The sequence below is a fragment of the Nuphar pumila genome, chromosome 3, assembly GCF_984573655.1.
Source record: "Nuphar pumila chromosome 3, dmNupPumi1.hap1.1, whole genome shotgun sequence".
In the NCBI taxonomy this organism is placed as follows: domain Eukaryota; kingdom Viridiplantae; phylum Streptophyta; class Magnoliopsida; order Nymphaeales; family Nymphaeaceae; genus Nuphar; species Nuphar pumila.
The window spans coordinates 32811380-32883468 of record NC_143251.1 but is presented as its reverse complement, the minus strand read 5'-3'; the positions used below and the strand labels follow the sequence as shown (position 1 = coordinate 32883468).

Genomic DNA, 72089 nt, shown 5'->3' with positions numbered 1-72089 from the left:
AGTTTACATGTAGGTTATAAAGCCCACAACAAACTCAAATCTCTTCAATATGACTATTCCACATCATCAAGTCCAACCTTTTTCAAAAGGAAAAACAACCCACGTTTTCTTCATTTGAATTCTCTCTCACCTCCTCTTCTTACACCCAACAGTTAGGACCCTCCAACTTATCCACAGGAACAACCAAAGAAAAAACAAACAAACAATCAGAACAAAGACCGCCAACAAGTGAAGAAAATGGTTTTCTTTTCTTGGGGAGGAAGAAGAGACTGCAAGTGAGGGCTGGAGGGTGACAGAGAAAGTGGGGGGCTCTGTGGTAGTTGTGGGGTCGTGGGGAGGGTCAGAGGGTGAGGGAGAGAGTGGGGGGCCCTGTAGGCTTGCGTTGTGTGGTCGTGAGAAGAGCTAGAGAGAGATTAGGGTATTGGGGGGGGGGGAGCGGAAAGGGTCGTGGGCCTCATGGCCAATGTAGGGATGGCAGTGGATTGGGGCGGGGGCAAGGTCTCCATCCCGTTCCGTTTCAAAAATCCGAACTTCCATCCCCGCACGGGGATGGATTTTAACCTCCACCCCTGCCTCCATCCTTGTTTTATGTCATCCATCCCCAGTCCAAATGGGGGTGAGGCAGGGCGGGGCCTCATTTTCCCTTGGTCTATAGTCATCCATTAAAGGATTGGGGATGGGACAGGACGGGATGGGGCGGGGCAAGGCAGGGATGGGGACGGGGCGAGGCGGGGGAAAGCGTAAGTCCATCCCCACACACGTATAGATTTTAACCTTCATCCCCGTTTCATGCCCTTCATCCTCGGTGGCCTCCTACTGGTAGGGGACGTCGGGCACAAGTGCCCATCGGATCAGGGTGGGCACTGCCCACATATCTTGAAGGTTACTGGATTTTTGTGAGTCAGGGTGAGCACGTGGCTCTGCCCCTGCTGATAATGCGCTTCAATGGGTGCCGATAGGAATGACTCATAAAAGTCTATGTTTCAAAGATACACTTTGGTCGTAAAATCATTTACTTGACATTTATTAAGTCAAACAAAGTAATTAAAATACCCTTATTATTGCTTTATTCGACAAAAATACAATAAGATGATATATAAAATGTGCCTGCATGCATTTCGTTGTTGGTGGGGGTGACTTCTGATCTGAAGCTCATGAAGCTGAACGGATATTCCCTTTGGTTTAAAGGGAAATCAGTGGAAACTGAAATCCATCTGCACAGAAAATGCTTTCTCAGGAGAAAGGCCTGATAGGTTCTTGTTAAAACCCTTTGTTTGGGTGGAAAATGTGTGGGCCCCACTTGCTTTTTCCCTCTTGGTGTTTGTTTCAATCCAGGCAAGAAAGAGCACCACTTTCATGCGAAAAGCACTTTTCACATGAAAGTGGGGTGTGAAACAAACAAACGACCCCTTAGGTGTAAGCCTATGGATATATCATATGGGTCCCTTGCCGTGAGGCCGAAGCCAGGTGCACTACTTGGTGGTAAAGCGGACACTTAGATTTTTACATTAATGAGTTTTCGAGTGAGTAAGATGTTTTTTGCTGATTATCTGAAAAATAATGTAGAAACATTTCTAGATAAAAGAAGCGGTTGAATGCAAAAACTCAAATGGTGGACGCCTTTTTGTAAGTAGCTGATAAGATTAAGCAGCATCCTGTAAATTACTCAAAGAAAAGACTTAAATTTACAAAAGCCGCAACTTGCAAGCAGGCAAAGTGGAGTGGTGGCAAGGCACCCTTTCTGAGTTGTTCCCGCCATTAAAATAATCCCTTCCGATCGGACTTCCCCATTTAAAATTTACAGAAAAGGTGTTTTCCATGCTTCGGCAGTCATGGGAAAATCATTCCCCCATGTCCCTTTCCATCAGCGGCCATTTTATTATACAGATCGAGTATCCCCTTGTTTTTTGTTTCAGTCAACCACCAACCCCCCCACACCCCACCCACATGCATCCCAAGCCCTTCCCCTTCATCCTCACTGCTTCTGTCCCATGGTTTTTGGCTCCCCAGATGCCCCGCTTCTTCGTTCTCGGCGGCCGTCGGCCGGTCCATTGAAAAAATTGACGCGATTCGGTGAGAATTCTGACGTTTCTTTGATATGGCTTGTCGTGTTTTGTTTCCGAATTGTTTTGAGTTGTTTGGATTTTGTCGTGCCTTTTTGTGGTTTTGCTTTTGGTGTTTTGGTTGAAATCTGGCGTTTAATGTTGAAATTTTGTGGTAATTGGATTGAATTCGGGTCCTGATGAGTGGTGGGGTGGTTCTGTTTTTGTGGTTGGTGTGTTTGGTTATGTGATTTTGTATATGACGTGTGAATTTTGTGTTGATTGTATCCAATTGGGGTTTTGGTGCGGGTGCTAGATATGGTTGTTGGGGAATTTCTTGGTGAAATGGTAAAAGTAGCTTGGGTTTGTTTCATATTGTTCGATGTCAAATTTTCGAAATTTTAGCCATCTGAAATGCCAGTTTTGATGATCATGGTGTGAAATAGTTTGAATGCAGGTGGGCTCTTGTAGCTTCGTTTGGGTGATGCTCGTACACGTACGGGAACCTTTTTGAGTTTTTTTTTTTTGGAATAGGTGTATGATCAGCTGGTTAATGAGGAACAGTTTGCTAGTTTTCTTGTTACATCAAATTTGACTGCAAAACACCAAAAATTTTAAGGAAAAACTGTGGTAAATTATATTTGTTTCTGATAGACATTTATTCAACACTTGCGGAACTGCTTTTAAATCATACTTTCTGGATATTTGAAAAATAAAAAAGTTGGAATCCCTCATTTCTTGGAATGCTAGTAAACAACCACTAGTTTGGGAGAACAATTAGATCATGATAATGGATTTTCTGAGAAGAAAAGATCCCCAGAAAAGCCCCTTTGTGCATGCATACATACATGTGTTTGCATAGAAAAGAGAGAGATGTATATGCTCAGACACATAAACACAAAGGTATGTATATATGCATGAATTTATGGATGTAAACATGTGTATACGTTTGTTTGTGTGTGTGCGTTTCTCTCTCTCTCTCTCTCTCTCTCTCTCTCTCTCTCTCTCTCTCTCTCTCTCTCTCTCTCTCTCTCTCTATATATATATATATATATATATATATATATATATATATATATATATATATATATATATATATAATCTATGTCACACGGACTCTTCTAACAGGGCACCCCACCCGCACCCAGGCAGGTGCGACACTTGGACACAACTTTCTTTGTGTTAGGTGAAGTCAACCACACTAAGGTCCATTTTTATCTATATTATATATATAAATACATAAATGCACACAAATACACAGTGTTAACTTAAAACTGTTAATATATATATATATATTCTCCCCGCACCCCTGCACCCAAGTTTTTTTAAAGTGCCGCATCGTCGCATCCGCACCCGTACCTGCACTCGCATCCGCACCCGCACCTATGTGACATTATATATATATATATATTTATTTATTTATTTATTAGTCGTTTGTACATGCAAGCTAGTAGAAAGCACCACTTTTTTCACATTTTTCCACTTTTTGTAGATTTAACCTCATAGATGTGATCTATGTACTTTTTTTAGTAGAAACAGGTTCTGAATCATGTTTTTACAACAAGTAAGTTGGTTTTCCAAGGTCTTAAAAAAATCAACAGCACACCGTATACCAAATTTTCATGACAAAAAGAAATCATATTTTACATAAAAAAAAAGATAATCCAACTAGCAAACAAACCATGTTAAACACATCTATGAAATTAGATGGAGTGGATAGAACTTGCGGCTGTGATTTTCCAACTAGATTGTACATACAGTAGACAGTAGCAAATATATGTGTTTAAGCATGTATATGTGTGATGTATGTATGTTCCAAAAATGTTGACGATATTCTGTAAATATTTCAAATTTATCACAATAAATTGATAAAAATATAAAATCCTGATATTCTCAAAATACCACCCGTTTTTTGGAAACACCACAATTTAATTGCAGTATCATCATGATGACATGATATTAATGTGTTTATTTATTTTTCTTATTGTTTTTTTTATTTTTCATGCTTTTTTATGTTTTTTATCTTTTAATTTTTTTTTTAATTGCAGAGCCATCATGGCTAGGTCTCTGATCTTGGGAGCGGTTTCTCCATGTAAATATAAAAAAAAAGGGTACGGAAGTTGTCCTAAAGTTTCCCCAGAACAGGGATGTTTTGATTATCAAGAGCTTTCAGTGAAGAAAAACCTTGATACTGAGATCTGTGACATTGGTATGTATGTTTCCCTGTTTTACAGAGCTAAACCCATAAATATGCATCTTTTTTTTTAATTTCTGTATTTTTGTTATTTTAACCTTTTTACCTATGTCACATAGGTGCGGGTGCGGCGATGCGGCACTTTAAAAAAACTTGGGTGCGGGGGTGCGGGAGGGTATACATATATAATTTTTAACAGTAACACTAATGAAATAAAAAGCCGACCCTGGGTGTGGCACTTTCGTTTTTTTTTTGGTCCAAAATAGACAGTTATAACTCTGAGTGCGTTGACCGCACCCAGGGTCAGCTTGACCACACCGGGTGCCTCACCCGCACCCGAGTCGAGTCGCGTCGACGCGGGTGCGGCACCCTGTTGGCGGAATCCCTGTGAACTAGTTTTTTCAACTTAAAAATGTTTTTATGGTCACACTTTTTTGATGAATTTTCCATTGTTTACAATGACTATGACTCTAGTATTGCTTACTCGTATTGAATATAAGAAAGTGTTCCTGTTGTTTTCAGATGAGCTGGTGGGATTTTGTAAATAATTCTTTGGTAACAAATTTTCAGTTAATCAATTTTATTTTGGAGAACATAACTGATAAATTTTATTGAGTTATCATTAGGCATACCATGTTCTTATTCCATTTCATATCAATATATCATATATATTATGGTAATATGTGTAAAGGCATGATGAACAAATTATGACTTGGGATACTCAATTGATGTACCTTAATCTAAATCTAGAGTTTCAGTCCTTTCATGACAGCATGGGTTTGACCCGAATGGGAAAGCATGCACTAACTTCAAATTAAAAAGGGATTTTCTTTTTTGATACTTTGTCATTCATTTATCTATTTATTCTCAATAATTTTTATCTCGCTTGAAAATGAGTTACAACATTTGATGGGTAGTGTTGAACTTCACTAGATTGATGAAATTTGTTGGCGCTTTAGTCCAACCAGCTTCTGAGTACATACCAATATACCATGCTAAATGCATCTCTGGGGTCAGATTGAACCGAGACAGCTTACACACATGATTTCCAGTTAGATGGTAGTAGGTGCACAATACAGTATGCTTCATTGACTTTCTAATCTTTGCATTGTTTATTTTGTCGATCTTACTATACAGATTCATTCTTCAGAGAATGTGGAGGCAGGTTTTCAGTGGAATCTAAAATTCAATAAAACACATAGGAACAAAATATATGCAAAACATATTTCTCACTGAACAAACCATGGCAAGTACATCTATGGCTTCTAATTAACTAATAAATTCATTTAAACATGACTTTTTGCTATAGAACATGGCACCCTCAAGGGTACTGAAGATAAGCCCCACGTGAACACACACACACACATGAGAGGGCCCAAAACAAAGAAGAAAGATGATTGCACGAAAAAAATAGGTTATTAGTTTATCTAATGACAGATTTATGTAACTCAAATATTAGGGAAGAACTCAACTTATTTTTCCTTAAAATTAAGTTGAAGTTATTAGACTATCTGCCTATGTTCACAAATAACCCTAAAAAAGGGTTAAAATGACACTATAACCAAAAAGGTTTTCAAGTATATTTCATTAGCGTAGGCAGGGTTACTTTTGTCAATCACTAATCAACTGTTGGCTGCCTTCTCCAGTGAAAATTCATGGCTCCATAACTTCTTGTTGAGTCATGCCTAATCTGCTCTGCATATTTTAAGCCTGTACCTAGCTAAAACAGACAGCCCATTCAATTTTCAGGCTTAGCCACATCAGGGTTTCCCTTCCGATGATTTTAATATATTTTTTTTCTTTTTCTAATTTTGGATATCACCTTTTCTTCTTTTTCGTTATCATATTTTCTAATTCAAACTCTATAATTTTGTTTGACAGGAAACCTAATGAACTGCCAATCCAACTAACAGCTAGGCTATGAATTGTCTGGTGAAATTTATTTCAAGCCACAGAAGTTACACTGAATGGGAGGCATACTGCATCTTTTTGGCTTTAATCAAGCTGGCAACTCTAGGAAACTATTGATGCATACGAGACATCTAGATGGTGAGGATTTTGCTGAAATTAAAGGGCATAGTTAGCATATAGCAAGGCATTAGCTGATTCAAATGCATCTAAATTTATTGTTGTGCTTGTGTGTGGGTGTGTCTCAATTGGTTGATTTTTCAGTGACATTCACTATTTTCTGAACATCAATTCAGGGTTGGAAGCTCCAAGAAATAGCTTGGAGCTGCCACTGGAGTCATCCCGCAGCTTATCCACCAAGGATGAAAGCATACCGGTAATTCTGTTATTTATTCTTTATTAGGTGTGATGTTGAAAACTGTGGTGGTTTGCCTGTGTCTTGCAAAAGTTGTCCCGTTTCCACAATTAATGTGTGTGCATGCTAGCCAAATCATCCCTCCTCAAGGAGGGATCCAGGTTAAATGTTTCAAACTTTAAAAGAATCTAGAATTGACTTTTTTACCAAGTAGTATATGTAGGTAAGTCAAATTTGATCTATAAAGTTACTTTTTTATGATTTTCATAAAAAGAAAGTTTTGAACTATCATAAAAAAGGAAAAAAAACATATGACAAAGAGAAGGAAGAATCCAGCTTTCTTCCTTTAAATTGGGATAAGAATATGATCGTACATTAGATTGGATTTAGGCTATGCTACTTTCTTGAACTACTTGAAATTTTTTTACCAGTGCCTAACCTTTTCATGTACTTTTCAGTATTCATATCAAGTGAGGCAACACTCTTCAAGACATGGGTTATATCAAAATGGAACCCCCATGAAGCAATTGATAGACCGGGAGATAACAAAGGAACCTGAGACAAAACAAAGTGTACCTAGTGTTGTAGCTCGTTTAATGGGTGTGGATAAGTTTCCATCAGACTTAAAACCACCTACATATGAAGGAAATAATGGTTTCAGTTCAAGAAGAGCTGCAGCAGATAAGGAGCTAATAGTCTCAAGGGAACTTGATCACCGAAAGCAAGATGCACTTGTCAATAGAAACAAAAAAGATCCACATAATCCTAGGACTAGCTCAAAGTTGTCAAAGTCCCTAGTTCGTGATCACCCCCAAGAACAGGAACTTCAAAAATTCAAGAAAGAATTTGAAGCATGGCAAGCATCCAAGGTCAGTTCAAGAGTTTGTGGATTTGACTCCAGAAATGGGTTTTGGAGTGATCAACGAATTCTTGCACAAGAAAGATTGAACAAGGAAAAGATGGCTCGATATACATATGCTAAAGGAAGTAAAACTAATCAGAAGCCTCTGGAAATGGCCTACTGCATTCCAAGTAGATCAGAAAGCAGCGTACAACCAGGGATAGACTTTCTTCAAGGAAATAAGAATAAAGCATTCCAAGCAAAGCAAATGGAGGGGTTATCCATGTGGAATGGTAATAGAAGCAGCAATTATGGTCAAGCTTATTCTACAAAAAGTGATGAGCAACAATCTAGGCCATTACCTACAAGAATAGTGATATTGAAGCCTGGACCTGAAAGATTTGATGACTCTGATGAGTCCCAAGCTATTTCAGAAAGTGTCACAGAAGAAGATGAAGGAAGTATTGAGGATTTTCTTGAAGAAGTCAAGGAAAGGCTTATACTCGGAATGAAAGGTAATGCTACAAAAGATGTCAAAAGGCGACAGAATGAGATTAATAGTTCCTACTTTGATAGACCAAATCCAAAAGAAATTGGTCAACAAATAGCAAAGCAGGTAAGATACAGTGTTACAAGAGATATGAGTTTGCTTCGGTCAGAATCAACAAGATCACAGAGAAGCGATGTTCAGATTGGTAGACCAGGTTCTCCCAAATTTATTAACAGGGACACACGAAAGTTCCTATCAGAAAGGCTGAAGAATGTGCTCAGAAATGACTCGAATTTAGACCTGCCTAAGATAGTCAAAGGGGGGTCGAGGGATTCCATTTTCGATGAGGGGGGATTACCAATTTTTCCAGACTTTTCAAAGACTGGAAGGAAGGTGGATCAGCTGAATAACATGCAAGATGTGGCTGAACTAAAAGCTAGATCTTTCAGGCATGACATGAAGAATGAAACAAATTTCAATCATGATGATGTATCACCTAGGAACCTTATCCGGTCTATGTCAGCTCCAGTATCAGGAACAGCATTTGGCAAGCTTCTCTTAGAGGATCAACCAATTTTAACAGGGGCCCACATCAGAAGGAAGCATGAAATGGCTGATAATGTTTCTGTAGAACTAAGAAAGAACAAGAAAAACAGGTTCAACTTCAAAGGAACTGTGTCAAATCTGAGATACAGTTTGACTCTGAGAGGAAATTTTTTTGGCAAGAAGATCCAAACAGTGGAGCGAGGAGTGGATGAGTTTGGTTTAACTAAAGCTGCTTTGACCATCCCATCAGTTACCAGAAAATTGAATGTGCAGGCAATAATTTTGTCCATGCATTTAGAATCTATTGCATGCTTGAGCTAATTTTTCATCATAAGAAAACCTGATTTTTCTTTTTCTTTTTTTTGGTGAAGGAAAACTCAACTGAGGTACCGCCAAGCCCTGCTTCCACATGCAGTGATACCCAAGAGGAATTGTTTTGCGGGCCAACAAACCATTCAAGTCCTGTTTCAACTCTTGATGTTCCTTTTAGTGAAGATGTTCCTGTGACCGAAGTATTTCAAGAAATTAGTTCTGATCTGCAAGGTCAGTTTTAAGAAAAGCTTTAAATTCCTCACCAACCCCCTGCCCCCACCCCCGCCTTGTGTGTGCAAGACTCCTTCACAAGGATAGGTGCCAGCACTTCGATTCCATCACATCCTACCTAAAAATGGGCATTTTTAATGCAAATAATTTTTTTCAAGTGCTGGCATAAGCTGCAAGTGGAGTCAATTTTGCAGGTGGTTGTGAGCAGTGAGCACATAACCACCTACCATAGAATTCAGGTCCAGATTGAACCGGTAATCCAACTTTGCATTTTCAGCCAACTTATATCATAGGGTAGTAGCATATATGTTGTATTAAAATGCTCATTAAGCATTTTTGAAATGTGATAATTAAATCTACTGAAATATATTGTGCCAACGTTAAATATACTCAAACATATGATGCCAAGAAATTAATCTGATTTTTTCATGTTGATCATCTCACCTCCAATCTGAAATCAAGTTATGTAGCGGCATTTTGAATGCTTACCCTTTTTACATAATAGGATGCTGCATAGACAATCATTGTTATCATAATTAGAAACTGAGGGTTGATGTGAACACTAACCTAATTGTTTGCTGAACAGAATTGAAGCAGCAGATAAACCAGCTTGGGCTTAAAGTGACTGATGTGGTGTCACAGTGCAGTGGCAAGGAGGATGTTGTTGAGGTAGAAGGAGAACCAGAAGTTTATTTGCGAGATGTTCTTGTTGCTGCTGGTACTTTTGAGTATTTGGATGGGATTTTACCAATGTGGGATTCCCCTACTGGCCCTATTAGGAATTGGGTTTTCGAAGAAGTCAAGGATGCTTATAGAAAACAAAGCTGGCAAAATCAGGGATTTATCCAGGACTGTACTGGTAGCAAGTTAGAGCGTAAGCTTCTTTTCGATTTATTGAATGAGGTACTAGAAACTAAATTGGGCTCTTTAGCAGCAGACACTATGCAAAGTAAATGCATGATGGGGTCAACAATGATGGTCCCTAGCAGCAACCAATTGCTAGACGATGTATGTGAGATGGTACGCATGTGTACTCATCCGCCATCTACTGGAAATGAAACAATAGAAGGCCTTGTTTACAAGGATGTTGAGAGTCTTGAGACAACTCGATGGATTGGAATAATGCAGTGTGACGTTCACTTGATTGGAAGAGGAATGGAAAAAATGATTTTGAACGAGTTGGTTGAAGAGGTTGTGATCGATTTGTGCTGTTAATCATGCATGAATGGAAGGGAATGCACTCTGGATGCTAGTTTGCATGAGTTTGTGAACTGAGAGAGAGAGAGAGAGAGAGAGAGAGAGAGAGAGAGGGATTCTTGTCAATGTTGATTTTATAATCCATTTGTTTCAGATAAATGTGTTTTAGATAATACTTCTGTCTAATCTTGTTGTATTTCATGGCTTGTGAAAGGACGTGTGTGTGTGTGTATATATAGCAGCAGACATGGCAGTGCAGCCTAGATATTGGCAAGTTCATAATGCTCATGTGCCTAAAAGGATTGTACCTTCCTGGCTAGGGTTGAGCATGATTTGTCATCTGATATGGAACAGCCACGGTATGACATGTGAGGCATCCCTTGCTGTAAGGTCGAAGCTGGAGGTACTGCTTGGTGAACTTGGGGACCTCAAGGGTTGACTAATCAGAGGTCCGCCATTGTTTGGTCAGTGATTGGGGGGATGGGGGTTGGTTTTCCGTTGGCCTAGCCAAAAAAGAAAAGAAAAGATCATGCTCATGCAGTCTTACAAGAGTGGGCGTACAATGCATGAATGACAAAGCGGTGGATGCAACTGTATATTAATAACAGTTTTATCTATTAATCTGAGTCCAATCTTTATGCTATGAAGATTCTAGCATTTTGCTTGAACTTTCTTGTGCAAAATCTAATCAGAATTTCAAATGCTATAGTGTAGATAACTAATGTACTTCTGATGAGCGTTTCAAGTGATTGGCAGTAACATGAAATTGGTCTCAGAATCCAGTTTTTGTTTTTTGCTGCAATTCCTTGGATTTGGTGTTGCTCACATTTTACAAAATAAAGGGTAAACAAACTTTTGCAAGTTTTCTTATTTCTAGATAGCTTTTCTTTTTCTTAACCAACAAAATGTTAAAAAGATAAACTTTAGCAAATTATAAAATTTGGATTTCAGACCCCAATTAGATTATGATTTTTACCTGTTCAGACCCGGATATGGGCCCTCGCGGAGTTCAGCCAAAGGTAATTTTTGCTGTCGATTTTGATAGCTAAGATTACAAGTCTCTCATTCAATGCAAGGAAAAGGCTATTAAAAGATCTGTTCCAGGTGGAGCTCAAGCCTGTCCATATGATCACAGAACCACACTCAAACAGGCTCTAGCTTGGATAGGTGAAGCAGCAGAGACCCTTCATTTTTCTTTCTCAATGGAAGAAAATTGGCACACAGTTTTGCATCAATTTACGATTAAAACAATCTTTACTTTTTATATACAGCTGATAATCATGGCCCAATAACATTTTCTAAGCCTGGTAACCACTGCAGTGGTCACCATGTGGTCAGTGGGGTCCTGTGTCAAGATGAAGGCCCAGGATCGAATACTGCTGGTGCATGAGGGCTGTCGTTGCTTTATCATGGTTTGATGGAGCACGTAAGGCTGCATGGTGGTCATGTCCTCAATCTAGAGTTTTACTATGCAGCGAAGCGGGCCATTAAGTAATCCGGTTCTTGGTGAGGGTGCATCATAAAAAAAATACATTTTCTAAGCCGGGCTGCATGAACATGTGCTATCGTGATGCACAATGTATAAGAAAAACAAGAACTTATTTGAGTCAAACCACAGTCACAAACATCAAGTCTTTTAAAACGGAAAATGATCGTATTTTTTGCTATTCTCCCAATGTCCAAATTTGCAAATACCCAACATCGTTAGGACCTTTTTACCCTTCGCAACTGTTAATTGATGGGTTATTGCAATGAAATTGTACCGTTTGTCGGTTAATGCAAACTCTCACTTAAATCCAGAATCCCACGTTTTCTTATGCGGACCTCACAAACTTACATAAATTTATTTACAAAAATTTGGTGAAATTGAAACCACTAAAATCACAAATACCGTACTTTGTCACATATACTTCATGATTTCTCATCAATATATTTGTGCTGGTTAGGTTTAAACCACTAAAATCGTAAATATCCTACTTATTCACATATACTTCACGATTTCACATATAAATATATGTGTGAACCTCCACTTAAAGGAAAACCATTAAAATTGTAAATATCCTACTTAAATATTTATGAATTTATTATATATATATATATATATGAGTTTTCTTATTATTTACGAAGTTTGCAAATCACATATAAGCTCATTTTTGTACCTAGGGTTTCTTCTTTTCGTTTGTGTCTGCAAAGAACTTTCCTGTAAAACTCTTGTAACGATTCTCGTGTAATTTAGTGTTGCATTCTGAGGAAGTTGTGGTTTCATCCTTATCATCGACTTCCCTATCTACAAGTTCAGAAGGTGAGTTCTATACAAACAATATATATATATATATATATATATATATATATATATATATATATATATATATATATATATATATATATATATATATTGTTTGTTTGTTTGTTTTTCACACTAAACTTTTTTTTTAGAGATAATCATTTAATAAACCCATGCGTATTTTTGTTTTGTTGTTGCTATAGATGTTCTTTTTATATTTTTCTATCTTGACATCGACTTCTCAAGCCACCGGATTTACTGTTTAGGGTCTACTATGTTTAGGGCTTTTTTTCATAGATATATATTTGTTTTTGTTATAGATGATTTATGTTTGTGTTTTTGTTCTTTAGTTAATATTCAATGTTTGTGTGTCGGTATAATGGGGCTAGGGTATACAGTGCACAACCATTGAATAGAGGTTAAGAGTTTATTGTTGGTAGTTGGTTTTCAGAGTGGTTGTTGTAGGTATTTATGTTAATTGAATGTATAGAGTCTATATGGATGATCGTTTCTCATATGTTATTTTCATTAAATGAATGATATATTGTATGAGTGCTATAGGCAGCTAATGATGGACTCTAAAGTGGTTAGAATATATTAATGTAGCAATGATTATCCTACTTGACAATTTATAATCCTTTCAAAAAATAATAGCTATAAAAAATTTATAGATTTGATGTCTCATAAAATTGGATGTGGAAGAGTCAATGATCATCCGATACAGTTTTTCTCCGAACCTAGATATCCAACATATATGGATGAGTGTGTTGGACAATGATGATGTGAAATTGATTGCAGGCCAGTGTAAGAATCTCATGGGGCTATTTGTGTAAACAGGTCGTATTTGGTTTGAATGTAAGGATTACTTGGCTCAACCTAATCGATTTTTGCACAATCAAGTACAAAGTCGGATTCACATTTGGATGGAAAAAGTTTTTTCAATCCGGATCTGACTTAGCTTAAATGACTAACTAGATCCAGCATTTACATGCATTTGGATACAATCAAAGATCGGATTACGATTCAGTTGGGCTTCAGATGTACTACTCTATACCAAATCCAGATCTCATTATTAGTTGGATCCCACTTCAGCTACCACAATTAACTAAAGATTCAGTCAGATATCCAACCATCTATACCCAGCCTAAGAAAAACGAATGATCTACAAAGCCCCTTACGGTCATTTCCTCAATTCCCCATGTAGTCCAAGGAATTGCAAGTAGCCCTCAATGCTTTTCAATAATGCTGCACAGACCCCTTTATAGCTCCTTTTCTGCTCAGGCTTGACCTTGTTAACTGCCTTGTTAATTTGTAATAGGACTCTAACCAAATGAAGAGTACCGGACGGCATCACAAAGACATGGATACAACCCCCGACACGACAGGTACAAAGACAAACAAAAATTAGAGAAAAGGGAATGCGGACACATTTTATTAATTTTATAATTAATACAAAACTATTTTTGATCTTTTAATACTTAAAAGTACATTATTTAGTAAAATATTATTTAAAATGGGTACAAAACTATTAAAAATACCCGTACATGTGAGTGTCCATGTCATCATGTCTGAGTGTGTCCGGTGGTGCCACCAAAATGGTCTGTCTCTATGACATAGCTGGAAGGTAAAATAGAAGGTACGGTGAAACCATAAGAAATGCACCTTGGGCTTATTCAAATTGATGGTCAAAACGAAATCATAAATGGACCCTTAGTGGGGTTTCCACAAGATCATTTAATTATATCGAGCCAAGCTTCAAAAAACAGTTTGGTTCTTATTTCCTTTTTCATTATCAAAATCACTATTATATTGCCTTTTTTTTTACATTACACCCTTTGGCAATTTTGTCCTTACAAACCATTTTGCTTAGTGCAAGGCTTCATAAGATTATATGCCTCATTCACTTTTTGTCTCATCTTTGATATGCAATAGTTTTGCATCACTGTTAACCCTTGACGAAGAAAGTGTATTTATTGTAATTTGATCATCCTACAAAATGAAGAATGAACACAGACAAAATTGAACATACATAGATAACATGAAAACCCACAGGCTATTTATACTTGACACAGTCTATAAGCAAACTGGGGATAACAATTCATCAGAAAAAAGAAAAAAAATCCATGGTGATGAGCAACAGACAAAAACTACTACTTTTTGTCCAACAAATTAATCAGTTTGGCTGAAATTTCATCTTTAATCACATCCCTATTTCCAACATTGAGCATGTACACTGAAGCATTTGGATGATTCCTCAACCTTGCAACTGCAATGACAATTTCCAATTATGTTATGATGAGTCGCACATAAAAAATAAAATAAAATAAAAAGGCAAGGTATTAGAATACTAAAATGTTGAAATCTTTATGCTATTGCAGTTCCTACGTAACATTTACAAATCAAAAAACAATACTCCAACACTTTACTTCACAATAAATGCTTACAATTGTAATAAATTACTGAAAATGAATAACTTGAAACCTAATAAAACAGAGTGAGATGAAAATTGAGAAAAAACTAACAAATTTGCTAAGTTTGATAATTCTTAAACAGTACAATTGGGATCTACAATCATGCATCATTCATTTCCTTAATCCATTCTTGATTTTTAGCATCATGGTAAGATGTTGGTTCTCCGAATGAATGTATAGCCATTAGACAAGATCAATGTTGTGAAAAGCATTGAGGCGTAACGAGTCGCTCCACCAAAAGTTGAGGCAAGACGTAAAGCGTAAGCCTCAAAAAAAAATTTAAAACTTTAAAAAACTATAAAAAATATTTAAAAATACAAATAAAAAAATGCTTTATTGATGAAGCAACAAGCAATAAGAAATAAAAAAATCTAAAATAAATACTAAAAAATGCTTTATTGATGAAGCATGCCTTAGGCCAATGCCTTGAGGAGTAGAGGGCCTCGCCTCAAGGCGAAGCGTGCCTTTTGCGCCTCAAGGCGCACTTTTAACAACACTGTACAAGATCTATATTTAGGTTTAAAAGAATCATAGGATACGAATCTACTAGGAGTCTTTGAAATTCTCATAGATTTTCTAACACTAGGAGAATCTATATCTTGATTTTGAGAATATCTTTTTAAAGCACATGGTGGATGGTCTTTTGTACGTCGAGTATAGGTTTGAATTTCATCATGAGATAGGTCTATATTATCAAGACCCTCATTCACATTTTCATGTGCATCATGAGTGTCTCCGTTGTCACTCTCATGCACATCATGAATGTTGTTACATCTTTCATGCTCATTGACAAGGTCAAAAAGAAATGAATAGTCACAATGCTCTTGGATTTTTTCTTTACCAAACCCATTTTCGTTTTCAAGAAAAGTAACATTTCTTTAAACATATAATTTATTCCTTTTAATGTCATAACATTTATATCCCTTTTAATTTTCGGCGTAGCCTAAAAAAACACAAGGAATTGCTTTTAGAAAAAGTTCTATCATTTTTGTTGGTAAGGACAAAGCATTTACAACCAAAGACTCATCATTTTATAATCAGGAGATGTTTTAAATAGTTTTTCAATAGAAAAAATGTTTTCAATATTTTTTTAAGGCATTCTATTTATCAAATAAACCGCCGTAAGAGCGGTTTCAGCTCAAAACATTTTTGAAACATTTCTTGACATAAGAAGTGTTCTAGTGGTCTTCACTGTTAAAAATACAAAATGTGTAATATAATATTATTATTATAATAATATATTATATTTTTATTTTTTCCTTTCTTTTCTTTATTCTTTTTCTTTTTTATTTAGTTCATTTTAAACTAGTTGGTCAAGATTTAATTAGATCTTGACTAATAATGTAGTCATTGGACCTAGTCCAATGGCTATAAATAGAGTTGTTGGACTAGGTCCAATGACTCTTAGGAAGAGCTTTCTATGAGCGCTTCCCTCTCCCCCCTACTTTGTAATACAATGCTTCTTAAGCATTTCTCATGAGAAATAAAAGTTTATTATTTTTATATTATGTTCTTCTATTTATACTCTTTTGTGGATTGTACTTGTAGTGTCTCCAATATACACCCTTTGTAAGCTTTTGTACTGTTTTGAAAGATTACCATTTCATTACATCAGTCTATATTTCCTTTCGGCTAGTCCATTTTGTTGAGGGGTATAAGGACATAATTTTTTATGAATAATCACATGTAAGTCAAGATAATTTTTAAACTCTTTTGACACAAATTCTCTTTCGGAGTCAATTCTAAAGATTTTAATATTGGTTCTAAATTGAGTCTTTGTATAGCAATAATTTTTTTAAAAACAATCAAATACTTTATATTTGTGTTTAAGAAAAAATATGCAAAAGTGTCTACTACAATCATCCACAAACACAATATAACAAGATATTCCTCCTTTGGATACAACCAGAGCCGGTCCCCATACATCCGAATGTACCAAATCAAATGAATTTTTAGATATAAAATGTCTAGATCCAAAGGGTAAAGATTTTATTTTACCAAGGATGTAATTTTCAAAAACAAAATCTCTTTTTGTATAACTTATAAGAAATGGAAACAAATATAATTTGAACATACTAGGATGTCCTAGTCTTTTGTTTCAATTTTTTATATCTTTCTTTTCCACAAAATTACAAAAGGTATCTTTTGATAACTCAAGATTGTCCATAACATAGAGATCTCATCTTCTATGGACTCGCCCAATCGGCTTCCCGAATTGGAGATCCTGTATTAAACAATCATTAGATGAAAACAAAATTTTGCATCCATGATCCGTAATTTGAGAAACAGATAAGAGGTTTAAATTCAATTTTGGTACTACTCTAATATTTGGTATAAAGAAAGTTTGTTATTTTTTAAAAGCCCCAAAACTTTTAATTTTTAAGAAAGTTTCGTCGGCAGTTGAAACATAAGCATCATTTGAGTTAGTATGACATTCGGATAATATGGGCTCATTTGGAGTCATATGGAAATAAGCACTGGAATCAATGATCAAAGAAGTCTTACCAAGGTCACCACCCGTGGATACAGTCGCCCCCGAGAAGAAAATAGCTTGATTTTTTAACATTGATTGTAGTGCCTCCATGAGTTGTGTCAAAGATAATGAGCCGATGCATTTGGAGTCGTCTACCCCATTTTATTTAAAGGATAGTCACACTGAAACCATCTTTTATCATCTCTTTGATCATCTTTCCTTCTTTTGGGACAAAAAAGCTTGATGTGTTTCAGTTCATAACAATGGTAACATATTATTTTGTCACTCTTCTTGTATTCATGATCACTTCTTTTATCATTTTGACTTCTTCCATAGTCATTAAAATTTCTTTCATTTTTATTATTTTTTACAAAGTGAAGAGGTTTATAACTCCTAGTGTGATTTTCGGGCTTTGACATAGCACGCATGAATTCTTCATCAATTGAAGTGGATGAATTTATTAACTTATTTTCTTTCATAGTTAACTCTTCAAAAGTTTCAACTATGGTAGGTACATCTTCTTTATAAAGAAGGGCCGACTTGGTCCCTTCAAATTCGGGTCTAAGCCTATTAATAAATTGATATAAATGCTTTGTTCTAATTTGTTTTTCACAGAGTTCTATATCTTGGAGGCAATGTCATTTTTGCTCTAAAAGAGCCAATTCATCCTAAAGAAAAGAGAAGGCATTGTAATATTCCCTAATGTTCATTTCTCCTTTGATCATAATTCTCACTTTATTTTGCACATTACATATGTGAGCACTATCCTTGAAATTATACATATCTTTAAGATACTTCTATGCATCATTAGCAAAATCAAATTTTGCTAAGCTAGAGCATTTGTTGATGTCAACACTATTGATGAGCCATCTAATTATCTTGAAACGACCCATCCTTTACTCTTTCCATTTTTTCTCGTATTTGGTGACGGCCTTAAACATCTCTTTTCTATGAAAAACCACTTTTTTTCCATTTTCAATCTTTGCAAGTATAAGTTTAAGCTCTCTTTTGGTACCATCAACGAAACCCCATAGACCATTTTCTCATATTTTGTGTTTCACTATGGATGCCCACATCACATAGTTAGTATCATTGAGTTGCACGGGAATAGAGACGATCACTTCTCTTGCATTCTCTATGTTTTACAATAATGAGAGAGAGAGAAAAAAGATAACAAAAGATTTGTTAAGGAGCTCTTTGATAGTGCGCTTCTCGATGCAACAATCCCACGAACCGTTGCTCCACCAATCTCACGATCCTTCTCTTGGCCTTTCCGAATGAATAACAACTCAAGAGCACCGAAGCTCTGATACCATGTAATGAAATAAAACAAAAGCATATAAATGTCACTTATGGACTTACAAGAACACAACCAACCAAGAAAAACACTTGATTAATTAAGCCACACTACCCACGCAAGGGTCAAAATAACGTTTCTTGTATTGCATGAAATGCCCTAAAGGCATTAGAAAATACAAGGGCTTGAAGCCCTATTTATAATACACAAGAGTCATGGGGAGCAGCCCAACTAGCTGTTGAGCTGCTAATGTGACTGTTGGGAGCAGCTCCACCAGCTAGTTGGAGCTGCCCAATCACAGGACACCTTTTACATTAACAAAAAGGAATAAAAAGAAACATAAAAATAAACAGTCAGCCCCTGATGGGTTGAAGCCTATTACAATGTAAAATGACCGAAATACCCTTGATGGGTATTCCGGTTTATATATATATATATATATATATATATATATATATATATATATATATATATATATATATATATATATATATATATATATATATATATATATATATATATATATATATCTTAGAGGAGGCTTATCTTAACACTTAATACAGGCTATCAATGGACAAAACAAATCAACAGTTTGAGGTGGCCCTCCAAAAGTCAGCATATGACAATGGTAGTAGCGAATTGATCAAAACCATGTCATTGTAAAAGGGTAGTCAAGCAATCTGAGTCAACCCTAAAGCGATACCAATAAACATAATGAGAAAGGTCAACCAAGTGATAGTATGATTATTTAATTGCCAATATTTATCCCCTTCTTTGAATTAATAGCAAACATAAAAGATAAATAATTATGATGAAAATGTCATGTGTTCTCAATGTATTCTAAGCAAATAGCATGAGAATAGCCTGGTTAGATATCCAAGGTAATAACAGAGAGGGCATGAGAAATATATGCTCAGGTAAGAACAAAACTAATAGCCTAGAGAACTCCGAAAAACAAACATCTCAAATTTCAAAAAGAATAACCCAAAATTCTGGTGTAGTATAAGTAGCAAAAGCTTATGTATATTATAAAGAGTCTATATAAGCGCATAAACTTCTGTTCAATATCGAAAGTCATAAAACTATGTATTGTGTAAAAGGAAAATCAAGATAACCTTCAGGTATATCACGACCAAACTTTGGTACAGGAATGGATGCCAAGATTGGGACATTGGATTCAAGAACTTGTAGAACTGCAGGGAAAAAGGAAGAACTGAATAACTCCATTTTGCCAACCTCATCTATGACAAAGATATCTGTGCCTTCTTTGACCTGAAATTAGGATATCTAATGAACACAAAAATCAAGCAGGATAGCATACACAGTAAACATATGGTCCCCAACGTAATGCACAGAAGCACTATACCTGTAACTCCGGCAAGGCCAATGATTCAAATGATGCTATATCTACTTTGTACTTGCCAACTGTTGGCACCTTCGATACCTGTCTGCTGACAGTGGAAGATACTTTAGCTGGAAACAGTAAAAATTACTAATACATGTAAACCAGAACTCAAAAGAAACAAAGAAACGCTTACAGAAGAAAAAATAGAATAAACAACTGTTTCACAGAGCAGGATTTCCTGAAAATGTGACAAAAAAGATGATGTAAACATGACTATAAATTGCACCAAATGAATGCCCTGATCCCAAATTCTAAAATGATATCACACGGATGATGATTGGCTACAGTGAATTTTCCCAACCAACCGTTTATAAAGAATGGACCATTTTCAAGAATCATAATCTGGATTTGAGAAGCAAAACTACGGTTGATGTTTCATGATATTCAGGAACCCATTATTTGCACAAGGGCAGAACATGTGGCAATAACACTAAGATATTAGTAGATAACTATACAAAAGAAACATAAAATACATGACCACATTGTTAGATTTGTGAAACCCGAGTTCTACCACGCGTGAAGAGTGAGGAACAGAAAGAGAGAAGGGGCTGCAAAGAAATCACGATTCCACTCACTGGAGTCTGCTGCTATTCTTATTCATTTATATACAATCATTAATACCAAGTTTAGGGTACTAAAATGTTAGAATCTTCACAGGAACTGCGTTGAGAAAGAGAAAAGGAATAGAAGAAGAAAGGGGTTGCGGCTGTCATGATTTCAATATGTGAAATCGTGACCTAAAGAGGGTATATTAATATGTTTTGAGTGTACAATATGGGTCCGGGTCTGGTATAATATCCAGACCCAGAATGAAATAAAACAATATAAAGTTGTACATAAAGGCTATAAAGGTGGATTCGGTTCTGGTATGATATCCAGACCCAAAACACCACTTTATCACCCCCCCTCAAGTTGATCATGGTTCTGAACCATGAACAACTTGCCTTTAAGCGTCCAAAAACGATCTTTTGTCAAGCCCTTGGTAAAAATGTCTGCAACATGTCTTTCAGTGTTAACAAATTCATGCTCAATCTCTTTTTCTTCAACCTTTTGTCTCACAAAATGTTGGTCAATCTCAATATGCTTAGCGCGACTGTGGTGTACTGGATTGAATGACATATTAAGAGCACTTTGATTGTCACACAACAAGGTAGACAGAGAGATTGTTTCTCCCACTTCAGTCAGTAAGTTCCTGATTCATGTGACTTCGGCAGTAGCGGCAGACATGGATCTATACTCAGTTTCAGTGTTTGATCTAGCAACAACCTTTTGTTTTCTACTACTCCAAGAGACTTTCTCCCAATAAAAACACAATATCCTGATGTAGACCTTCACTCATCAGGATCTCCTGCCCAGCCTGCATCACAATATACAATAAGTTCACGCATATTCTTGCCAGACGACTGTGAAGAATATATCAACCCATCTTCAATGGTCCCTTTCAGATATCTGAGTATCCTCTTAACCGCCTTCATATGCCCAGTACGTAGTGCATGCAACTGTGATACCTGATGGGGTTTTCATACAGGTCTCCATCATGAGCACTTAATTTTTGGTGGAGCACACTTGGAGTGGCTAAAGGTTTGCAGTCTTTCATACCTGCCTTGCCGAGAACATTTATCGTATACTTGTGTTGAGTGAGAGTCAAGCCATGAGCCTGGCTATCGACTTTTACGCCAAGAAAATAGTGCAAGGCTCCGAGATCTTTCATTTTGAATCTCTGACCTAATAGATCTTTTATTTCTTTGATGTGATCTTCAGAGTTTCCTGTGATAACTATATCATCAACATAAATTAACAATAGAGTGATCACATTCTGACTTCTAAAAATGAATAATGAGTGATCCAATAAGGAGCGTGAGAATCCATGTTTCCGAATCTCAAGGGAAAAGCTGTCAAACCAAGAGCGAGATGCTTGTTTTAGGCCATAGATAGCTCTTTTTAGCCTGCACACGTGTTTTACAGTTTCGTTCTTGATATCCAGGGGGTTGTTCCATATAGACTTCCTCCTTCAAATCCCCATACAAAAATGCAGTTTTTACATCAAGTTGACTCAACTTTCATCCATGCTCAACGGCCAAGGAAAGAATAAATTGAATCGTTCCCATTCTCACCACTGAACTGAATGTCTCATCATAGTCTTCTCCTGCTTCTTGAGTGAATCCTTTTGCAACCAGTCTCGCCTTGTATCGTTCAATGGTTCTATCTGGTTTATACTTTATTTTGTAGACCCATTTGCATCCAACAACATTTTTGTCAGGTGGTCTGAGAACGATTTCCCAGGTTCTACATTCATGGCTTCTACCCATTTAGTGGAAGTAGTTGCCTGATAGTACATGATACGTTCATCTTCCTTATTCAGAGCAGTTAAGAAGAGTTGAAAGTCCAAAGAGAAATTGTTATAGTCGACCCACCTATCAATAGGATGTCGCATGCGATTGGATCTTCTGACCTCAAGAGTATGAGAAGGAGTAGGTGCAGTTGCTGAGGTGTGATTTGAAAGATTTGGCGTTGTCGTTCTCTGTCTAGCATAGTAAATGCCCTTGTATCTGCCCGGTACAAATGATATTTCTTCCCAATCCTGTGATCCCAATGTGCCAATAGTCTCAGACATTTTTTTTCCTACTACACACAATCTGGGGGGCAGACTTCATTGGAACTAATAAAAAGTTCTGAATTCAGCCAAGGATAATAAACTTCGGTCATGGTAGAGGACATATCCATTGTGCCAGCTTTGTGATCAAAATTGTGTTCATCAAAGATGACATTTCTTGAGATTCTGACACGTCTATTGACGGGATCGTAACACCTGTATCCTTTGTAGTCGTCGGCATATCCCACAAATCTACACTTTTGAGCCTTGTCCTAAAACTTGTTTCTTAGGGACCGATCAATATGCACATAACAAACACATCCAAAAGCACGCAAATCATGATAACTAGGATGAGCTCCAAAAAGACAGTAATAAGGAGACTTATTTTCTAGAACAACGGCAATCTATTTATCACATGTACGGCGGAATGAAAGGCTTTTGTACACAAATTAATGGGAAGATTACTATCATGGAGCATACTCATGGCACTTTCAACGATGTGTCTGTGTTTTCGCTCAGCAATCCCATTTTGTTGAGGCGTGTGTGGGCAGGATACCCTTCTTCCTATCCCATTATTTTGAAGAAAAGAAATAAAGTCACTAGATGAGAACTCCCCACCTCCATCACATTGAAAGAATTGGATAGACTCAGAGAATTGATTTTTTACTAAAGAAAGAAAATTTTGAAACAAAAGGAAAACTTCCGACTTATTTTTTATGAAATATATCCAGGTATATCGAGAGTAGCTATCAACAAAGATTAGGTAGTATCTTCTCTCAGATCCAGAGACAACTGGGGCAGGTCCCCATACATCAGAACATATCATCTCAAAAGACTTTGAAGCTCTCTTATTAATAGAATGAAAAGGCAATACATGACTTTTGCATAAAGAACAACTAGAACATTTTATTAGACAGTGTAGTGTACGTGTTTTGTATTTATAGTTTGGATCCGGATCCAAACTACTTGTACGTACCATGTCCAACATAATGGCATACTTGTAAATAACCCCAACTTATCAGGGTTATTGTGAAGGCTATGTATTAGGGCTTTTGCCTATATATTAATGAAATAGGTCATGGTTTCTAATTATGAGAAACTGTGACTCATTGCAGCCTCTCTCTCTTCCTTCTCTTAATTTCTTGTTCGCAGGTTCTGGAGAAAACTCACATGGTATCAGAGCACGTCTGATCCGAGGGCTGAAATTCTTCTACACAGATACGTCCATACAAGATCTTCCTTCCTCTCTTTCCTTATTCGGTGTGGCTGCTGGAATACGAGCACGAGCCCAGATCTTCCTTCAATCTGTTCCTCTACTGGAATACGAGCCCCAGGTACTTTCTTCCATCTTCAGATCTTCCTTCAATCTATTCCTCTGCTGGAATACGAGCCCCAGGTACTTCCATCTTCTTCAATTTGTTCAGCCTGATTACCTTCCTATTTTTCTTCATAAAAAAAAATCAATTTTCACGCTGAATACTCACACCAAAAAAATCTGTTCCTCCATCTTCACATCTCTTTACATCAAATTTGATTGCTGAAACTGATTTGGGTCTGGGCCAAATCAGTTTTCACGATATTTTTGTCCATTGAATCAGTTGATCTATCGAACTAATTTGGATTTGCTGATTTGGATTTGTGCCAAATCAGCTTCTTCGATTTCTTTGCTTTCATGATATCTTTTGGGGTTTTATCGGCTGCTCCAGATCTGTACATCAGATTTGTCTCTCCCCTTTCCATTTGATTTCACAAATTTGGGTTGTATCGGCTGCTCACAGATCTGTACATCAGCGATATTCCTTTTAATTTTATTTTACTATTGTTGTGTGCAATTTTTATATACTTACAAAAAAAAGGAAGGAAAAATCTTAGCTTCTTTTATAAAATCAGATTAGACCTGATAATCCGGGTATTAGTTCTGATAATCATATTCACGCTGAATTCTCAGCTCTCTACAGTTTAAAAAAAAATGAGAAATTATTGCATTTATATACTGATTGCACACACCAATAATATTGTTTTTCTTGTTCTAAGTCATGGATTCTTCTTCTTCTCAAACTTTTCTCTCATCCAACTTTCTTGGCCAACTCATTTATGAAAAACTTACCAATTCCAATTTCTTGATCTAGAAGAGACAAATTCTTCCATTCATTAAAAGTCAAGGTCTTTTTGGACATTTAAATAGATCAATTTCAGCCCCTCTAGAATTTATCATACAAGAAACTAAGGATGAAAATGAGGCCGATTTTATACAACCAATACCAAATCCCCAATATGAAAATTGGATGAAGCTTGATCAAGCTGCAGTTGCTTTCCTTATCTCCACTATCTCTCAAGAAGTATTGGTGGGAATTCCAGATGAGTGCTCAGCAAAACAATTATGGGACCGGCTAGTGAAGACATATTCTCAGATTTCAGAGGCTAGAATTTCCTTTCTTCAGCGTGAATTTCAACTCCTCACTAAGGGTTCCATGTCTGTCGTGGAGTACTTGCACAAGGTCAAGAGCGTAAGCGATCAACTAGTTGTTGTCGAGTATGAAGTGACAGACAAAGATAAAGTCAGGCAAGCCTTGAATGGATTAGGATCGGAATTCCATGTTCTTTCGACCTTATTGTTATGTCTACCCAGCTTACCATCGTTTGAAGACTTGCAAGTGAAACTACTTTAATATGAGATGACCTTAAAGGGGATGTCACATGACACTGGTGGACAGGTTCTTGCTACTAGTGCTTCCTTTGGCCAGAGACGTGGTGATAGTCATTTTGGTGCAGGCAGAGGACGAGGACGAGGTACTCCAGGGGGGCGTGGGTTACTACCCACCCCGAATGACTCTCCTTCTTATAATATGAAAAACGTACCCACCTGTTATCTCTGTAACAAGCGAGGTCACGTCAAAGCCAACTGTTGGCACAATCCACAAAACAAAGGAAAGTTCCAGAAAGGTGAGAGCTCGTCAGGATGAAAGGAGAGCCCTTCAAAGTTTGGTGGAGATGTGAAAGAGCTTCTTTTGGCCATATTGTCTGAACTTGATCTGAAACGCGATGATAAAGGAGTCTGGTACATTGATTCAGGGGCAGCTACTCATGTCACAGGTAATGCGGGTAAATTCTCTACTTTAACTCCTTATCTTGGAAAAAGTAACATCGTCACTAGAGACGGGTCACACCACCCCATCACCCACATTGGAAATGTTTCTATCCCCTTGCCTAAATCCCCACTTCATCTTTCCAATGTTCTTCATGCCCCAAATATTACAAAAAATATTGTTTATGTTTCTAAGCTTGTTGATCATACCAATTCTTTTGTTGAATTTACTCTGTATTTTGTTTATGTCAAGGATCTATAAAGGAAGAAGACGTTCGCTAGAGGGGAACGCCGGGGAAATATGTATGTCTTCCAGGAGGATCCTTCTACTTGTGTTCGACCTACCTTGAAGTCATCTCCTCAGTCTATGTCGTCAAAGCATATTCATGTGTTCAAATAAATGTAATAAGCCTGATTTTTGGCATTTGCGTCTTGGTCATTATGGTCAAGTTTTCGTTGAGCGATTCGTATCTGATGGTCTTATTCCTGGCCTGATTCCTAGACCAGATAATAAAATGTGTTCAAGTTGTCAAATGTGTAAGAGTCATGTTCTTCCTTTTCATTCAATAAATAAGAGAGCTTCAAGGCCTTTTGAAATCGTCTGTTCCGATGTATGGGGACCGGCTCCTAATCCTTCTAATTCTGGCAACAAATATTATGTTATTTTTATTGATAATTTCTCCCGCTTCACTTGGATATATTTCATGAAGAATAAATCGGAAGTTTTCTCTATTTTTCGTTGCTTTCATGCATTTGTCAAAACTCACTTTTCTTATAATATTTTACATTTCCAATGTGATGGTGGGGGGGAATACTCCTCCAGGGATTTTATCAATTACCTCCAAGATAATGGGATAAATCGTAGAGTATCTTTCCCCCATACACCCCAACAGAATGGAGTTGCAGAACGGGAACACTGTCACATTGTGGAAAGAGCTATGAGCATGATGCACAGAAGTCATACTCCCATAGGACTCTGGACAGAGGCCTTTCACTCTGCTGTTCACATTATTAATCGTTTGCCCATGAAGCTTTTAGAAAATAAATCACCTTTTTTCATCCTATTTGGGAAACATCTTGATTATGATGAACTAAAAATTTTTGGCTGCACGTGTTATGTTCATATTGACTCTTCTCTGCGAAACAAGTTTCAGGTTAAGGCATCCAAGTGTAGATTTGTCGGATATGCAGATCACCACAAAGGCTACAGGTGTTATGATCCTGACAACAGACGAATTAAGATATCTAGGAATGTAGTTTTTGATGAAAATGATTTTGGAGATGGAGAATATGTTTCTGCCCAAACCAATATGAATACTCTATTTTATGATCCATGGCTCAGTGCAGAGCTCTTTCTGCAACCAACAATGAGTGTTCTTCCTCTTGTGCTCAAGGAACATCCTGTCAAGATGAATACAGCAAGGTTTTAAAACTCGTGACTCGAGACTCGACTCGTTCTTTATTGACTCGTGACTCGACGGGTCAACTCGGTGACTCAGACCGGGTTTTGTTAACTTTTGATTTTAAAAGAAAATAATATATAATTTGTCTCAAACCATGTTTTCCAGTAAACAAGAGATGATAAACTCATATACAGGGGCTCATGTTAGGCAAAATATGTCTGTAGTCGGGACTTTTTAAAATGGTCCATGCTTGGTTTGTACTGAAGTTGATGAGACTTGACCAACTCATAAATGTTGTAATGGCCAGTTCACCAGGTTCTACCTTTTGTAGGCCCAATCCACTTCAAAATCAGAGTTTGATCCTGGCTCAGAAAATATTGGACTTGTGCTTTATGAAACATGCCCACATATCAAAAGTAACCATGTACAATATAGAATTACACGTTTAAGCTACACTAGGATGACTGCCAGAAAAAATTGGCCACAATATTTGATTATGCAGAATAGACTCACAAGGAAATCATCTAATAAAAGACAATATTGAACAACAGAATGAGGGGACGAGGCTTATAGTTTTTGAGATGAAACTATGAAGGATATCCAATGTGCTTTGTAAGAGAAATTCAGCCATACTATAGGCTCAAGAATCACAGTCATAACAAGCACATGAAACTACACTTCCAACTACACATAGCTAAAGACAAGTTCTTTTCAAAGTCATGATCATATTCAGTCATAAAAAATAAATTAACATTACAGCCATTTCAGTAATTTGAAAAATAGAAAGATATTTGAGAGAAAGTATGGGTTACATACTATGTGTGAGAAAATCCATAACAAAATCAAAGAAGAAATTCTCAAGACAACTGATCAAATTATACAAGCCAATTAATTATTCCCTATTGATGCAAGAAACAAATTTTTTTTATTCTGAAATACCCAAAAAATCAAATTTCAAACATCCCAGAACTCGCCCGAGTTTTGGCAAACCGAGTTTGCCTTGCCGGGTTGACTCGCTGGAGGGTCGAGCCGAGCCCAGTCAGCCGAGTCAACGAGTTGACTCGGCGAGTTTTAAAACACTGGAATACAGTGGCATACAGGAACTTGAAATAAAACATCCTCCAGAGATTAACAAGTTTGTTGGGCAAGTTTATAGGAGAAGAAAAAGGGACTCACTCTTGACTTCGGATGATATTGAACAAGAGGAGCCTATGTTTGATCCATCCAACGACATTACTTCTTCAATTTCTAATACAGTAGCTATTCCGATCAGACGATCTGAAAGAGCTCGGCATCCTATTGAAATGTGGGTCAGTTATGAGAATTTCACTATGGATTTTCAGTTATTTTTGTCACAGATTGAGAAAGAGACCGAGCCTAGACATTTTCATCAAGCCATTAATTACAAAAAATGGATTCAAGCCATGAATGAAGAGATGGAAGCTTTGTACCAGTGTCAAACATGGACAGTTGTCCCTCGACCTCCAGATAGAAATGTTGTTGGCTCACGATGGGTCTACAAGATCAAATACAAACCGAATGGAAGTGTTGAACGATACAAAGCTCGTCTCGTAGCCAAGGGATTCACTCAAGAGTTTGGACAGGACTATGATGAAACCTTTAGTCCAGTTGTGAAAATGGGCACAATTCGCATTGTTCTTTCATTAGCTGTCGATTATGGTTGGAGAATAAGTCAGCTAGATATGAAGAATGCCTTTCTTCATGGAGATTTGAATAAAGAAGTATACATGGAACAACCGCCAGGATATACAGAAGTAGATTCAAAGGAATATGTATGCAGATTAAATCGGGCTCTCTATGGACTGAAACAAGCATCTCGATCTTGGTTTGAGAGTTTTTCTCTAGAAATTCAAAGACATGGTTTCTATCGATCGCAATTGGATCACTCCCTCTTTGTTCTTCGAGGTAAGGAGTTTACTACCTTCTTATTGATATATGTTGATGATATAATTATTACAGGAAGTAGTGAGAATCATGTTCAAGAAACTAAAGATCTTATGAGTCAAAGGTTCAAAATGAAGGACCTTGGAAACCTTCGGTACTTTCTTGGAGTAGAAGTGGATAATAAAGGAAATAAACTTACTTTGACCCAGCATAAATACACCCTGGATCTGTTAGAAAAGGGTGGAATAAAATATTGCAAACCTCTTGCTACTCCTAGTGTGCTTAACCAGAAACTAAGTGTGCAAGACAGAGACTTGTATCATGATCCCACCAAATATTGGAGTCTAGTGGGAATGCTTCAATATCTTACTTTTACCAGGCCCGATATTACATATTCAGTCAATCAAGTTTCTCAATTCATGCATGAGCCAAGGACGGGACACATGGATGCAGTAAAAAGGATACTGAGGTACTTGAAGAGTACTATTAGAGATGGACTTTTGTACACCAAAAGCAGATCCATGAATATTGCTCATGACATCATTGCTTATTCAGATGCAGACTGGACCAGAGATCCTGATGATCGAAAGTCAGTTTCAGGGTATGGCGTTTTCATTGGTGTCAATCTTGTTTCCTGGAGTAGTAGAAAACAGAAGGCAGTGGCTAGATCTAGCACAGAAGCAGAATACAGGGCAATGGCTGCTGCTACGGCAGAAGTAACATGGACTAGACATTTGTTAACAGAGCTAAAAGAGTCGATTGCTAGTTGTTCTCTCTTTTGTGATAACCAAAGTGCTATCCAAATATCTCTTAATCTCATTCATCACTGCAAGACCAAGCACATTGAGATTGATCAGCATTTTATCAGGCAGAAGATTGAAGAAAAAGAGATTGAGCCCCATTATATTAGAACAGAAGACCAAGTGGCTGATTTGTTCACTAAAGGACTCACAAAGTGCCGTTTTTGGTTTCTAAAGAGCAAGTTCTCCATGATCCAAAATCATGCACAACTTGAGGGAGACTATTAGACAGTGTAGTGTACGTGTTTTGTATTTATAGTCTGGACCCGGATCCAAACTACTTGTATGTACCATGTCCAACATAATGGCATACTTGTAAATAACCCCAACTTATCAGGGTTATTGTGAATGCTATGCATTAGGGATTTTGCCTATATATTAATGAAATAGGTCATAGTTTCTAATTATGAGAAACTGTGACTCATTGTAGCCTCTCTCTCTTCCTTCTCTTAATTCTCGTTCGCAAGTTCTGGAGAAAACTCACACAATTCTGGCTTTTTTCATCCACATTGAGACTTTCTTTTGGAATGAGATTATTAGAAACAAGTTTCTCAATAAAATGACTCCCACAATGTCCTAATCGACTATGCCATAAGAAAGGCTTATTACATTCAGTAATACTAAAAACATTTGTTGAAGGGAAGGAACACGACTCTAATGAAGACTTCGAATCCAGATGAATAGGGCAAACGGGATGACATGGAGCTTCTTCAAAGACATACATATTGCCTCGTCTTTTTCCTTCAGCGAATGTTTCCCTCGTGCGAAGGTCCTTGACCTGCACAGAGAAGGGAGTGAATTCGACTGAAGCATGATTATCATCAACAAGCTTGGAAACAGAGACTATTTTTCTTGATATTTAGAGCATGAAGTACATCAGTAAGTTCAAGAGTAGAATGTGACATGGGAATGACAGATTTTCCAACATGGGAAACAGGATGATAGGATCCATCTCCAGTGACAATGTTACTTTTGCCAAAATAAGGGATAAGTTTAGAAAGTTTACCTGCATCACCAGTCACGTGAGTTGCTGCTCCTGAGTCGACGAACCATGTGCCTTGATCGTTCTATTTTAATTTCAATTCTGAGAGGGCAGATATTAACATATCTCTAATCTCTCCATTGTCACTGATATTAGTGGGCTTTGCTTTCTGTTCTGTCTGTGGAGCCTTTCCTTTATTTTCAGGGTTGTGCCAACAATTCGCCTTGATATGCCCCCTTTTGTTGCAGAGGAAGCAAGTGGGGATTGGCCTTTGTCCCTGAGTATGAGTCAAGATATTTGGAGTGGGAAGCAATCCACGTTCTCCGTGTCCATTTCGCCCTTGTCCTCCTCGCCCTCGTCCTCGACCATAAGTCACTCATGTGGTAAAGACTTCTTGGGAATTTGTATGAGCATGTATTTCTTGAGAAAATCCCTTCATAGTCATTTCATACTGAATCAGTTTAGCTCTCAACTCATCAAAAGTAGGAAAGGCAAGCAGACATAATAGTGAAGTGACGATCATATTATAGTCAGGTCTCAATCCACTCAGAGTTTGCTGCACCATATCACTGTCACTCACGGCATATCCTATAACTGCAAGTTGGTCTGTGATAGTCTTCATCTTGTTGAGATATTCCATGATGGTCATGGAATCTTTTCTCAATAGCTGAAATTCCCTCTTGAGAAAAACCATCCTCGCCTGTGAAACTTGTGAATACGTCTAAACCAATTTCTCCCAAAGTTGCAGGGTTGTACAATTGTCGGAGATCACAACAAGAACCTCTTGAGACAAGGTAGAAGTGATGTATGCAACTACTGATTGATCTTTCCTTTCCCAGTTGAGATATTCTGCATTTTTGACATACACAATTGAACTTGCCCCTTTATCATCTTTCTCTTCTCTCATAACAAATTCTAAGGGAACTGGAGTGGTTCCATTAAGGTGACCTAAGAGACCTTGGCTCCTTATAAAAGGTATGATTTATCCCTTTCATATGTATTGAATGATGCTTGTATCGTTCTTCTTCCTCTACCTCCTGCATTTACATTTCTTTTCTTTTTAGCATTTTCTTGGTAGCTTAAAAATAGTACACTAATTGCACATGAATCACTCATTGTCTTCCTCTTCTCATATTCATCTTGTATTTTATTGTATTGTCTTCGCATTGCCTCATCAACACTTTTGCATCCTGAAATGCCATGTATTGATATCTTCAACAAATGAGCTTTAACTCTTATATAAGACCCAACACAATCTCTCTCACAATACTTGCATCGAAATCTCTTGTTTTCACCACCTCCTTCAGCTTTTTCAAGCTTATCCACATATACCCATAGTGGCCCCCATCATCACATGCACCTAACGAATTTGAATCAACACTCCCACTACCACTACCAGCAACACTAGCAGCAGAACTTAATATGGGGACGAGAATGACGCAAGTCTGTTCCATTTATCCATCATTTTTGTCCTTAAAACAAAAAACTTATTATATTAAAATAAAATTCATAGAGGAAAACAGAAACAATAATCATCGATGAAAATACAGAACTCATAAATAACAAAATCAAAAAAATGGCATACTTACGAATATTCAAGAGAGAGATTATTCAGGCTAATTTAAAATGGCATAGATTAGCTTTTTAACTTGCAAGGCCTTCTAATGACATCACTTGTGGTAGAATATGGCATCACTCATCAACACTAGCTTCTTAATTTAAAAATCATCTAGAACCATCCTTAAACTAAAGCAGAATGACTCATTTGGAAAGGGGTTTCCAAACTTTAACTTGCAAGGCCTCTCGAAGACATCACCAGCAATAGAATATTTTGAGCATTGAACAACGTGTCCCAGAGCCAAATTAGAGCTCTGCTACCATCTTGTAATGTTTGTTATTAACATGTTGCTACATTTTTAAGGCATTAAGGTGAGAATAGTGAAAATAGCAAGAAAATACCCTTGTAAAATACAACAGAAAATATACAAATAAGAGGTCAAAAGACAAATTTGCTTTTGTTCGAAAATGTTCGTGTCTAGCATATTTATTATTCTATTTCCAACAACAACCAGCCATGCAAATCAAAATTATTGCAGGAAAAGAAAAAACATAAGACCAAAGAAAAAACAACAACCAGCCACGCAAATACTTTAGCCAAAAGGGTGTTTGTGAGGGTGTGCGGCCAAAAGGGTGCTTGTGAGAGTGTGTGGCCAAAAGGGTGCTTGTGAGGGTACTAAAATGAGGCACCATGGCTCACAGTCACAGATGTAAGGCAGGGTGGTCGCCACCCCGAAACACTAATTCCCACGAGAAAAAGACTATTCAAGCAAAACCCCCAAATCCACCATTCAAGAATTCCTAGGAGAACGAAAACCACCCCTCTAAAAACCCTAACCCAAGATCATAAAATAGATCAAACCAGAAAGATCCTCCAAAAAACTCTAACCCCGAGAGAGCAAACGAGGAAAAAAAAAACAAATCTGGAAAAGAGGAAGAAATAAGGAAGGAGAGGGAGAAATGGGAGCATGGTCGAGCACCCTTGGATTTGTAGAAGCGAAGAATTGGTGGAAGTCTCTATGCGGAAATTAGAGTTTATTTTTTATGCCATTTTTCCCCTTTCTCTCTACTTCTTCGCTAGTGATGATTGGTTCAGATTACAGAGAGAAAGAGAGAGAGCATTGATACGCGGTGAAGCAGTTAGAAGCTCACAGAGAGAATGAAGGAGACATACCTCGCCATGTCGGAGTCGCCGTGCCGCTGGATTGGAGACGGAGAAGAGGAGGCGTCGGGGTCGAGAGGGGGGGGGGGATTTGTTTGCCCTAATCCCCCCTTCAAACACATTTCATCAAAAAAAATTTTTAAGTCTAAAATTGGACAATTAAGACCCTAGGTGCGTTGACCGTACCTAGTGTCGGTTTGACCGCACGGGGTGCCGCACCCGCATCGCGTCGCGTCGACGTGGGTGCGGCACCTGGCTGGCTGATTCCCTATGACATAGGAGAATACATATCTTGAAGATATTTTCAAGCATCACTAGCAAATTCAAACTTTGCTAAGCTAGAGCATTTTTTATTTCATCACTATTAATAAGTCATCCCATGATTTTGGAATGACTCATCCTCCACTTTGTTCATCTCTTTTCATAGTCGGCAATGGCTTTATTTATCTCTTCTCTTTTAAGTGCAATTTCTTTGCCATTTTCACTTTTGGTGAGCGTAAGCTTTGATTCTTTCTCGGATCCATCTACCAAACCTCATAGACCCTTTTCCCAAATCTTGTGTTTTACTATGGATGCCCACGTCACATAGTTTGTGTCATTAAGTCTCACGGGTATGGTGATAACCACTTCTCGTTCATCCTTCATAGATATAAGAAGAGAAAGAAAGAGAAAGATAGAGAGATAGAGAGAAAGAAGGAAAATATGAAAGCAAAAAACTTTTGGGCACCACAAGTCCATGATGATATGATCCACGATCTCACGTCCACACGAGCAAGCTTTACCACGAACAAGGTTGCAATGGCTCTTATATCATGTAATGAAACAAAGTGCTCTCCACACACCTTAAACAAAAGGCCAATACAAAGCCCACGTAAGGGGCAAAAACATAAGAGCCACTTAGGGGCTTAGAGGAACACACATCACTAAAAAATATAATCTTTATTTCATTCACAATGCACACAAAATGCATAGCTTTACAAGGAGTCTAAGCTCCATATTTATAGGCAAAAAGAGGAGTGAAAGGCTCCCCAAAATCTAGTTGTTGGGGCTCCCCAATGGCTAGAAATCTAATCATTGGGAGCTCCAACAGCTATATTAATGTTATATTGTCAAGGACAGAAATGCCCTTCACAATATAACATATTACAATATTAAATAAAAACAGCCCCTATTGAGCAACACCTATTACAGAAAATTACATTGGTCAAAAGACCAAAATACCGCTGGAGGGTAATACATATTACAATCATGTCACACACACACACACACACACATATATATATATATATATATATATATATGTGTGTGTGTGTGTGTGTGCTTATACAACCCATATTCTAACAAATCTCTCTCGATATGTATTGTGTTTCTTTCATAAGTCATGGGCATTTAGATCTTTGTTCCCTAGGCATTTGAATATATGGACATGATGTATTTTTTACCAAGAATAACAAAAATCAGCATCAATATTGGTTTCTCGATATCAAAGGATTCCTAGGTCTCCTCATCTTGATCAAGGTTTTGTTCCTCCAGCAAAACTCCAATCTGCTCCATCTTCTGTCTCTAGGCTTGCACATTGACCATCTAATGTCATCATCATCATTCTCTACTACATGAAGTCAGTTTCTTGAGTACTATTTTAACATTTCTTCCTAGCTAACCTGAATCACCCCACAAACTTTCATATCTCTCTTCATAGTCTTCTACTAAATCTTCGTCAGTCTCCCTCTTCCTAATTCCTATTTTGGATCTTGGTAACCTTTCTCACCAATATTGTGACAGGTTCTTATAGCGTTAACTAAACCCTGCCATGAATGGGGCTTTTCCCAGTCACAAGGCTGGATAAAGGAAGAGAGCTGCTGGAAGGTGGCAACCCGGCCATAAAACATGTCAGTAACTTATGAAAATGAATCTTGAGAGTTCATTGACTGACATCATAGTTTGATTAAAACATAACAAATAGTCTAAATACAGATAATCTCCTATTGGAGTCATCTACACCCCCATAATTAGCTTGAATCATTTCCATAACCACATCTCAACAATTACTGCATCATTTTTTTTTTTAAATCTTACCTATAGTCATATAGTTGATAGTCAATTTTCTAATGAAAATTTATAGAGTTTTGATCTTTCCCCATGTTGGGAAGGTTGAAAGAGAACTTCTAATGACTTTCTTATCCTTTTGTGATTAATAAATTTAGGTATCAACACGCACCAACCACTATTCACATAGCAGCAGTCATGTGCATTGTCAGATATCTGAAGGAGACTGACAAAAGGGCTTTTCTTACCATCTTATTCATCTTCTACTTTAATTGCTTATACTCACTCTGATTGGGGTAGTAATCCTAATGATCGTATTTCTACCATAGGATATTGTATTTTCTTGGTGATTCGTTGATATCATGAAGATGTAAGAAACAACATAAGGTATCGTTGTCTTCCACTGAAAGTGAATATAGGGCAATGGTGACTACTACCACTAAATTTGTATGGATGAGAAGTCTAGTTAAAGACATGGGAGTCATCATCTCCACTCCTTCGAAGATGTGTTGCAACAACAAAAGCATGATTTACATTGCCAACAACCACACCTTCCATAAATGGTCAAAGTACATTGAGATGAATTATCGTTACGTTCGTGACGAATTTCTGAAGGGCACTATTGAACTTTCGTATGTTACGTCAGAATATCAACTTGCAGACTTCTTCACCAAAGCATTGTTGTCTCCCCGTTTCTCCTTCCTTCTAGGCAAACTTTTGGTGATCTCACTGTCGGATTGAGAGGGAGTGTTAATATATATATATATATATATATATATATATATATATATATATATATATATATATATATATATATATATATATTAACTTTATTATGTATGTACATATATATACATATTTATATGTATATATCATAGTCACATGTATCGTTAAAGGTATTTTCTTAGTGAGGGTATTTCTAAGAGAGATTTTCAAAAGTTGATAAATCTCAAAAAAATCTTAGGAGTTCAAAAATTGAAAAAAATATAAATAACAACAAAAAAGCTAAAAAAAATAATAAGTTTGCATTATTTGTCTTTCAAAAATATAAATAAATGTGTTTTAAAGGTTTTAAAATATAAAAAAACAAAAAATAGGAAATGCAAACTTAAAATAAAAATAAAAAAGAAAGAAATTTTCTCAAAAAATATTACAATATTATCATGATAATTCATTTATGATGATATTTTGAAAATATCATAATATTTTCAAAATATCAGTGATATCAGTGACAGTGGTGTATATATATATATATTATTGTTTATACATTATTGTAATATGTTATACTCATTAGGGGTATTTTGGTCATTTCAATCATTATAGTAGGTTGTACCCATTAGGGATACATTTGCCTTTTCTTTTCCTTCTTTTTTTATAAAGGGTTATTGGTCTCTTGACCAAATAGAGTTGTTGGGAGCATCACAACGGCTCTATTTAAGCCCCTCTCTTGTATACAAAGGGGATCTCTCATTTCTCTCATTGTATGCTTGTCTCAAGCATTTCAATACAAAATATTTTTTATATTTTGTGTGTTCTCTCCAGAGTTACTGGAAGCTTCTTAGATAGATGAGAAGCCCGCTTCTCGAAAACTCGCTTCAGAAGCGCGATACTCCTCGCTTCTGAAACTTGATGAAAATCTAGATTTCCCCATGCTTCTTGTATGCTTTCCACACGCTTCATTTATTCCTCTTATATGTTCTCTTACTCAACTTTTCATGTTTTTCATATGTTTTCTCTCTCTTCTCACTCACTTCCATGTGCTTTCTTTAAATTGGTATTCATCATTTTAAGATTTTGTTAAAAATTTAATTCTTACACTAAAAAATTATGAAATTTTATATTAGTCACTTTTATTTTAGTTTTTATTTGTGTTTCATTTTGATTCCCATTCAATATATATATATATATATATTTATTTATTTATTTATTTATTTATCGCTTCCTATACATTTAAAAATGCATCGCTTCTCGCTTTCGCTTCCGCTTCTCGTATCGTTTCCTGCTTCTGCTTCCTAGTTTGGCAACCTTGGTTCTCGCTCTCTCTAATACTCTTCGTGAGTTGTTTGTGCTAACCCTTGTGGCTTGTTGTATTTTTTCCATTAGAGGCTTTGTGTTTGTGCATTCTTTATAGCCCTTAGTGGCATTGTATTCATGCACATTTGGTTTCATTTCACTTGCACAGGAAGAAAAGAAGAGAATAGAGGAATAAGACTGATCTTCATAATCATGTTTCCCAATGTGGGAACATGTGATGCTCTTTCCAATATATATCAAACAATGATGATAAATTACAAAAGTGACCCCATACATAATACATGATTTACATAACTGTCAGGGGTAATAAAGGAACACAAAATATTAATAAAAAATGTAGCAGCACATTTGAAAATGTCACGGTAATGGATCCGGGTCTGAATCACATTGGATCTGAATCAATCCAGACCCAAGTGACATCCCAATCACGTCTCAATAATGATGATCGTTGTTATTCTAGAGAATGGATATTGCAAAATAATATGTTCTAATCACTGTATACCTTTGTTAGGAGCCACACTTTGAGAGTTTAAATTTGTTCTTTGAAGAGATAAATATGCCTTCTATATACTCGCATCATTTACCTTGCTAACTTTAGTAATAAATCAACCATTATATGCATATAAATAGTCCCAAATGCACAAAGAAGCCACATAAAACATAAAAACCCAAATCAAAAAGAAAAACAAACAGCAAACATTTAAACTGAAATTTTCAATTTGAGCAAACACAAAACCCCTCGTATTAATCCCAATATCTAATATTTAGATAACCATGTAAATAACCTTTAAAGAAACACAATAAATGCTTTAAAGCAGTTAAAGACTAGAAAGCCCCAAAAACCAGTTTGTGATTGCAGGTATAAAGTAGTCAACGCCAGACATGAGAGAGTAAGAGACTGTAAGTAAAGGAAGCACATCTCCAAAGGGAAAATAAATCAAACTTTACTAGTAGAAAATTAAAATTTTACAATAACAGCAATTTTAGGGTGATGATGTTGCTCTGTGTTAAAATTGAATTCATTGACAATAAATGAGATGCTAAAAGGTCATATACATAACACGTAATGAATGTGTGACACAAAGGAGAGAAATAACCTTGACATACATGACATGATAAAAATAATAACACAAGAATATACATGACACATTGTACACTACCAGAGAATGTACCAGATGAGAAAATACACTGCTGAAAGATGCAAAGATTAATATATTGCATAAAAAGAAACTGACATGGAAGAGATGCAGAAAACCTTGAACTTGTAGTTGATGCCAAAGGTGCTCGCTGGCCTTGCAATGTGACCACCTCAAAGCCCACTCTTTCAGTGCCTTGCCTAATTTCACCTGTTTAGCAAGAAAATTTTATCACCTAAAACTTCGCATCAAGAATAAGTTTTTCATCAGAAAAGATCACGTTACTCATTGGCCTACCATAAAGCAAAGCCAAGAAGTTCATTTCATGTTGGTTAAGATAATATTCATGCATATCACATTCTCACATAAGTTTGAATTACTTAATAAAGGTTATTGACACGAGGTTTCATTTCTTAACTGATAAAATATGCTAACCTTCTTGATTGAATTTTCTGAGATTCAGTGCTTCAAATATTTAATTGCTATTGATATGTTGACCAACATGATTGTGGATGTTATTATCCCTGTGCAGTTGCCTTTCTTGCTATGTAGCGCATGCATGTATGTCACTGTTGTCATGTGATATAAAACAGCTTTTGTGTAATGAATTAGATTTGAATAAATGAAATCAATAATTCACAGCTCTCAAATATGTTTTTTTCTTATTATATTCTTTCTCCTCACTTCTTTTGCTCTCTCTCTCCCCCTGATGCAAAGCAGGACCAAGCTGGGCCTATACAGCATGACCCGGTCGTGGCCAGGGATCTCGGCACCAATGGGATGGATGATCGGACCCAGGTGATGGATCCAACCTCGAGCACGGAACCTCGACTCAGGGACGTGACCCTACGTACCTATTCCAGACGAGCGAAGGTCTGAAGCGTGCACGTTGCCAGCATTCCAACACATGGGTGACCCAACGTCAGCAGCTTCGATTTGATCTTGGGTCCAGGGACTGGACCCAAGATCAAAATCCATTGTGCAGTCTATAAAATACCCAACCTTAGGGTGACATGGACTGGAGAAGATTGATGATTTGTTTTTTTATTGTTTCTCTCTTTCTGTCAGCATTTGTTTTCCACTGCAGCCGTTATTTCCATTTTCCAAAATTTTCTTTATTCTTCATTGTAATTCATTACTTTTCAATAAATTTATTAAGGCAGATCTATTGTTCAGATCACCTCTTTCTCACGTTTTCTGTTCGGTATTATTTACTTCTGCACGGTGGACGTGCGTTGTGGGAAGCGCACCTAACGTCAGCATCCAGGTGTGTCGCGACCTCGATCTCCCGCTGCATCAAAGTGGTATCAGAGCACAACCCCTCCTCCTTGGTCGACGGTATGGCGCAAGAAGCGAGGGATGATCCTGCGAGCGGGAAGGAACGAGAGGGATTGGACACCGGCAACGAGGATCCCATGATGTGGATGATCGGCATGATGACGAAGATCTAGGAAAATATGCTACGTGTAAGTAAGGCCGTAGCCAGAATGTCAAAACGCTTGGATGGAATAGAAGGCCGGATCGTGGCCCTCGAATCGTCGGTGGAGACGCACGCAACGACCATGCTGAAAACGAGTGTTGGATTGGGCAATGATGTTGCAGGCCCCGCGGGTGCGATGGCGCTCGAACAAGTCCAACCGAACCCCCGCCAACCTGTTGTGCAACCGGATGGCACCGAGGCAGGCCTGCACAGGGATGTCGGCCGCGTAACACTCCAGCAGATGGTACTATCATACCTGACCCAATCCATTATCTCATCCCCAATCCAGAACCCTGTCCCATATCCAACCCACTACTTCCACCATACCCCAACTTCCAACCCAAATACATATTACCCCATTCCCACCAACCCAGAAACGGTTCACCGACCAGTCCTCCCACCTACTATACCGGTGCCTCAACGCCGACAGTAGATGGCTCCCACCCAAGGGCGGGCCAGACCGAGGCAGTTTTAGGCAGCAACCATGCAGATTCAGCAGGGACCGGCACGACCTGAACGCCGACCACATGTCACTGGAGTTCATCAGCACCAACGTCCAGGCGAGCAGTACTGTGACGAGGATGACGATGTCGTGATGGATGACGACGCCTTCTGGAATGAGTACCCTGCAAGAATGGTGGAACCTCGTCAACAGAGAGCACCAAAGCACACCTCCACCTACGGGGTGAAGCTGGACCATCCAGAGTTCGCGGGACGATTCGACGTTGAGCAGTTCTTCGACCGGACCTATGTCGTGCAGTTTTTCTTCGACTACCACTCTGTTGCTAAGCATTGTCGTGTCTCTCTAGCATCCACTCGATTGAGGGGCCTAGCGCAGACATGGTGGGTTGAGCTACAAAGGTCGAGGGAACGACAGGGGCAAGAGCGTGTGCAGACATGGGAAGAGATGCAGAGATTGATGCAGACCAAGTTTGTGCCATCAGACCACGCTGAGAGAGCCTACAAGGAGTACTGGACCCTGCGTCAAGGCACCCGTACTGTGACGGAATACACTGCTGAATTCTATTGTTTATCCATGTGAGTGCAAATCGATGAGACCGCCCGTCAGCAGGTCACGAGGTATATTTCTGGTCTTTGTTCTGTTATTTCTAATGATTTTAGTTGCGTCACAGTTGAGTCATTAGATCAGGCCAGCAGTTATGTCATGAATGTGGAGAAAAAGTTGAAAAGGAGGCAGGAATATAGAGTCTCCCGAAGTGACCCATCTAGTCGACCTAAGTCGAGTTTCCCAACCAGGGGAGCGAGTTCCCCAAGGAAGGAAGACTCAAAGTTCACCCCAATAGTAGATCCTAGCAAGCCTGACCAGTCTGGACCAGCATACCATACCAAATCCAAGTCCAAGCCTAGTGAGTCTACCATCCGTAGTTTTAGGTGTCAAGAGTTAGGACACGTGGCCTCCAAGTGCCCCACCATGAATAAGAACGCCCATTTCATAGAAGGTATCATTGAGTCAACGTCAGATAGTGAGGGTGAGTCGTCGATTGAGGAAGAGCTTGAAGTGGAAGTCGTAGAGTTTAATGGTAACGTCGAGAATTTATTGTCTATTCGTCATGTTCTAACCGCACCCCGAGAATCGTGCCCCGCAAAATTGTTGTGAAATAACATCTTTAGAACCAGGTGCAATTGTGAGGGCCATGCGTGTAATGTTATCATCAACCCTGGAGCTTGTGAAAACATGGTTTCTGAAAGCGTTGTATCCACCCTGAATATGAAAACGGAAAAACTGGCTCAACCATACAAAATGGCGTGGTTCAAAAGGAAAAATGAAGTTCTCATTACCCAGCGTTGTCTAGTTAGATTCTCTATGGGGTAGCATTACCACGATGAGGTGTGGTGTGATGTAGCCCCTTTGAGCGCATGTCATAGCCCTGAGCCAGGGTTCCATGGCGACCGAAAATCAGAGGGACCCCAGTCGCTCGAGTTAGGGCTTCCCTGTAACCCACTTCAACATGCTCGACACTCTCAATACCCAAGAGAAAAGCACAGAGGTCCTACCTTGACCGGCGTAAGAAACCAAAGGAGGTGGCCGTTGTCGCAAGAACCGGATCGCCGGCGCCGACGGCTTGCTGTTGCGCAGGGAGGTGTGAAACAATGAGGGAGATGAGAGCAGGAAATGAGAGGAAGAGGAGTCCAGGATCCCTCTTTAGTAGAAGGGTGGCCTCCCGAAAATGGAGGAGGGCGTTACTCTCACCCCCGGCGGCTGCTCTCCGGCCCACCCCCTCCCATGCGATATCAGTTAGGGTTCACACTGAACCCTAACTTTACTTTTTTTTTGTTTTATCGGGCAACCCATATCGGGTTGCCTTTTTCTTCTTCTTCTTTTTTCATTACGCTGGGTGCGGGCCTGGGTCCAAATCCGAGACCCGGGATCCAACCGCGTGTTGGATCTATGTCCCTCAAGCGATGTGGATCCGTGACAACTTTACGGAGTGGATCCGAAGGTCGGATCCAAATAGATCCAATTATGGATCCACGTGATATGTTTATATATACATATATATATACTATTATACATATATATATGGTTCCTTTATGGATCCTTATTCGACTTATCTGGATCCGTTCGTGGATCTGGATCTCTTTCTTAGACGGTAAAGTATTATATTCTTAATACATTTGGTTTATTCTTCAATACGATTTTGTGGGTCTTTCATAGGTTAATATGGATTCGTTTACGTTAACCAAAAATTGACATAACTTAATATGGATCCAGGATCCATGGTGCTTCGTAAATCCTTTTAATAAATTTGGATCCAGAAATCTGAAGTTTTAATCATATGATTTGGAACTATGGATCCAAATGAATTATTATGGATCCAACTAAATATACATTGGTCCTTACGGTTTCCATACAAGGATCCAGATTAATATTGAAGTTCCGATGTCGAAGATCCAAATGCAATGTTATGGATCCGAACATCGCCTAGGCTATACCAATCCCACTAAAGTGTTGTAGACCCAATATAGAAATTTTATCATTAAAAATTTGATTTAAACTTCGAGGATCCAATCCATTTGACCAACATGTATCATTAAATATTCAATTTAAGGTTCGTGGTCCGATATCTAAGATCCGAATGGAATATCGGAGTTCTAAATAGGATATTAGGGTTCCAACATTGAAGATCCAAATAGGTTATCCAAGATCAAATCACAAATAAACAATTAAAACAATAAAAAAAATAACCTTGAAACAGCTTAACGATTTAAATCTCAAGTTTATTTGTTTGATAAAATTCACGGGTATTACAGCAGCAGAGAGAGGGAAGAAGATGGCCGACAGCGGCGGCGGCGGAGGGAGGTCGCAGGTGGCAGCAACGGCGGCGATGGAGGGAGGTCGCAGGTGGCAGCAGCGGCGACGGTGGGAGAAAGGAAGAGAGAACGAGAGAGCGGGAGAGGGGAATCGGGAGAGAGACGATGAGGGGGGGGGGGGTCGTGTTTGAAACCCCCTACCTCGCTGTCTATAGAAGACCCAAGGAAGGCGGTGCCTCAATTGGGTCTGGGTCGGGTCCAGATCTGACCCGAATCCAAGCTAAAAAAAAATCGTTTATTACAAGGATAGTCAATGAGATTTTGACCAACCCTTACACAATTATATCTAAGGCGATATATCGATTCATGTAGTGAAAAATGCATGACTTTTATCGTGTGAAATCTCGAACTACGTAGAATTTATGTATGTTGAGGTTTAGTTGCTTCGTATTATGAAATGTGCATGTTCACGTATGCATGCATAGAACTCATGTTTTGTTTACGCATGCCTCGAGGTTCAATTTACGAAATGCAATGTTCTTTGTGGCGATGATATGATGCGTAGGATAATATGCTTCTGTATGATATGATTTAAATGCCAAGTGAAATAAAATTATGAATGCATGCGATAAATGTTTAAGTTCAATAGTGAACTTTGGTTCATGAAGCCTTATTGGTTAAATATGTGATTTTATAATTTTAATGTCATATGAAGTGATGTATGAGTCGTGAGTTTATAGTTAATGTAGTTGAGGTTCGTAGGAAAGGTGATAGGATTTTACTTATTAAATTAGTATTAGGTACGGATATTATTAATATTATTAGTGTTTATGCACCTCAAGTAGGTTTAGACGATTTCATTAAGCGTCAATTTTGGGAAGATTTAGACGTAGTACAAGGGATATTTTATGGAGAAAGACTTTTCATCGGCGGTGACCTTAATGGGCATGTAGGCATTAGTAGGGATGAATTTGAGAGTATCCATGGAGGCTATGGCATAGGAGAAAGAAACGAAAGTGGAAAAAGAATTTTAGATTTTGGTTTGTCCTATAAAATGATCTTAGCAAACACTTGGTTTAGGAAGAGGGAGTCTCACCTAGTAACATTTAAAAGTGGGGTTAATACGAGTCAGATAGATTTTTTCTTACTTAGAAAGAGAGATAGGGGTTGTTGCATCGATTGTAAGGTTATACCGGGAGAAAGTGTAGCTACACAACATAAAGTCTTAATTTTAGATCTTAGAATTAGACAATGCCGCAAAATGGATAGACATAGGATAGATCCTAGAATTAAGTGGTGGGCACTGAAAGGAGCTAAACAAGGAATGTTTGTAGAACGGGTAGTTAAGGAAGTTGATTGGTGTCTCGAGGAGGATTCAGAATCAATGTGGAATAAGATAGCGGGTGGCATGAGAAAGGTGGCTAAGGAGGTATTGGGTGAGTCTAAAGGCGGTGCACCGCTAGGTAAGGATACATCGTGGTGGAACGAGGATGTCAAATTAGCTATTATGGTTAAAAGAGAGTGTTATAGGAATCTAAGTAAGAGTCGTGATAATGAGAATTTGGAGAAGTATATGATAGCAAAGAAGGAAGCTAAAAAAGTAGTTCGGAACGCGAGGAATAAGGTATATAAGGAGGTTTATGACAAGTTGGATACCAAAGAAGGCGAGAAGGATATTTATAGGCTTGCAAAGATTAGAGATAGGAAATCGAGGGATCTGGGTATGGTTAGATGTATCAAAGATGAAACGCAAAGGGTTTTAGTCAAAGATGAGGAGATTAAAGAGAGATGGAAAGATTATTTTGATAAGCTATTTAATAAAAGTCATGCTCAGGATCTGAGAGACTTCTCCATTCCTTTTTATGAGAAGAATCGTGACTTTATGTGCAAGATTCAAAAGAAAGAAATTGCAGCGGCTTTGAAGAAAATGAAAGCAAGAAGGGCAGTTGGCCCATATGGTATTCCTATCGAGGCTTGGAAATGCTTGGGAGAGAAAGGTTTAGAATGGTTGACAAATCTTTTTAACAAGATTTGGCGGACAAATAAGATGCCTAATGAGTGGAGGAAGAGTACTTTGGTGCCTCTATATAAGAATAAGGGTGATATACAAGATTGCACAAACTATCGTGGTATAAAACGCATGAGTCATACTATAAAACTTTGGGAGAGGATGATTGAGTCTAGGTTGAGGAAGGTTGTCATGATATCGAAGAATCAATTTGGTTTTATGCCTGGAAGATCAACTATGGAAGTTATACATCTTCTTAGACAACTTATTGAGAGAAATAGAGAGAGGAACAAAGATTTGTATATGGTTTTTATAGATTTGGAGAAGGCATACGATAGAGTACCTAGGGACGTTCTCTGGTGGACAATGATGAAGAAAGGTGTTTCTCTCAAGTACATTAGTATAATTAAAGATATGTATGAAGGAGTAGTAACCAATGTCCGCACTTGTGGAGGGGTGACAACCAATTTTCCTATAACGGTTGGGTTACATCAAGGATCTGCTTTAAGCCCTTTCCTATTTGCTATAGTGATGGATGAGCTTACGAGACCAATTCAAGAAAATGTGTCATGGTGTATGTTGTTTGTTGATGATATTGTTTTAATTAATGAGTCTAGAGCTGGGGTTAATGCTAAGTTAGAATTATGGAGACAGACATTGGAAGCAAGAGGTTTTAAGTTGAGTAAGAGTAAGACAGAATACGTGGAATGTCGATTTAGTAAGCAACGAAGTAGTGATGGGAGTGTAGTGAAGCTTGGTGAGCAAGAAATACCGGTGGATGATTATTTCAAATATTTGGGATCTATCATTCAAAAGTATGGAGAAATTGATGGAGATGTAAATCATAGGATAAAAGATGGGTGGATGAAATGGAAGAGTGCAACTGGAGTGTTGTGCGATCGTAGAATGCCATTGCGGTTGAAGGGAAAGTTTTATAGGATGACTATTAGGCCCACTTTACTATATGGTACGGAATGTTGGGCTGCCAAGAGACATCATATTCAAAAAATGAGTGTAGCTGAGATGCGTATGTTGAGATGGATGTGTGAAAATACAATAAAAGATAAGATTCGGAACAAGGAGATACGTAAGAAGATAGGCGTTGCACCCATTGAAAATAAGATGAGAGAGAATCGTTTACGGTGGTTTAGACATATTCGACGAAAGCCTAATGATGCTCCAGTTAGAAGGATGGAGAAATGGGAAAATATATTAGTTAGAAGAGGTCGGGGTAGGCCTAGGAAGACATGGATGAAGGTGATAAGAAAGGATATGAATGCTTTGAACCTCACCGAGGACATGGCATTGGATAGAAATGATTGGAGGAGAAAGATTCATGTGGAAGACCCAGAATGATTTTCTTTTTTGGTTCATATCGCCGACCCCAATTGTTTTGGGATGAAGTCGTAGTTGTTGTTGTTGTTTGCTTGTTGTATGAAGTGATGTATGATGTGATACTTTGATTGTATCCATGCTTATGCCCGTATTGATGGCTATCGACCCTGGGAGTGGTTAATTATATTAATGCATGTATCACAATAGTTTTCACTGGATATGGTACCCGTTGAGGAACTGTTCCCAAAGGATTCTCTGTGAGGGTGTGCATGACCAGATCAAGTAAACCGGCTAGAGCGGTAAGTCTGTGTGAGGTGAATTGTACAAAAGCAGGTAGCCTGCGAAGAGGGTATATTTTTGTGAGGAAGTACATTGTCCAAGACCAGGTAGACCATCCGTCTAGGAAGGTAACTCCTTGTGAGGTTGTACATTTCCCAGACCAGGTGATCTGGTGTGGATTTTGTAAATCTTTATTATGAATAAATGAAATGTTATGATGAATTGTGATGATCTTCTGAGTTTATTAAGATAGCCAGTTATGAATCTATAGATTTGGCTTTTCTATTATAGCATGATTATATATTGAACTCAGATATGATAATCAGATTCTTATTGATTTTAGATCTTGATATGAGGTTATGATTGTGATGCTTATATTAACGTATAGGTGAATGACACATCATGCCTACAAATGACTAGTTTTGACTTATTAGGTGAATGATACATCACGCCTACATAATTTCATTACAAATTATTGCATTATGATTTTCTGAGTAAATATATCACACCTATGTATCATGAATATCTAACTAAATTACTTATAAGGTATATGCATGTGTTTCACGTTGGAATGGTCAAATGTGATTTGACTTATTGTTTATAAGAATTATGAATGCATATGAAAATGATGCAATGATCTGAATGTCTTATATATATATATATATATATATATATATATATATATATATATAATCATGCTATAATAGAATGCATGATTATATATATATATATATATGCGATGACTTGTATGACTTGAATGCATATAGATATTGCTTTATTACGTGAGTTAAGGCTGAATAGAATATTAAGTGATGAAATGCTTTTAAATGCTTTATGTTCGAATGCTTGAAATGATTGACTCATAGAACGTTGTTCCCTTGTTTATCACTTGACGATGGATGAATAATATATATTTACCTCTAAATGCTTGATATGTTTTCTTTAAGTTTGAGTTACTTTACCAAACTTTAGCGAGTCTGACCCCATTTTATGGAGGACAAGTAATGCAGGTAAAGTATGATGAGTAGTTGGAGCGAAGGGCTGGTCGAGTTGCATCCGCGAGGATCCACTCTTACCTTGCGATCTTGGTATTCATGATCTTTTTGTTTTAAGTACTTGATCATGTAGAGACTGAAGTATTGTTTTCATACTCTGATTTGAAATGAAATTAAAACTCCTCATATTTCAGTCTTATATTGTACGTGGTTTGAAATGTGTATATCCCGTACATTTTGATTTGATTGTTATCTTTAGTGTAACCGCGCTCAAAGTCTTAACCGTTTTTAAAAATCGTTTTCGCATTATAAGAACTTATTTACTTATCAAAAAAATGGTTTCGAAATTTCAATATTTAAACTATAATTAAGGTTAAAAATTTTAGGGCGTTATAGCCCGCCCTGCTCACTCCTAACAAAGATGGGTCCATGCGCATGTGTGTCGACAGTAGAGAGATCAATCGCATCACTATCAAATACCGCTTTCCCATTCCCCGGTTGAATGACATGTTTGATATATTGGTCAGTGCCTCTATTTTCTCCAAAATCGATTTAAAAAGTGGGTACCACCAGATCCGTATCCGGGAGGGGGATGAGTGAAAAATGTCGTTCAAGACACATGACGGATTGTATGAGTGTTAGTCATGCCATTTGGTTTATCAAATGCCTTGAGCACTTTCATGAAAATGATGACCCAAGTGTTGCGTCCTTGTATAGGACGGTTTGTCGTTGTCTATTTTGATGACATTTTGGTTTATAGTTCTTCGTTGTTTGATCATTTGAGTAATTTGAATCAAGTCTTAGAGATTTTGAGGAAGGAGAAGCTTTATGTGAATGCCAAGAAGTGTGAGTTCATGACGTCAAGCGTGGTGTTTTTGGGTTTCATTGTGTCGTCTGATGGAGTGAAGGCTAATCCTGCCAAGGTCCGAGCTATTGTAGAGCGGCCTACCCCGCGAACTATAGGAGAGATCCGTAGTTTCCATGGGTTGGCCACCTTCTACCGCCAATTTGTGAGAAATTTTAGCGCCCTCAGGGCCCCTATCACGGAATGCCTAAAGGGTACTAGCTTTCATTGGACCTCAGCCGCGGGCAAAGTCTTCACACTCCTCAAAATAAAAATGACTAGTGCCCCCGTCCTAGCCCTTCCTGATTTTAGTGCAGTTTTTTAGGTTGAGTGCGACGCCTCTAAAGTGGAAATTGGTGTCGTCCTGAGTCAAAACCGCAGGCCTATTGCGTTCTTTAGTGAAAAGCTGACTCAGTCGAGATGTCAATAGTCTACTTATGATGTCAACTTTTATGTCGTTGTACAAGCCCTTTGTTATTGGAGGCACTATCTCATTTATAAGGAGTTCGTCTTGTACATGGATCATGAGGCATTAAAGTATCTAAACAGTCAGAAGAAGTTAAGTGCGAGGCATGCCAAGTGAATCAGTTTCTTGCAAGAGTACACTTTTATGACTCGCCATCAATCAGGTACTCTGAACAAGGTAGCTGACGCACTTGGCAGAAAAAATAGTATTTTAATGACTATGTCTGTGCAGGTCATTGGGTTTGAGCAGTGCAAGGAGTTGTACCCGACGGACCCTGATTTTCAGCAGGTCTAGGAAGGGTGCCTCTCCTCTACCAGCACGACAGACCTACGGTTCACTATACATAATGGTTACCTCTTTTGAGGTAATAAGCTATGTGTGTCCGCATTCTCCCTTATGCTACAACTGAGTTCTGAGTTGCACGAAGGGGGACTAGCTGGGCATTTTGGACATGATAAGACGTTCGCACTGTTAGATGAACGCTATTTTTGGCCTAAAATGCGTAAAGATGTTGTCAAGTTTGTCCAGAGTTGTCGAGTATGTCAAGTGTCCAAGGGTCGACATCAGAATAGTGGTTTGTATACTCTTTTGCCCATCCTTGAGCGGCCTTGGGAACACGTCTCCATAGATTTTATTGTGGGTCTTCCCAAAACCTCGCATTGTTTTGACTCCATCCTAGTCGTAGTTGACCGGTTTTCCAAAATGGCTATCTTTGTTCCGTGTAAGCAAACCACTGACACCTCGTTAGTAGCCTCGTACTACTTCAAAGACGTGGCCCGCTTTCATGGATTGCCTCACACGATCACCTTAGATCGTGACACTCGCTTTATGAGTCACTTTTGAAAATCGTTATGGGCCTTATTGAAAACCAAGCTTCAGTTCAGCAGTGTATAACACCCGCAAACCGATGGTCAAACCGAAGTCATGAACCGTACCTTAGGGAACCTACTGAGGAGTCTAGTTGGGGAGAATGTCAAAACATGGGACCTAGTCTTGCCGCAAGCCGAGTTCGCCTACAATAGTTCCATCAACCGGTCCACGGGCAAGTCTCATTTTCAAGTGGTTTATGGGAGTTCACTAACTCATGTAGTAAATCTAGCACATGTGTCTAGTCTCCAAGACCCAGCCCCAGACGCATTTGATGTCGTTGAGTACATGCGTGATATTCACAAACAAGTCCGAGCCAAACTTGTTGAAAGTTACGAAGCTTACAAAGCTTTTGTGGACCAAGGTCATCGTGATGTCCAGTTTCAAGTAGGTCAGTTAGTATGGGTTTACCTGCGTCCTGAGCGTTTCCCAGTAGGCACTTATGGTAAGTTGAGCCCTAAGAAGCATGGCCCTTTCAAGATCCTCCGACGATTGGGTCTGAATGCCTACCTCCTTGAGCTGCCCGAAGATTGGCACATTTCGCCTATCTTCAACATGTCTGATCTATATGCTTACTGTGGCGACAACAAATTGTCAGAGCCGACTTCTTCCCAACCAGGAGAGAATGATGCAGAGCAGGACCAGACCGGGCCTATACAGCGTGACCCGATCGTGGCCATGGATCTCGGCACCAATGGGATGGATGATCGGACCCAGGTGATGGATCCAACCTCGAGCACGGAACCTTGACTCAGAGACGTGCCCCTGTGTACTTATTCCAGACGAGGTAGGCATTCAGACCCAATCTCGGGCCTATACAGCTTCGATTTAATCTCGGGTCTAGGGACTGGACCCGAGATCCAGATCCGTTGTGCAGTCTATAAAATACCCAGCCTTAGGGTTACATGGGCTGGAGAAGATTGATAATTTGTTTTTTTTATTGTTTCTCTCTTTCTGTCAGCATTTGTTTTCCACTGCAGCCGTTATTTCCATTTCCCAAAATTTTCTTTATTCTTCATTGTAATTCATTACATTTCAATAACCGAATTAAGGCAGATCTATTGTTCAGATCACCTGTTTCTCACGTTTTCTGTTCGGTATTATTTACTTCTGCACGGTGGACGTGCGTTGTGGGAAGCGCACCTAACGTCAACATCCAAGTGTGTCGGGACCCCGATCTCCCGCTGCATCACCCCCCCACTCTCATCTACTTATTTGTCTTCTTAAGATATTAATATTGAAAGAGAACCTTATAGCACATCTGAACCATCAATTCATCCTTCATGTTGTGTTATTGAGAATCAAACCAAGGAGCCTTTACCTCCTAGTGGCACTAATAGGGAGACCTACTCCCATGCTTTAGTTAAAATCCATAAAAGGCTGCTCAACCCAAGTAAGGCAACCATTTAGAATCTATTTGCAGTTTTCTTGAATTTTTTGACCTACTCCCACATTAGCTCAAATTCTATCAAAGGGTTGCCCAACTCTACTCAAGGCATCATTTTAGAAGTTTCTTGGTTATTTGCTTAGATTTTTCAGAAGGGCCTTGCCAGTAAAAGATCATTTTGATTTCTATGGGAAATTATGCAACAACTTCCTTTTCCTTTTCCCTTTTTGGGGTGCTTTGGGGAATTTAGAGTTGGATCACTCCATTTAGATTGTATGTAACGAAATACTAGTGAGTACTGATGATAAGTAAAGTTAGCCAAGGTAGCATTGAAATGGTTCTCGACTCCCTTAGTGTCTCAGCCTTATGTGTCAATAAGAACAATGGCTGCTAATGCCATAAACAAAGTAGACATAGAGGAAACCACACAAGGTAATAATGCGGCTGCAGAAAATCAAAGTCTTCAAATTCAACCCACTATAATAAAACTCACGGTAATAACAATTTTTATGAAAATCACACTGCACCAAAAACTGCTAGAACATGTAATATAGCTTAAGGAAAGTGTCAAGTAAAATGGGTGGTAATATTGTAAAAGAACCAGGTAATACTATACCATTTTGAAATAGTGTAAGCTGTGTCCAAGGGAATCATATACATCGGCATGAGGCCCAAGCTCCTCCTGAAAACTTTAGCAAGCTCCCGTATGTAAATTGAAGGATCCCCCTGAACTAAGGACCTTTCAAAGTCTTTATCCAGGCTCTCCAAAATGATCCTACCTTCCAAGTCTTTATCTAGTCTCTCCAAAAATATTCTACTCACATTGGATGAATCAATACATATCATGAAAAATTAGATCCTCCACTTGGACCAGCCTATCTCCAACTCCTTTCTTTCTACAGTCTACACTATAGTCACAAATTTTGGTCTTGGCTATATCTCAGTGAGTAAAAATCTTGGGATATTATAGGTTTTTCAATAAATATCGGGAAAATCTCAGAAAGTAAAAAAAAATAGGAACAGTGGAAAAAAAAAAAAAAAAACTTATGTAAAGCAAAGAAGCAATAAAACATGAATATAAATATAAATAAGAAAAGATATAGGTTAACTAAAGAAGAAATAAAAAATAAATGTAAATTCCCAAGATTATCTCGATATTATCACGATTAATCTAAATATCTGATATTTTTAAAATATCAAGATATGTGTGCCTTAAATCATTTTTTATTTTAAAGCTTTAATATCATGCTATTTTCAAAGTATTGCAGATATTGTGACAATGTTCTACACTCAAATGTGATTAACACCATGCAAAGATTCTTCACACCAAAATGTCCATAAAATGCAATATCTCATCGACAATAAATGTGGCCTTACCCTACTCTGCCAGCCGTCTCTTTCCAAAATGTTCTCCACAAATGGTGATTTCCCATGGCACATTTACAATATGGTATTTACAGTGCACAATAAAGGAAGATGACAGATTTGTACAAAGTCAACATAAATAAAACTGATTATGGAAGTCAAGGAACAGGGACAGGTTTGTAGTACCATATGTTATTTATTATGCACTACAAATCCATCATGTTCCTTTACTTGGATAATTAGTTTTATCAATGTTATAATCTTTGTTATTTGGCATTATCTGTATGTGTTTTAATTTACTTTTCTTTGTCAAATATTTTTAGTCTACAAACTTATCCTTCTTTCCTCTTTCTTCCTTTCTCTTGATTTTTAAATTTCTGCATCTTTTACATTGTCTTGTGCTATGATGCTATCTACATTGGTTTTTTGAGACAAAGATACAAATAGTATAAGCTCAGATTTTTGTAATTTACTGTAAGATACCAAATGTAGTAACTAAGAACGGTGAAAAAACAGAAAATTAGCCATTGGTAAAGGAACCATGTATTCATCAATGCAAGGGTTAAAATCTGGATGAAGAGGAGTCCAAGTTTGTGAAAGGTGGTTTTTCAACAGGTTGGACATGAAGAGCTCCTGAGTTCCCTTTTGCTTTCTTTTACCTCAAAAGCAAAACTAGGGATGGACCATCGCCCATGGTGGGATTGAAACTCCACAAAATTTTGGTTAAGATAGTGCCTATCAATATAGCTTGAACCAGTTCCGTGCAACATTAGATCAACTGCAGACAAAGTAACACATGTTAAATCACCTAAGGATGACCTAGCTCACTCTTTTCTTGCTAATATAGACCAACATGTTAGGTATGACATAGCTCACTCTTTTCTTGCTAATATAGACCATGTTAATCACGGAACTCAACTAACACAAGATATATGAGAATCTTTTTAGGTTTGAAAGTAAACAGGATTCAGCCAATCAATTCACCGTTCAAAGCTATAAGCAAGGCTTTTGATGAAATGCCCCATTGTGGAAGTGAATACTGATGAGGATGCTAGAGAAAAGGAAAATCTCTGCCTTCACGGTTTGAACATGAACTATTTAAGTCAAGGTAAATGTTCAGCCTTGAAAGGAACCTTGACATTTCAAGATCGTTGACCATTGACATGTGTTGCAGGTGCTGTAAAATCAATCACAGTATGAAGATCCGTAATGCATGAATGAGAATTACACAAGGCACTAAACAGTATGCTAAAGAGAAGGATCGAGCTAAAGGCCGTCTATCATGTAGAAGTAAAGCCGGGGAATTAGCTTATCATTAATTTGTTGGTTCATGCTTCACGTTACAATTAATACAACTTAATGAAGTGTCAGGACTAGCATAATACAAGTTAATAGCCCAATACTATGATGCGAATATTTATAAAAGATAATATTATTAGAATTGATGATAAATCTGGCAGCCAACTGAACCAAATGAGTTAATAAGCCTCTCGGAGTTTGTATGATTGGACAATGACCAAGCTGTATCTTTCCATTTAGTCTCATCCATAATCGCCGGTGACACAATATTAGAAGTTGTTCATGTAAATGATACAATACCAATCATCAATAAAGTTTTCCACAAAAATCAATCAATGGAATCAATGTCAACCAAAGGTCCAAGCATAACAGCCAAATGGCAGGGGAAAGGGACAAACAAAAAATGGACAACACCAACATTTCGTGAAAATCAAGAAGAAAACCAAAGGTGCAGGCATTTTCCACAGTAAGCCTCACCGTTTTAAAAGATTACCGAGGACTTTAGATGAACATACATGATTGAAATGAAACAAACACCATCTGGGTCATACTTCTGTATATGTATATGGTAGAGATGAAACTTTATATATGTCAACTCCCATAATCACCAAGACCTTATATGATGAATATTAGAATGTGGGTGGTCATGAAAACCGCAGAAATGAACTTACGCGTGTAGAAACCTTGAACTTTTAGATTGGGCAAGGTGCTTCTGAGGCTCTCCACAACCCTCATTATCAGAGTGGTCTTCCCAATTCCCTGGTACAAGAAAATTTTCAGAATGGGATATGAAAATCTCCCAGAAGAAGAAAAAGAGAAGATAAAGAAGCAGAAAAGAGAGGATGAATTTGTTCGATTGTCGTTCCTTGGGAGGTTTCAAGAGAGAATTCATACAGGAGGTCCCGTCACCAATATGCACTTCCCCGGACTACCCATGCTTCCAGAGTAGGCTTGCTTTGTCTCAGTGACTCTGCTTCCTTTTTTTCCTTTATACCTTCATGACGTTTTCCTAACGTTTTATTTTTTCATCCCTAGCGAAGCTTGCAGTGCCGATTCTGAGACGAGACTGGCTGCCAATTTCTTTCATGTAGAAACCTGCTATTTTCATATGAAAAGGCTGGTCTCCCGCAAAGGCTGACACAAACACAGCCACGGGAAAATGGTCCGTCAACGTGGCTTGCTATGGGACTCGTGCTAGACTTCGTGTTTTCATGTGAAAACTCTTTCATATATCTCCCTGAGAAAGCATTTTCTCTAAAAAGAATTGTAGGGCCCACGAAGGTGAGCCTGGATCAGGTGGCACAAATATTTGTGCATTAAGTACCTCGTCACCCTCCATCAGGTATTGGGTCCCACACTTGCCAGGTCCTGTCCCTAAGATGGAAGGTGATCAAGTTTTTAATGAACAAATATTTGTGCAATCATATTGCACCTGATCTTACCGAGAGCCAGGATCAGCCATCACATGGCACAGTTTGAGTGTGCCTATGCACCCTGTCTGCCCTTCTGGTGGGAGGCTGTTGTAATCCATGTCACAAATCTCGTTCTTGGGAAAATCTCTTCACCATGTTTTTGCTAAAAAAAAAGAGGATGGTGAAAATAACAGCATATATAAAAATATAATGGATTGGTATTTGGTGCTATTGAAAGCACCGAATTATTGAGTGTAAATTACCTTGTTTTCATACTTTGATTTTTTTTTTTAAGATCCAACCGTGTGGATATGATCTACAAAGTTTGTTTAGTATAAAATAAGTTTTGAAACATGTGATAGTGACAAAATTATATGTGCACAAATGCACTAGAATTTCATATTTCAAAAATCATATTTTTATATTGAAATAACACGATCCAAAGTTTGATTCTTAGCAGACAACAAATCATGCTGGACACATTGGTGTGTATTTAGATTGAGTCAATAAAGCCTGAACCTTTAATTTTCAGTCAATATTGTTGTGCCTTCAATAGCACTAAATATTAACCTAAATATAAAAGCATAAATATGTAAAGATACAAATACTATAAATAATATAACAATGCCACAAAATTGTTTTATCCGGTTAATATCGTGATAAAAATGAAATAATGATATTTTAAATATACCATGTTTTTTTGGGCACTATATTGGCCTTGGAAAATACTGTGAGATATCAACAACATTTTGTAACATAGCTTTTATTTAGTCAAATATTGGCGACATTTTGAAGATCTCGTTATCACTATTGTTAAAAGGTCCTTAAAATATTTCAAGATTTTTCAAAATATCACATGTTAATGTTATCAATATATTGCATCTCTCTCTCTCAAATGTGTTGAATACTGAGGGGCGTTCGATTGGCAGGACAAGGGGCTCACGGTGCCAATCAAACCAATGTTTTCAGTATCGGAATCAGACCTGTATATATGTTTGGCCAACGATTCAGGTGAATCGGCTAATATGGATTCTCAAGTTAATAGTTCTGAATCCACCAAAAAAATAATTTAAAATATTAAGTGTCAATCAGAATGTGACACATGTTAAAGCTAGAATATTAAAAATAATTTTAAGTTATTTTTTATATTTATTAAAAAATAGCCAATTCAGGTCAGTATCGTATCGATTTTCTGACGATACAATAGGTATCAGCATATTCAGGACGCACCGATGCAACACTGCATCAAACACTGGACACAAACCTTAGCCAAAATGAGTCGCAAGCATCGCTTGCATCGCACTTTAGCAAGACAATTATCGAATCCCATGGGTTACAGCAATTTGTCCAGGATAATTTGTTCTAAAAGAGTTGAACTGAGCATCAGACTCTGGCAATCTACATTTGAACTTTTTGTGCAACCAAGTTATACATCATATGCCACCAAACTCAGCTTCACCGTAACCTCAAAGCAACTTCTTGGTGCTGCTTTACTGGCGTGTACACATGACAATTAGCTCCCTTCATGAAATTGTTATTGAATTAAAAAATAAAGTATGCAACAAACTTGATGATGATGCTCGTGCTGTGTAGTTGGACTGGACATTTATATTTGTTACAGAAATCGCTGATCAGTTATTTACAGAAAAAAAATGACTATATTATAGGGCAAAAAATGACACATTTCTTTAAATCCTCACAATTGTTTAAATCCACCCCGTGTCCAAATTCACAAATGTTCAACTTCTTTTAGGACTATTTTACCTGTTGCACGAGCAAACCTACTGAAGTTTGCATGATGTATCAATACGTTCTTCAAGTATCGCAAACTCTCACTAAAAAATAGATTCACGTGTTTTTTTTTCTACCTCACAAATTCCACAAAGGTGAGCCATCAAAGTTCATGTTGTGATCGTGGTGCCATATGTGAAGCTCACTTCTTTCCGTTGTATGTCACCATTAGTCTTCATGCATACAGGGCTGAATTTCAAATTAACTTTTTCTCAATTCCATAAAATTGGTTATCAGATTGGAGACACGTTGATCTTTGATTCTTACTTCTTTGGTAGAAGGCTTTCTATGAGAGAGGGAGAGAATAACTTCTTGTCTCTTCATTACACACCGAACATATCATTGGCTAAATGGAACAATGATATCAGGATCGTGTCTAGTTTCCTAAAACCCCTCCATCATTGACTTGATGGTCCGCTTCCTCTAGCAGACTTGCGGATTTTTAATCCATTGTTAGTTGGCTTCAAGGTTGGCATGGAGCGACCTGCTTGACAACTATCTAAGTTGGCATTTCAGGATATGGGTGAGTTGTCCATCTGGAGAAATGTTGAGATGGTTGGCCAACAGTACATGGCCTTGTTAGTATCGGGTTTGCAAGGCCTATCTTTGATTTTTCTACCACACGAAATATACTTTCTATCAAAATAGATATTTTGATTTAGGGGTGGGAAACAGGCCAGGCCAGGCCAGCCCACTAACGAACTTGGACAACCAGCCTGGGTCAGTCAAGCTCAGCCCATCAATTGATGTGCTGGACCTAGGCTTAGTTTGAGCAAACCCATTGCCAAATGTCCAGCACACAGTCGGACCCGTTAAGCCCATGGATCAGGATAGATAGCCCATGAATATATATATATATATATATATATATATATATATATATATATATATATATATATATATATATATATATATATATATATTACTGATGAAGGTAAGAAACTAATGAGCTAGAAATCATAGGCACAAGTATCAAGTCAATCTAAACGTGTTCAGCGTGGTTTGTTATATAAGGCTTATAATTTAAAAATGTGTTATCACATTTCGGCACATTAAGAACTATTCACTTGTAAACCTCTTTAAAAATCTAATTACTTATCGCAATCACAAGGTTCAAAATAGATTTACTACAAATAAACCATGTAAATAACACGTAACAATGAAGGATGACAGCGGAATCATTCCAAACCAGGGGTGGAAGACATAAAACAAGGACAGGACCGAGGATAGAGGTAAAACTCAAAATGCTTTTTGTCTTAGCCTCGCACCCTGATTTCCATTAATAAAATCAGCATATATATTATAAAATCTTATATATATTCATGACCATAAACCCATTCACTCTTTTTATTTACTTAAAAACTTAAGAAATTTCACAGCACACCCTTTAAATCTAACACAAAATTAGTATATCTTTTCAGGCATTTAATGGCAAACCCCCGAGACAGGAACGAAGACATGAATGGAGATGGAAAAGGTTACAGGGCAGAGGTCCAAAGTCCCCCAGAGGGATGGACCAAAGATGGAGAGCAAAATTTTAGATGGGACCTTATCCCCTGCACCCACCATGGTCCATATATATATATATATATATATATATATATATATATATATATATATATATATATATATATATATATATATATGCGCGTGTGGGAAAATGGTTTGTACATGTAAGTGTACAAGGATGGTGATACACTAGCATTTTCCGGCTACATTATACCATGAGCTGCAACTATTAAGGTTACCAAACGGCAAGGACGCTAATAACATGATCGTTTCCAGATGATTTGACATCGGAAGGAGGCAAGTCAAAGAGTAAATTATTTCATGTCAACTAGAGGATGCAGTGTTTTTAAGACCCCATATGCACCAAAGACCAAACTACATAGCGAATAATAAAAGCAACAAATCTTTATGCAAAATAGAACATCCCCCAGCATGACCATACCCGAACATGAAAAAACGTCGTTTTCCCAATTTCGGTAATGTGCATGATTGGCAAGTCGAAAACTAGTTCAGGCAAATGTTAGAATTGCCAGGTGCTCAAGTTCAGTTCAAGCTACCAAAAAAATAGTGAACACAACAGAAAACGCCCGACGGAGAAACCACCCACTCACGTAAATCGCGACCCCAGGTTAGGCGTCGGTCGAAACGGTTCTCCCTAATACCCAATGATATGACCAATCAAGAATAGTAAGAATTCCAACCCACTGTAACAAACCAATCGACAGCAACGCCTAATTCATTCCCACGTCCCACCCACCACAAAAACCCAACCATTTGAGTCAACAACACGAACAATAGCTAACCAGACGGTGACAGTCTGATCACCAGAACTTGCAAAAACTTCTGACAGGCGAATAAACTACGATTCACGAATAATAACGCAAACGACGGGTTACGAAACGAAACATTTCACCAAGCAGATCAAGTTTTGAGCTAAAATTCAACTACAATCTGTCAATTACAGAAGAGTAACTAAAGAGATGTTAGGCCATCACCACAAGCGACGAGCAACAAGGCCAATCGAAAGATGTGATGTTCTTCGGGATCGCCTAGCATCATGGATCAAAAAGACAAAAAGCAAATCTACATAGAAAACAAAAAGGAACCCGAACGCTGAGAGTTTTAGTTTTGATATAGTTAACGCCCGCATAGTGAGATGACCGTCCCAAAATCTACACAGCTACGCCTTTTTCTAACGTCACTTCCATGAGAAGCGTCGTTTCTTCATTTCGTAACATCAATCTTCGTCTTCCTCCTGAGCGAGGAATAAACAAATTAAGCGAAAAGAGACGGACAATGGTAACAAAACAGAGAAAAAAGCGGAGATGTGCTTCAAATAGATGCAACCACCAGAAATACCCAAAAATAGAAAACAGATTAGTAAAACACGGAAAAGTACTAACTAATCGGGAAAGAAGGAAATTAAAAAACATAATTTATAAATAATTACCTCTCCGCTCTCATCTTCCTCATCGTTCACCTCAGACTTGGACTTGTCAGATTCCTCCTCATCGGGATCGTCCGAACCACCGGACTACACGTTTTTTTTATTCGATCAGTTTGCCGCATAACATGACTAAATCTGAATAAAAGCAACTTAATATTCCTATGAGTCAGATACCTGCTTCTTATTGTAGGCAGCCAAACTCTTCTCATAATCCGTCTTTCTCTTAGCCGCCTTCGCCACATAGGGTGCCTTGTCCTAAAAGTTCAATAAAAAACGAATCTGTAAATGAACAAAAAACTGTGTATGCAGCACACGAGTAAGAGAACTCCTCGATACTCACGGATTCAGACATCGATTTCCATTTACCACCGGCGGCTTTTCCGACCTAAATACAACAAAAAGATATCAACAAGAGAGATATTGAAAAACAACAAAACAAAAACAAAAGATTGTAGGTTTTCAAAATGTTATAAACGATAGAAAACAAAGGCAGAGTTTTAATAAGCAACCGTTGAAACTTACAGCGGCAACAGATTTGTTATTCGGATTCTTCTCCTTGAACTGCAGCCTAAACTCCTCCCTATGTTGAAGAATCAAGAAAACGTATAAACAAACAATCTGTTGATAAAATCTGATATACTAAAAGAAGGCAAACATAAACGAGGGTGAAAACAATTACATGAAGACAAAGAAGGCGCTAGGAGGCCTCTTCGGCTTGTTCGGATCCTTTCCTTTCTTCGCCGCCGGTTTCTTGCTCACGCGGTCGCTCTCAGAAGCCTTCCTCTTAATCCCCAGCCTTAGATCATCATTTTCACAGGAAAGACAAAAGTCAAAACCCTAGCAAGACGGATCCGCGGCGAAACCCTAGAAACGGCTTTTTCTTTGCTAAAACCGAGAAAAGATGAGGGAAAAAAACGAGAAAGAGAAAAGAAAACTCACTTGTTATCGGCCTTTTTGGCCGTATCGGCCTTCGATTTTCCTCCTTTCATCAGAAACCCTGCGGGAAAAAACAAGCTCAGATCGGAAAGATCGGCGGAAACTCGCCGTAAAACCACGAAAAATGAAGGAAAAAGAGGGAGGAAATGAAGAAGATGGAGGGGCGCACCCTACAAGACGGAGAGAAAGGCAGAAAGAGGAAGAAGGTAGGCAGGAAACGGAGGCGGGCTTGAGGGAAAAGAGCGAGTGATGAGAGGGAGGAATTAGGGCGGACGAGAAAAAGAAGGGGTGGGGGGAAGGGATTAAAATTGAAATTACGCCGGATGAATTCCGGAAATTTGGGCGGGATTCGAAATTTTTTTACTGCCACGTCATCGATCCGCGGCACAAGCCGCGATTCGATGCATCCTGCCCGTCCGTGCACCTGTGCTTTCGTTGTGCTTCTTCGGAACAGAGACTAAATTACGATAGTAGTCTCTGTCTTTTAAGTCAATCACGCCAGTAAGGTTTGACATTTTTTCACTTGAAGGGGCACTTTCGTCATCTTCTGTGAGAAAGGGAGATCTGTTCCATGTCAAATGGTTATTTTCAATGTGTGAACGGCATCCTATAAAGTGTGCGGGGCTATTTCGTAATTTTGAAAAATTACCCGGACTTCCTGATATTTGTAGATGAGCGGTTAGGAACCACGAAACCCTCCACCCATTTTCCCGTTTCTTTCTTACTACGATAGCAAAATTACAGGTACCACCCTTAAAATTGTAGTTTGTAGAAATGCCTTTTATTTTATCAAAATTCTCGTTTACTAGAAGGTGGGCAGCGGCAATTTATTTGGGCGAGTCGTGAGGGCTTCCAGAATCCAGCGAACTCAAACAAATCGGGAATATCCCGATTCGCATGGGAAGGAAAACGGGTTGGTTGTATAAACCGGATATGGATTTGTTGGTTCGGTTGTGCGATTACGGGTCGGACCCTGGTAGTTTGTTTTCATGCTCGGCTGTATCCAAATTTAACAAATACATTATGGATTTTAGCCCAGGATATGGATTAAAAAACTAAAAAGAATTTAAAATTTAATAAAAAATCAAAATTGATATTTTTTATATATATATAAATGATTTAATTAATGTCATATTACAACTAATTATGAAAGTTTGTCATAAAAATATCAAACCCTAAAATCAAATTTACTATAACAATCAAATTATCAAACCTTATTAAATCATAAAACCTTAAAATACAAAAAAATAAATCATGAATAACCAAAAACCTTAAACTATAAGAAAAATAAACCATAAAATTAAATAAAAAACCTTAATTCAAACCCTAATCAAAGAACAAAAGTCTTAATCAAATTAATTATAGAAAGTCTTAATTAAAAAAATTTGATTCAAAGCCCTAATCATAAAAAACCAAGAAAAAAACTTTAATCAAATCAAAGAAAACATAATCAAATTAACTATAAAAAAGATCAAATTTAAAAAAAATGATTTGAAGCCCTAATTAAGGAAAATCAAATAAAAAAAACTTAATCAAATTAACTATAAATGTAAGTGATTTGATTCAAAGCCCTAAATAAAAAAATCTAATCAAATCAAAGAGAACCCTGGTCAAATTAACTTTAAAAAGCCCTAATTTTAAAATTTTGATTAAAATCCCTAAATTTAAAAAAAAAATAAACAAAATAAATGAAAACTCTAATCAAATTAATTATAAAAAGCTCTAATTTTAAATTTTTTATTCAAAGCCTTAATAAAGAAAAAAAACTAATCAAAATAGCCATAAAAAGCTTAATTTAAGAAATTTGATTCAAATCCCTAAAAAAAAGAAGAAAAAGAACAAATAAAGGGGAGAGATAGAGAGGAACGAAGAAAGAAGAAGAGAGGAAATAATAAGGGGAAGAGGCCTCGTCGTTGGCCTCACTACTGGTGCCGGTGACCCCGAGCACCGCCTCACCCCCACTGGTCTTACCCCTCATCACCTGACTGCATGAGAGAGAGAGAGAGAGAGTCAAGGGGCCCCTCCCCCGAGTTTGTTTTTTAAACATTCCCCTTGTAATTGTTCTAATTGTACCAGAGAGTGGAAAAAATTTATTGGGTAAAAAGGATGTGACGGCCGCGTTCTGTGAGTTTGTCGCATCCTTAGTTTGTTATATCCCCTGTTCTTAGAGCGATTCCTATTCAAAATCGCTCAGGAATGGGGAACAAAAAAAACCCTCAAGGGTCTTACCAACCAAGTGTGTGTGTGTGTGTTGGGGAGGGGGGAGGAAGATTAGGTCATTTTGAAAATGAGCCTTTTGTTCATTCAAAAATCATGACCATCCATTACGTGTTTAGGATAAATGCCATGTGGCCCATAATGCTTCCATAAACGACATCAATTGGATGTTTGAATATAAAGAAGAAAAATGCATGGGGTCCTTTCCCTCTCATCTCCCCTCTTCGTCTTCCCCCTTCCCCCTTTGCCTCTCTCTCTCTCTCCATCGAGCTTTGCTAGAGAGCTTTGTTGGTGGTCGAAACCATGTCGTGATGCTCGAAGTTCCTCTCAAACTGCCACTGAATCATGTTATGGGCTAGAGGTGACAACCAATGGAGGATCCTCTTGAGGGCATCGCTCCACTCCTTGACCAGCCTTGGATCTGCGGAACATAAGTTGCCCCCTAGGCTGGTGGTCCGCCATGACCTCAGTCGTGCCCTCAGCGACATTCGTCGGTAGCAAAAACGAGAACAACAAACGAGATGAGCTCTTTGTATGTGGCTAACTAAATACATAAGAAAAAATCAGTCATTTTAGTGCAAACGTCCATGGGGATTGGGGCATTTTTTGGCTCTATCACTTGGACATTGATCAAGTAAGCATATTGTGTGTCACATAGCATCTTCAAGTCCCATGCTACTTTCCCCAACGATCATAACCAATGCATTCCAAGGACCACATCCACGCCATAGATAAGTGGGACATATAGATTTACCATAAACTTAGCTCCTTAGAGTTGTAAACATAGATTGGGACAAACCTTCAAACAATTATGTTAGTCCTATTTTCAACCATTACATCAAGGATGAGTGCTCTTTGTATTTGCACTTGATTTCCTGAACAACACTATTATAAATACAGTTGTGAGTACTTAATGTATCGATAAAAACATTTACCTCCTCAGTGCTTAGGCGGCCATGAATCCACATAGAGTTGGGTGTAGAGACACCCAAGTGTGCATGGAAGGAGATGCCATGACAAAGCTCCTTTTCGCGTTCTTTCTCGTCTGGTGGCTCATCTTCTTTAGAATTAGATTCTACCACTTGAAAGATATGGTAGCGCTTACATATGTTGTGCTTAAATCACTTCTCATTGTAATTGAAGCACAAACCCTTCTTAATTTGATTCTCACATTGTACACATGAGATTGACTCCACTTTAGGGGTTGACGCCACCCCTTTGATGGATCAAACTTAAATTTGCCACTAAAGATCGGTCGCGAGAATCGGTAGGCTGATTTGGCCTCTGCATTGCTTCTCATCATAAAGCTTGGCTACCTTATAGGCATCTTCAAGGCTCCTCACAACTGTAGCAAGGAGCTCAATATCAAGATCCTTTCATGACCCACCGACGTATAACCTAAGCAAGGTTTCCTCATTGACTAGGAGTAAAAGCATACATAGATTTTGGAACTTTGCTTGATACTTGTCCAAGTTTCCCCTTTACTTAAGATTATTAAGCTCCACATGGTGATTAACTAGCATCATAGGCCCAAATTTCTCCCTGATACAATCAACAAATTCAACTCAAAAGAGATTTCCATATAAGGTGTCTGATCACTCGTATCATTGAAGGGTGTCACCCTCTAGGTGGGTGACCTCTTCGACAACCTTACCTCTTGTAGCACGTTATGGTAGGTAAAAAAGTTCTTGAGTTTAAACACCCACTAACACATATTCTCATAAAATAGAAAATTTCAAAATAAGGCGTCTTACCCATACCTTGTATATTCTCAAATGATGATTCACCAAGAATCTAGCCATGCAGATCTTTCATGCGACATCCGGTGAAAGTGAAGTTGCAGTTGGTTGTCTACCTCAGTGTGTTAAGCATTATAGCTTCAATGTAGTCAACTGGGGCTGCTAGAGCCCTCTTGATGCACTCTAAATGGTTGTCTTGTTTTGTGTTCTTTTGCTTGTACCAAAAAAGTTTGGCATGCATTTACTTGGTGATAGCTCATGCTTGTTTGGCATGTCGACAAACTTCTAAGAACTTGTCAACATGAGAGGGTTGAGATCCCTCCATCGGATGAACTTTGCTCTGATACCAATATGTTACACTGTCCAAATTTTTCAAGGTGGATGATTAAAAGTTGGACAGGTTGGGAGGTTGGGGTTTGTGACAGACATATACTATAATCAATGTCCAACAAACTCGAGAGGATCAAACATGCGGTTTCTAGGCCATGAGAGTTGTGGGTCACGTGTCTGGGGTGCAAAACCATGATTGACACGATAGAAAATAGGTCTGAGATTTCTTATGGTTGTAGTTAAGGAAAAATGGTGCAGACTATTGTAGAGTACAAGTGCGCATTTTCTCAACATGTGTAGGGCTTCACTATGACCATGAGCTCCAATTGAAAGCTTTATCCACCACCAGTAAACTCCCAGCTTATTTCTTCCCGGTCAGGTAGGCTTGTAGGACAACTGATTTGCAGTGGAGAGAGGGATATCCTTGATAGTCATTATAAATAATAACAGGATTACAACCTTCTATATGCTCTAGCAAACAATATTGCTCAACTGTAATCCGTCACTTCTTGGCTTTCAGGATAGCAGTTCCAATATGAATAGATGAACAATACAGTTCATGGATTCAAAGATATATACATGGACGTGTTGTGCATTATCATTTTTTAAGAGTACAATTTAATAATTAATGTTGTATTTGTGACTACGTTACTTGTGTGTACAATGTAGCTTTGTTTTATTATGACAAATCAGCCACAATGCATAATATCTTAATCGTTTAGGCTAGTAATATTCAGATCAGTTGGACATTGGAAAGCAGTTGACAATAAAAGAAGTATTCTTTCATATTTGGCACACTGTCTTCAGATCCAACGAGATTATGGAAAATAAACAAGTGCTATTTCCATTTTTTGCAGTTCTCCTCTAGCTAGTACAAGCAAAATATATTAAACTTGGCAAAAATATATGGTTTGCCTATGATTCTAGCCCCAGTTTTTTAGCTACATAATGGTTCCAGAACAAGTTTTACTAGCATCTATGTATCCGGATCAGCTGAATCAGTCTATCTGGATTCAATCAATAATCACAAATAAGAATTTTGCATGTATGCATGTGTGTGTGTGTTCAAGGATTTCCATCAATCATTACGCTTATCATGATTTACATGCCAGAATCACACACACACTCACACAGACATAACAACAAAATCATATAGTAAAAAATAAGAAAATTTGAGCTAATAGTTAACTAATTATGAATCAACATTTTGAAAAAGAAGCTACAAGAAGTCCAGAACACACCTTCCAATCATTTCGTGACATTGACTGATCCTTGAATGCCTCAGTTTCATTTCCTGGAACACTTCTCAGCATCTCAAGAAAATTCCACACCTTGATGGTGTGTTTTTTTACAACATTTTCTAGATCACCTGCACAAATTGAAAATCATGAAAAAAGTTTCACTCTTGAAAATAAACTAAAAAAATTTAAATTTGTAATTTTCACATATGCACCATGATCAATGTGATGTAAACTTGAAGAAATATATGTCTTTTAATGGTAGTAATTTTCTTTAATTTGTAAAGTAATTTTCAATAGAAAATAGATTACTTTTTATTAAATGCACGGTAGCACAAAAATAGGGAAATGGAATTTATGATGCTATGGGGGAGAAAATACATGTAATTCACAAAGTGGTAAAATAAGAAGAGTATACAAGTGCATGTTTAGTAGAATCATAAACAAATGAGAAGTTATTTTTGTGCATAAGTGGTGGCAAAAATAGAGAAACCACGATGGCATGGTAATAAACCAGTATAAGGAAAAACTAAGAAGTGTTGTATGAGATGGTTTGGGGCACGTTTCAGAGGTCCAAAATAGTACATTAAGAGGAGAAAATGACATAGGTTGAAGTGCCCATGAAAAAGGGAGATGGAATTACAACTTCAGAGGTGATAGTGTTTCTACAACTTGTTTTTCATAATTGGAAGAACCCTCAACATCTGGTGCCTAAAAGATGATTTATTTTTTATCCATTGCCTAAAAGATGTCAGGGAAACATTCAAAGAGAAAGGCAAAAAAAAGGTAAAGTCCGTTATGGAGTAAATTTTGATTTCCTTCCATATGTTGAGAAGGATCATAAATTTATCACAAGGTGAGACCTGTGAATTCCAAAAAGATTAATTCTTAGACTATTGTAAGTCGCATTAATGATTACATCGAGGCTTGTAATAATAAGACAAGTTACAGTGAACACAAAGATTTCACCCATTCTCTCTCATGAAATGGTATCTCAAGAAGTTTCATAATGATCAAGGCCAAAAAAGGGAAAAAAAATGAGAATTTGTATCTCCATCTACCTCTGAAGAAACTCAGGCTTGCGAAGAAGGTCAGAGCTGATGTAGATGGGGTAGCTCTGGTTCCCCAAATCGACGTCCACAATCGTCACAAACATGGGGCTCAAAACCGGCTTTGCGGGCTCCATCATCGGGACAGAGTTCGCAAAAACCCTTGCTTCTTCACCGAAATTCCATCGAATTCTGAGCAAAGGAAGATCAGAGAGCTTGGAAGAAGATAACTGATGGACGAAGGAAGGTGATCGAAGCGAGGGACGACGACAAATATGAGAGAGAGGGATCAATTTGGAGGAAGAAACGAAGCTAGGGTTCGCAATCGTCTCAGGGGAGGCGGCGGCTACGAAGCTCTTGCCAATGCCACCAGCGTCATCCTTTCCTGGCGTGAGTGTCCATCCGGGCGTGAACATCCTCCTGAGGCCGCCCTCTTCCCCGTCGGGCCGATTTGGGAGTAACCAGAGGGAGGGAGAATTTCACGGCCTAGGAGGGCCATTTTAAATCAAAAAGTAGCGACAGAATTTTTCTATCGCAAAATTCATTGCTAATTAGCGACAGAAAAAGTTTGTTGGTAAGTACGATGGGTTTTGTGACAAAAATTTTCTGTCGCTAATTTTGTCACTAATTAGTGATGAATTTTGCGACAAACTTTTTCTGTCACAAAAACCATCGCTAATTTCAATTTTAGGAACGACCAGTTTTCTCTAGCTAATCCATCGCTAATTTGCGATGAAAAAAAATTCATCGCAAATTTGTGTCGCTAATTAACGTTTTTCTTGTAGTGTGGTTGATTGGATGTGAACACAGACACATATGAAAAATATTTTAATATTATTTTATTAAAAAAATATGTGGACATAAACACTGACAAACATGAACAATATTTTATTAAAAAATTGGTGTCTGTCTTCGAATCAGTGTCACGTATTCTCATATCCACGTATCTTTGTGAGTATGTGACATAGCTTAAGGCATGTCTGCGACCAGGAAAAAATTCTCATATGAAAAGAAATTTTTGCCTGTGAGAAGTTTTGATACGAGAACTTTGCTTCATGAAAATTTTCCTCTTGTTTGTACAACATGAGAAAACCAAATTGAAAAAAACGTTACAATTTTTTGATTAGGGTGAAAGGCCGCCTTCATAACCAGAAATTTTTTATAGGAAAAATTTTCTCCATCTCAAAGCTAGAGAAAATTTTCCTGTCAAAATTAGGTAAAAATTGAAAACAATTTAAAGGAAAAAATTTCTATTGTTTGGAACAAATGCAACAACCATCACTTTTCCTTTCCAACTTGTATTTTTTTCGTTTAAACATGCCCTTAGAGAGTGGGTTCATAAGTTGACATGAATCACTCAGATATTGCAATAGTATTTTGAATCTTCTTAGAATCTAAGCCATGTGATATTGGGCAAGGATAAAGGTGATGGACCTCTGAACCGGTTTCAAATTAAATCCAACTCATATTGTTGGATAGGGATAAGACGTATCAAGTCTGGGTTGGATTTGGAACAAGGGAGGTTAAGTTAAATACATATGTTCTGAACTGGGTCACAAGTGAGTCTAGCTAAACACATCTTACCTATTCCACATGGAAATTAATATATTTAAACCCATTTTCAACACATCCAGTACTATAGGCAGTCAGACCATATATGAATATAGAATTCTACTATGATATCCAAGCCATCTCTGGATCTAAAACTAGACTTTTTGAAATTCGAATCCAGGTCAAGCTTGACTTGACCTTTATCTGATATGTTTGCATCTCTAGTATTGGGCTTGTTGAAAACAGGTAAAAACCTTTTGAATTTAGGAGTCAATTTAGAGTTGTTTTGATCAGGATCCAATTATATATGTTCACCCCGACTTCAATACCATTGGAAAGTCCTACATTGTATAGAAATATCTAGATATTGGTTCAAGTGTTCGTTGGTACATCTTTGAGTAAGTGAAGAATACAATTTGATGCTTCTGTCCCTGTTTGTGTTCCCCGTGATGCTATGTGTAACCATATAATAAAACCAGTTTGTAATAAATAAAAATGGATCAGGGAAATGGGAATAGGGATGGCAGTGGACCTGGGAGGGAGGCCTCGCCTCGTCTCAAATTTTTGCCCTTCATCACCGCATGGGTTTTGATTTTAACATTCATCCCCGCCTCCATCTCTGTTTCATGTCCTCCATCTCAGGTCCAAATGGGGCGAGGCAAGGTGGGGTTTCGTTTCTCCTTGGTTCATTGAGATCCTTAAAAAGGGATTGAAGACAGAGCGGGGTGGAGGAAATCATAAGTCCATCACCACAAGGGTTTTGATTTTAACCTGCATCCCTGCATCCATCCCCGATCCAAACGGGACGGGGTGGGACATGGCCCATTTTTCCCTGGTCCACTGCTATCCCTAAATGGGAATGTATGAAAGAGTGTCCTTTTTCACAGGACAAATTTGTTATAACGTGATTCTCACGGGAAAATTGATTCAAAGGGTGGAGGGTATGATATGTGTTTCATACAAAACTCATCATTGTTTTGTGTGCAAGCTGTTTGGCCCCATTGGCTGTTTCGTGCAGGGTGGTTGTTTCATCCTATGCAGGAAGCAACACTCCGCATATGAAAGGGCTGAAACAAACACACCCATACAAGATCTCAAGAAAACAGAAGGGGCAGTGGGAGAAACCTCTGAACTCATGAACTTGGTGATGGATGTGAAATGTTTAATTAGCATGCCTAGGATGCCCGCGCGCACACACACATGCATATAAACAAAGTTAGGTAAGTGGATCTAAACCGGTTCTTTTTAACTTTTTTCATGAAAATAAAAATGTCTTATGGGCCATGTCATGCTTGATTCGGTACCAGAATCTGAATTTTCAAGAGTGGGTCTAGTTCAAGATCTAAATATGGCTTGGATATAATATTGGGATCTCATATCTCACAATACGGGCATGACTTGGTCTGGAATCGAGTCAGATCTCATATCTTAAGGATTAACTCTATAGACATATTTTAAAGTGTGATTTTAAAGCTTTACTTGTACTAAAAGCCAATTTCTTCTTTAACGTTATTGACTTATTTGTTGTTTAAAATAAGGGGTGCAAATAGATGAATGAGATATAAGCCATATCATAGTTGATCTGAATCTGAATCCAATTTTTTAGCAGTAAGCCTAGATCTAAATCTAAAATAGATTCGTTGAAGTTTATTTAGATCCAATCAATTTTATAAGGTACCATTGCATTATGTAAAAATAGGTTGGAAGCATGTATTTTATATGAAGAACCTACAAATGGATTAGAATCTAATTTGGATATGAATAGAAATCTGATAGAAAACATTGATGCAAAATCCCAAAAGAGCTCAACTATCTATGTACATGCAAATTCAGCCCCAAAAGACATGTTGTGCCTATTTTAAGATCCATATTCTAGTGTATCAAATATGAATCCAAATGTTTGACCGAATCTGATTCATTAGCACACCTATTAGCAAGATTATGTAGGCTCATTAGCATAGTATCAACTGAATAGTGGTATAACGATCTGGGTTAGGTTGAGTAGTAGTTGATCGATCCTAGTTGATTGGCAGGTTTGGGTGGATCTATTTTTTATTGAGGGATCTAATTGATATTTCACCTTTCACCAAAGCACAAGTGTACTATATATGACTTGGTTGCAGAATCAACAGTAGGGGTGCACACCAGCCGAAAGTGGTCTGTACAAGCTCGACTCATTCACCCAATATACAACATGTTCAAGCATGGTTGGAGCTTGATCCAAGCTTGAACATGCCTCGTCCAAAGTCATCTTGGGTCGAGCTCGAGCCTGCTCAACTTGGCTGGTTTCAAAAGATTAAAAAACAGACAAGAGGTGATGGGATATGAACATGCCACCTCCCAAGTCAATGTACAACCATAAAAAAACATACATCCTCATTAAAAAAAATTACATATTAAACGAGCGTAATCGAGCTTAGTGAGCTTTGTAGGTTGATAAAGTTCGACTTGTTTGTACCAACCAAGCCTAAGGGTTTTGTTCGGGCTTGGCTCATTTACAATTTGGAACATGCTTGGTCTGGG

General features: G+C 37.9%; 3 protein-coding genes across 5 annotated transcripts; 1 reads left to right on the top strand and 2 right to left on the bottom strand.

Annotated features, from left to right (window-relative positions):
• The first annotated feature begins 4229 nt into the window (after window positions 1-4229).
• TRM26 (RB1-inducible coiled-coil protein) lies at window positions 4230-10134 on the top strand. Its single transcript, XM_090000681.1, has 6 exons — window positions 4230-4251; window positions 6118-6285; window positions 6441-6520; window positions 6958-8649; window positions 8748-8919; window positions 9506-10134. Exons 2-6 carry the CDS (start codon window positions 6204-6206, stop codon window positions 10132-10134), a joined length of 2655 nt encoding a protein of 884 aa, XP_089856807.1. The 5' UTR covers window positions 4230-4251; window positions 6118-6203.
• A 4279-nt stretch (window positions 10135-14413) lies between these two features.
• Window positions 14414-55449, bottom strand: LOC149842519 (uncharacterized). 3 transcript variants are annotated; one of them, XM_089999249.1, is made up of 7 exons: window positions 55242-55449; window positions 55019-55106; window positions 38869-38959; window positions 20180-20224; window positions 20008-20092; window positions 19757-19913; window positions 14414-14666 (listed from the first exon to the last, which is right to left on the bottom strand). In XM_089999249.1, the coding sequence occupies exons 1-7, from the start codon at window positions 55281-55283 to the stop codon at window positions 14551-14553; spliced, it is 624 nt and encodes a 207-aa protein (XP_089855375.1). In that variant the 5' UTR covers window positions 55284-55449; the 3' UTR covers window positions 14414-14550. The 3 variants fall into 3 exon arrangements, with proteins under 3 accessions (XP_089855375.1, XP_089855376.1, XP_089855377.1); XM_089999250.1 differs by having other exon boundaries at window positions 20008-20089; window positions 55242-55448; XM_089999251.1 differs by lacking the exon at window positions 20180-20224 and having other exon boundaries at window positions 20008-20089; window positions 55242-55440.
• A 4517-nt stretch (window positions 55450-59966) lies between these two features.
• LOC149842518 (HMG1/2-like protein) lies at window positions 59967-61742 on the bottom strand. Its single transcript, XM_089999248.1, has 8 exons — window positions 61612-61742; window positions 61446-61503; window positions 61186-61302; window positions 61029-61086; window positions 60847-60891; window positions 60681-60761; window positions 60510-60593; window positions 59967-60314 (listed from the first exon to the last, which is right to left on the bottom strand). Exons 2-8 carry the CDS (start codon window positions 61493-61495, stop codon window positions 60297-60299), a joined length of 453 nt encoding a protein of 150 aa, XP_089855374.1. The 5' UTR covers window positions 61496-61503; window positions 61612-61742; the 3' UTR covers window positions 59967-60296.
• Window positions 61743-72089: the final 10347 nt, after the last annotated feature.

What these genes read in the sequence shown, in the direction of transcription:
- LOC149842519 (XM_089999249.1), bottom strand. Translation starts at nt 55,283, where the DNA reads ATGGGTAGTCCGGGGAAGTGCATATTGGTGACGGGACCTCCT. An exon ending in AGTTCAAGGTTTCTACACGC is followed by an intron (nt 38,960 to 55,018) that starts GTAAGTTCATTT and finishes CTTGCTAAACAG; the next exon opens with GTGAAATTAGGCAAGGCACT. An exon ending in GCATCAACTACAAGTTCAAG is followed by an intron (nt 20,225 to 38,868) that starts GTTTTCTGCATC and finishes TCACATTTTCAG; the next exon opens with GAAATCCTGCTCTGTGAAAC.
- LOC149842518 (XM_089999248.1), bottom strand. Translation starts at nt 61,495, where the DNA reads ATGAAAGGAGGAAAATCGAAGGCCGATACGGCCAAAAAGGCCGATAAC. An exon ending in ATAACAAATCTGTTGCCGCT is followed by an intron (nt 60,892 to 61,028) that starts GTAAGTTTCAAC and finishes TGTTGTATTTAG; the next exon opens with GTCGGAAAAGCCGCCGGTGG. An exon ending in CTGCCTACAATAAGAAGCAG is followed by an intron (nt 60,594 to 60,680) that starts GTATCTGACTCA and finishes AAAAACGTGTAG; the next exon opens with TCCGGTGGTTCGGACGATCC.
- TRM26 (XM_090000681.1), top strand. Translation starts at nt 6,204, where the DNA reads ATGGGAGGCATACTGCATCTTTTTGGCTTTAATCAAGCTGGCAACTCT. An exon ending in GCATACGAGACATCTAGATG is followed by an intron (nt 6,286 to 6,440) that starts GTGAGGATTTTG and finishes ACATCAATTCAG; the next exon opens with GGTTGGAAGCTCCAAGAAAT. An exon ending in CCAAGGATGAAAGCATACCG is followed by an intron (nt 6,521 to 6,957) that starts GTAATTCTGTTA and finishes TGTACTTTTCAG; the next exon opens with TATTCATATCAAGTGAGGCA.